Source organism: Wyeomyia smithii, chromosome 2 (assembly GCF_029784165.1).
Source record: "Wyeomyia smithii strain HCP4-BCI-WySm-NY-G18 chromosome 2, ASM2978416v1, whole genome shotgun sequence".
NCBI lineage: Eukaryota > Metazoa > Arthropoda > Insecta > Diptera > Culicidae > Wyeomyia > Wyeomyia smithii.
Window position 1 is genome coordinate 177459883 of NC_073695.1, and position 63940 is coordinate 177523822.

General features: G+C 38.6%; 3 protein-coding genes across 3 annotated transcripts; 2 read left to right on the forward strand and 1 right to left on the reverse strand.

The window, feature by feature from the left end:
• Positions 1-10455: 10455 nt before the first annotated feature.
• On the forward strand, positions 10456-13894 carry LOC129720999 (atrial natriuretic peptide-converting enzyme-like). The gene is made up of 2 exons (XM_055673017.1): positions 10456-13144; positions 13203-13894. Exons 1-2 carry the CDS (start codon positions 10466-10468, stop codon positions 13734-13736), a joined length of 3213 nt encoding a protein of 1070 aa, XP_055528992.1. The 5' UTR covers positions 10456-10465; the 3' UTR covers positions 13737-13894.
• A 3195-nt stretch (positions 13895-17089) lies between these two features.
• LOC129721000 (uncharacterized) lies at positions 17090-46697 on the reverse strand. Its single transcript, XM_055673018.1, has 3 exons — positions 46451-46697; positions 17964-18379; positions 17090-17905 (listed from the first exon to the last, which is right to left on the reverse strand). Exons 1-3 carry the CDS (start codon positions 46584-46586, stop codon positions 17195-17197), a joined length of 1263 nt encoding a protein of 420 aa, XP_055528993.1. The 5' UTR covers positions 46587-46697; the 3' UTR covers positions 17090-17194.
• A 1435-nt stretch (positions 46698-48132) lies between these two features.
• LOC129721001 (phenoloxidase-activating factor 2-like) lies at positions 48133-51662 on the forward strand. Its single transcript, XM_055673019.1, has 5 exons — positions 48133-48272; positions 50385-50509; positions 50572-50732; positions 50800-51005; positions 51060-51662. The coding sequence occupies exons 1-5, from the start codon at positions 48210-48212 to the stop codon at positions 51609-51611; spliced, it is 1107 nt and encodes a 368-aa protein (XP_055528994.1). The 5' UTR covers positions 48133-48209; the 3' UTR covers positions 51612-51662.
• The last annotated feature ends 12278 nt before the right edge of the window (positions 51663-63940 follow it).

Genomic DNA, 63940 nt, shown 5'->3' on the forward strand with positions numbered 1-63940 from the left:
GATCAGACCGCTAGTCCTCTATAAGCCCTTGCAATCTTCTAGCGGAAGGTGTTGCGTACCATCTTCGGTGGACTGCAGATGAACTGGAGAACGGAGTGGGGAGAAGGCGAATGAACCACGAACTGCAGGAGTTGCTTGGGGAGCCATCTATGGTCCACACCGCTATGATTGGCAGGTAGCGGTGGGCTGGGCATGTTGTAAGGATATCGGACGACAGACCGGTAAAGATGGTTCTTGAAACCAATCCGTCAGGGACGAGACGAAGAAGTGCACAGCGGGCAAGGTGGATCGATCAAGTGGAAGACAATTTGCTTATCCTACGCAGACTGCAGAGCTGGCGAGCTGCAGCCATGGACCGAGTGGAATGGAGACGACTCTTACGTACAGCAAAGGCCACACCACGGCTTGGGACTATTTGGTAAGGTAAGACGCGATTTTGAAGATTTAAGATGGCTACTGTTGTTTTCTGGAAAACATCATAAAGTGGGCAGAAAATATTTAATATGGATATTTCTGGACCCAGGTTTTGGGGCGCTCGAAAAACCGCTGCTTACTTTCGCGACCCGGTGCGTATCAAAGGCTAGTGCATCCTTAATCACTGTCAGCAAACGAAACAGCCAATAGCAAGCCTTGTTGCTACAGGATTTACTGTCGCTGGTACCAGTAACGTGGAACCGAAAGCATATGAAAGAATCCAGAGTCGTTACTTACTTGACATTTTACTTTTAAGGCGACAGACCGATTATCGATCCAGTGTCGAATCCAGAATACGTCGCCATGTCCCTCGGTCTTGGGCTGCTATCCTCCAATCGCCCCTAACACCTATTTCGCGTGCATCCTCGTCGACAGCACACATCTAACGAGTGCGGGGTCTACCCCGAAGTCGACGACCTCTATCGGGATTCCTGCTAAATATAGCCACTGAAGCCTGCCGTGTTTTATCCGCTTGACTATATCCGCCGATTTGTATGCCTGGCACACTTCATGGTTCATGCGTCTGCGCCAAACACCATATTCTAGTTTGCTGCAAAGGATTGAACGCAAAATCCTACGCTCAAAAACACCAAGAGCTCGCCGATCAGCCTCTTTCAGCGTCCATGATTCATGGCCGTAGAGAGCCACCGGAAGAATCAGTGTTTTATAGAGTGCAAGTTTAGTACGGATTTGCAGACTGCGGGACCTTAGCTGGTTACGTAATCCGTAAAAGGCCCTGTTTGCGGCTGCTATCCGCCTCTTTATCTCACGGCTAACCTCGTTGTCACATGTCACTAATGTTCCCAGGTAAATAAATTCGTCGACTACTTCGAATGTTTCCCCATCTAGCACCACCGCAGCACCAACCTCCGACGAACTACCACGCACTCTGCCAGCCACCATGTATTTCGTTTTGGCAGAGTTCACGACAAGCCGTAATCTCGCAGCTTCCCTCCTGAGAGGTCCGAAGGCCTCTTCCACAGCTCTACGGTTGATACCAATGATGTCGATATCTTCTGCAAAACCGAGAAGCATGTGCGACTTCGTAATGATGGTGCCGCTTCTCTGCACACCAGCCCTCCGTATCCCAATCCGCACGAAAGTCACAAATAAAATAAGGCTTTGGTCTCAATATTGTCCCCCAAACGTTTTAGAAAAAAATGGGGCAACAGTTTTTGTATTTGAGTAACTATTACTTTTTATAGAAAAACTTTTGCGAATTTTCTCACAAGAGTCACAAAAGTTTTCATTAAAAAAACAAACTTTTCTAATTGTTGTCTCTGTGACAATTGAAATATAATTTACAAGTTTTCTCTAAAGAATCACCGACCAAATTACTTTACTTTGGAAGCAAGGGTATTTTTATCAATAAGTAGTCACGGTGATAATATGAAACACAAAAGACATTTTGTCCAGAGAAATAGTTTTGCCAGATAGTCACTGTGACTTTCAAGAGGAAATATACAACAACAGTTTTGTTTGAAAGAATGTGTGACCTTTTAAAAGACTTACAAGTTATTAGCATTGTCACAGTGATTTTGGTAATCATCTCTTTTTGTTTGAGTTGATATCAGGAAAAGTAAACATCAGGCTTCGACCGAAAAATATCACTGTTTGATCACCGTGACTTTTGTTAGGAAATATATGTCAAATGTTGCTTTAGAATATGTGAACCTTTTGAAACAAATATAGCTTATTAACATTGTCACATGAGTTTATGAAATTATCTCTTCGATCAAATAACAAAGAAAACATTACTTCAATATAACATATTCCCTCCAGCCAACGTTCGATTAGTATTGACTCACAAGAGTCTCCGTATCAATTGATCGCCATTAAATAGTCTATGATCATTATCGAAAAGAATCTTTTTCTATGAAGGTCACCAAAAATAATTGGTGACGAGTTCCTATAGTTTTTTTGGTTTATCAAGATGGTGGTGATAATTACTAAAAGCGGTAAATATATATATATATATATATATATATATATATATATATATATATATATATATATATATATATATATATATATATATATATATATATATATATATATATATATATATATATATATATATATATATATATATATATATATATATATATATATATATATATATATTAAAAAAATATAATAATATTATTTACACATTTTCCCCGTAAAGTTCATAGATTTTGTAACAATAATATAACAGGGGTTGCATTAGTACAAACATATGATTGAAAAGAAAAATGAATGTAAAATTTTTGTGTTTCTGAAATATTTAAAATATTCAGAATATTATTCAATACCTAATTTTTCTGAAAGCGCATAAAAAATTTGAGGGGTAGGCGATATACTTTCACCACAAAAATGGAATTGTATTTGAAAAACACTTTTGGCATTTAACGCAATTCCAACTTATCACTTATATGAACACATTCAGTCATTTCTAATTTCCATCAGCGAATTAAAAAGAATTTAAATCAGTGATGGAAATTGATCACGAATGAAATATTTTATTCTAGAACTTTGTCACGAAAAATATTCATGCATGTATTGATAAAAATACGACTCGCGGTGACAATTCCAAACAAAGGAGACGTTTCTGGTTTCTCCTATAAACATCGCCAAGTTGTTAATACGAAAAACCAGAACATTCTAACAAACCACTTCGTGACAATTACCAAAAGTTTGTATAAGGCTCTAAGCCCCGCCTTTTCGACGTCACCCTGCTTCAAACCAACTAACGTCACGAACGAGTCCGATATCTCACCGGCTATTCTGACGCTTGATGTAGAACCTTCAAGAGTGGCACGTATCAGCCTAATCAGCTTTGTTGGGAAGCCATGTTCGATCATAATCTGCCACAACTCATTTCTCTTAACTAAATCGTACGCTGCCCTGAAGTCTATGAACAGATGGTGCGTCTGCAAGATTTGTCGCAAGGTAAACATTTGGTCCGTCGTGGAGCATCCCCCTCGAAAACCGCATTGGTACTCGCCAACAATGGTCTCCTGCAACGGCCTCAGTCTGTGGAACAGGATGCGGGAGAGAATTTTGTAAACGGCATTGAGAAGAGTTATGCCCCGATAATTGCTACAGTCCAGGCGATGACCTTTTTTGTAGATCGGGCATATGAGACCGTCCAACCAGTCCGAGGGCAATTCTTCATCAGACCACACTCTCAGCACGATCCGATGGATGGCACGATACAGCTGTTCGCTCCCGACTTTGAAAAGTTCGGCGGGAATGCCGTCCTTCCCGGCTGCCTTGCAGTTTCTCAGCTCTTTCACTGCTTTCTTCGCCTCGTCCATGGATGGTGGATCCACAGCTTGACCGTCATTCTCAATAGTCATCCTGCTCCTTTCGACTCCACTGTTTCCCTCACCGTTCAACAGCACACTGAAGTGTTCCTTCCAACGCCTGGCCACCTCTGTTTTATCGGTTATCAGGTTCCCCTCCCTATCGTTGCACATGACAGGGGCTGACACGTTTCGATTCCTGATTCCGTTGACCTTCTTGTAGAAGCTCCTCGCATCGTGCCTGGAGAAGCAACCTTCCACCTCCGCAAGAATACGCTCCCAATGATGTCGTTTCTTCTGGCGATGGAGTCTCTTTTCAGCGCCTCTAGCATCTCGATATCTACCCACGCTCTGACGAGTCACAGCCGTGGCCAACATGTGACCCCTGGCGCGGTTCTTCTCTTCCGTCACTCGCTGGCACTCAGCGTCAAACCACTCATTTGACGCAGTTGCCGCAGTTGTACCCAACACTTCTCGCGCTGTAGTGCTGATCGAACTGTGGATGTGCCTCCACTGTTCATTCAGGTTCCCTTCAACTCCTTCCTCAGAGTCGTAGTTGAACTAAAAATGTTTTGAACAAACCCAATGTTTTTTTTTTGTTATTGTTTTGATGTAGTTTTTGAATGACCGAATTCATGAAAGGGAAACAATCAGTTAGTTTTTTCATTTTTCATGAATATTCATAGCCGAAATCATCAGTGTTTGATGTTGGTTGCACTGCTTCAACGATAGCTGCCTTCTAAAAAACATTACCAATACCAGTACAAATCATCATGACGATACCAACACCGGTTGAAACTTTTGAAATATAGTAGGGGTCTTCACATCGAGCTCGTATACGAATACCCAGCCGTAAACTGTGTATCTTCCGTTACTCGTCAATGGAGGTGAGTATTTTTACGGCTGGGTATTTGTTTACGAGCTCGACATGAATACCCATAGTAATTTAGAGGTGCTAAAACATTCAAATACGCTAGGGCATCAAATGCGTTATGCCCAGCACACATTTGTAGTACTGGTTCCAAACTTAATCAGTGACTGCGCTAATTTCGTTCATAAATGATCTGGTAACGCACATTCCAACTTTTGCGTGAAGTCTTCCAGTTTCAGGAAAATAGCTGAAAATAATCAAATACCTTTACATACCATCCAACATGAATATTTCCGAAATCGGGATACTCAGACACCAATACCTGTGACACAATTTTGAAACATATGATGACGACTTTCTAAAACTTCTAACACACTAACTCGTTTGCGTCAACGGATGGTTAGAATTGTATTTCACGTACAATATTTTAAAGTTTTCTCATTAACATGATAGAGGGGCTTCGTAACCACAATGTTACAGGGTTCCCTTTGACAAGCTGGTGGCTGTATGTTCGAATCTTAGTAAAATTCAAGCCAACCGATACCAACAGACTAACAGGTTTATTCTTGGGCTCCTCCTAACCCTTCCTTCACGTTGAATTCTGCAAAACCTAGAAAAACTCTTGACAAAAATGAGTCTTTGTGAGAATGAAACTGGCCAGAGGGACATTCATTTGAAACTTCTCTAGGGAATTGTAATTGATGCTAAAATTGGCCGGGGGCAGCGAAACTCAGGGTAGTAAGTGTAAAAAGGAAGGGTAAAAGCATACACACAAGAACGAATTATAACAATCATAACACTTATTCTGAATTGTGATATATTGCTAATAATAAAGTGCGGAATACAGCAAACACCCAGATGGATACCACAGAAGATCAATGATTGAGATCGCCGAAGTGAGTCCATACAGGAATAAACAGTTTAAATAAACGACTCTGCGGATTTCCCACCAGATTACAAAATCTTATGGGTTGTTTATGTTGATTTTTTCGAACAAGATCGTCATAATAAGTTGAAATATAAATATGTACACCTTCTTTTTCTTCTTAGGAAGAAGTTATTTGAAAATATGATTCCATAGTTACTTTCAATAACGGTTTATTTTAGGAAAATTCGTTAGTCAGGGAATTACCAATTCAGGTGTCCTAGTGGGGTGATGTGTTAACGGTAATGAAGATGATGATAGTCCCACCTCATATCCATCAACCGGTTTGAGCTGGACGATTTATCTAAATGCTTCTTGTTTAGGTTTTAGGAGTTTAACCTAATAAATCTAACATCCAGATTATCTTGTAGTTACATGTAGCTACAGTATTCGCTTGTGTGGCTCCAACATTTACAGCTGACTTTGGTTTTTAAATCTATTACTTTATATAATACAACTATTTTAATGAAAAAATCCATCATCATTGATGAACTATATCTACTTGGGTGGGAAATAGTTATATGGAAAAAACGAAACTTAATAGCAGAAAGCCGGAACCAAATTTTTTTGTTCTATTTTGGGCCCCAAACAATCCTAAATTTATTGGAAGTCGATTGATTTTCTCTCCGCTTGGAGCATTGCATGTTAAATTTATATGGAGATTTGTATGGAAAAACCAACTTTTTTGCATTTTCCATTCTAAAAAGCTGAAAATAGCTCAAATCATAGGCTACATGACTTCAAATGGTAGGTTTTTTGATGCCTAACAAGTTGGCCGAAGACATTAAAGAGCTATGGTGTGCCAAAAAAATACTAGAGCTGTTCAAAGTTGAGTATGAACAAGATTTTCTGCATTTAAATCGGCATACTCAACTTTGAACAACTATAGGCCCTCTTAGAGACATCCTAGCTCTTTAGTGTCTTCTGCAAAGTTGTTGGCATGTAAAATACTATACTTTAACATAATGTAGTGCATTATTAGATCATTATTGAGCTCTCTAGAAAGGTAAATGCAAAAAAGTAGGTTTTCCCATATAAATTTTCATACAAATTTGAAATGCAATGCGCCAAGCGGAGACAAAACCAATCGACTTCTGGTGAGTTTAGGGTTGTTTAGGGCCCCAAAAGGAACCAAAAAAATCTTGGTTCTGGAAAATCGATCACTTTTCCCCACCCTAATATCTACTCAACTTACTTGGCAAATTTAAAGAAAATACACAATCTTCTTCGTAAGGCCGTTACAAATTTGATTTTCATTTTATGTCACACCAAAATTCTTGAAAATCTTGAATTTCCAAGAAAAAAAAAGTTCAAGCCGTTTTGTTAATATTATTGGTTCTTCGATAACGTATGTGCTAAATTTAGCAACAAACAAGTCCATTGACAGCGAGAGTGTCTTCAAAAGGTAAGTGAAATGATGAATAATTTTATTTCTTTGAGCGCAAGTTACAAACGTCGTAACTTGCATACAAATTTTTATTAAAGATATTTCATTTTTTCGCCTCGGTGTTATTTATTATTCGCACCCCATTCTTCCATTGCACAGTGTATAATTTTGCTGATTTCGTGCGCAAAATTAATAGCGTCTTCAAATATGTATTTTATTGTGCTTCTTTTAGAATGTACGATTAAAAATGGAAAATTTATTTTTCAGGGCAGTGAGACAGACAGCTAGTGTCTTCGAAAAAGTTGTGGCAAATGATTTTACTAGCAACTTTTTCGAAGGTGTCGGATTTCTATCTCTTATGTTAAAAAAGATATAAAAAGTTTTATATGCGAAGTTCACTCGAATCATAATTTCAAATATAACTTTTTTCCTTGATTACATATTTTTTACCTTGTAGAAAATTATTAACCAAACAAAAATACACATTTTTGCTAAACATTTGATCTAGCTATGATCCAAAATAAAAAAGTTATTTAACCATTAACGGTGTTTCAAGGGTTATTTTAACTTCAAATTACGCAGCCTTACGCAAAAACACGCATATAACTTCTTGATGTTCTGAAAGCACGTCTATACTACTTCCAAAGAATAGAAAATCATTTGTCTAATAGAGTCTTTTCGATTGTTTCAATGAAAAAATCTTTCGCATGAAAATTCTAACTTTGTCAAATAACTTTGTTATTTCTAAATATAGCGTTTTACAATCTTCAGCAAAAATATAAATCCAATAAAATCGCGTATTTTTTTAGAAGGTCATGAAATATAGAAAGTCATGGGAAAGAGTTATAATGAAAAATATGGACGTAAATATGTCCATACTACCCCTAAAAACATTCACATGCTAAATTTGGTTCCCTTTACTCGGTTAGTTCTCGAGATGTGCAGAAATTTGTGTTTCATTTTTTGGCACCCCTCCTTTGCGAAAGAAGAAGGGGTGTCAAAACATTATGGACATATTTTTTTACACTAAAAACATTTACCTGCCAAATTTTGTTCTATTTAGTTGATTAGTTCTCGAGATGTGCAGAAATTTGTGTTTCATTTGTATGGAACCCCTTCTTTCCAGAGAAGAAAGAGGCGTTCAACTATTATGGATATATTTGTTACCTCTTAAACCATCCACATGCCAAATTCGGTTTAATTTGCTTGGTTTGTTCTTGAGTTGCTCAGAAATTTATGTTACACTTGTATGGGACCCCTCCCTTCCAGAAAAGGGAGGTGTCTCAAAATATCATAAGAACCTTTATCGGCACCTAAAACCCCTACATACAAATTTTCACGTCGGTCGGTTCGGTAGTTTTCGAGCCAATATGGATCAGACAGACATACCGGACTGCATTTTTATATGTGGTCGGCGTGCGACCAGACCGAAACAAACGCCATTTTTTTAAAAATTGAGTTTTTAACACCAGTGGATGTTGATAATCTATCTTTCATGATAAACCGAAATCATTAGAACAGTTTATAATGGTATCATAACAAAATTTCTTTGCAGCAGTTTGCAGGAAACATACGGGGTGGTTAAACTTGGGCCGCCGATTATTCGAAATAAAGTTTTTGGCGCTTGGCTCGGTCTGGTCGCACGACGACCATGTATAGATTGCAACATTAAATTTTAGAACCTAAAGAGTGAATATACATTTATTAAATTGAAGCGTTCATGTAAATCTATTTTTACAAATAAAAGTTTGAATGAGAAAGGCTGGGTCTGACCGCTAGGTGGATTAATTTAGGTTTTTAACATAAGAGATAAAAATCCGACACCTTCGACAAAGTTGCTAGTAAAACCATTTGACACAACTTTTTCGAAGACACTAGCTGTCTATCTCACTGTCCTGAAAAAATAAATTTTCCATATCACTTCTAGGTAAATTAATCACTAAATCGTACATTCTAAAAGAAAACAGTAAAATGCATAGAAACTTTTCCGAATAAAGTATATCACTAAAATCTAATTTGAAGACGCTATTAATTTTGCGCACGAAATCAGCGAAATAAAACACTGTGCATTGCCTTACTTGGATAACCTTGGACATAAAAAGAGTTCGTAATTGGTATCAGCCTAATTTACAAGTAAAAACGTTGCAATCTGTCTACAGAACAAGTTTTAAATGTGAAACACAATGCAGCGATTTCTGGTTACCGACATCATCAATGATTATTCCAAGGTTCATATCATTTACACGTTGAATCGTCTCATCATCTTTAGTTGCATGAAATTTAACCAAATTCTTAGATAATATAAACCTTAGGTTGAAAGTGCTACAACATCAAACTGAAGTTTAGCTGTAATGAATAGAACAGTGTCATCAGTGACTAAATTTAAAACACAGAGCCAAAAAACTCACTTCATATCATTAAGGCAAATTATAAACAAAATAGGCTCTTCAACAGCTTCCTTGCGGTACATACGCAATGGAATCAAATAGCTTTAAAAAATCTATATATGAATTTAAGATCAATAAATAAAGCGCAGATAGTTTCTCCAGCCTCAGTTTTTTTCCATTTTGCTAAGATGTGGGTAACATATTAATGAGCTGAAATTTTTCGGCTTCAACCTTTCTACTGATCTTGGGGATAGAAACCACAAGTGATTCCTTTTAAACTCTAGACACGTGCCCCGTTTGCAATGATTCATTATGATCCACAAGCTTTAACTTTTATATTGACATTGTCAATTTACTCGACCTGTCCAAGAAAAGTATCATTATTCAACTCTGTAAAAGTAATAGAATGAAAAACGATAGAATCTGCAATATTGGACTGGCTGAATTATCTCTTAAGGTTTATTGACCAAGTCAGCCGTTTATTTTTACCAGATCATCACGGCTTTGATCATTCTCTAACATCATACAAATTGTCTTATGGTCTATAGTTTCACCTTTTTACAATCTGTAAAATCTGTGATCTGTAAAAGGAGGAGAGTTGTCGAAAATGAAAACAAGAGGTAAATTATTGTACGCATCTGAAATTTCCATTAACTGTGAAACCGTTCGTGTTAAAGCGTGAAAGTTAGCTAACTGCTTTAATTGATACAAACTTGGTTTAGTTAGCCAATCAGTAGTCAAATCACCTACAATGGCATTTAATTTTTTTGAATCAGTGAAACTATTCCACAAATTATCTAATATTTCTACAGTAGATTGATAACACTTGTTTTATTACCTCATAAAGTCACAGCATATTGAATAGCAATAATGTCCCAGATTTAACGATTTTCGTAAAACAAAAGGTTTGAACCCCAGGTTTAATATCTTATTAAATCACAGCACACTGGCAGCAAAAACATCCCCGCTTCAACTAGTTTCATAACAATGCTCTAAACTTCCGGGCATCTCTTATCCAATTTTCGTAAGTACGCGTCACCATGAACAGAATACTAAAAACCGGTATTTCAATTTGTCATTTTATTAACAACGTTCGTCGCTCGTCCGATGTTCTCTCGTTTCAGTACACTAGAGATGGGCTTTCCAGTTGGGCGCGAATCACGACGTTTGTTGCTTACCTTACTGTTGCAGTGTGTCCTTGCGTGCAATACGGCTGAGGTAATAGCGAATGATAGCGAAAGTTGCCTGAATGGTGATGGATTCTGCGTGCCGGATTATCTGTGTGACAACGGACGAATCATTTTATACGGCGAGGAATTAATAGACGTACGTGTGGGCGTTAATCAGCAATGCTCGCCAGGGTTAGTGTGTTGCCAAGAGGAGTCGTACAATCCCCCGCTCCAAGTGGACCTTAATCTAGTGGACAGCGATAATGAGAGTTTTTGTGAAGGAATGTGTGTACCGTCTGCTAAGTGCCCAGAGTTTAACAGTGAATCAGTTGGAAGTGTTGATTTGCGCTTCAATAGTGGAATATGTCCTTCAAATCAGATATGCTGTAGATTCGCTACTGGAGGATGCACGGATGGTGTTTGTACACCAATTGAACAGTGTGAACAAGCCGACGCTGGCATTAATCTCAGATTCAACGAACAAAATTGTCCTTTCAACCACGTTTGTTGTAAGAGTCCCTACCAAACGACAGAACAGAGTTCTACCTGCAAAGGCGAATGTGTTCCACTATTCCAGTGTAAGCAAATGTTATCAGCGAGCAGTCTGATCAACCTTAGAATTTCGGACGAATGTCCTCCTGGTCAAGTGTGCTGTGAAGATGCAGCTCCACCAGCATGCGCCGGAACATGCACGGATGGCGAGTTTTGCGCGGATTCGCCTCCGCTTGTAAATTTACGCTTTATGGATGATGCTTGCCCCGGAAACCAAATTTGCTGCTTGAATTTGAAACCAGCTCGAAATTTGTCGAAGAAATGCGACGGCGAATGTGTCTCTGCGGATCTATGTCCGGGTGCAAAACTTACTCAAAGCGATAGCATGAAGTGTCCTTCCGGTCAAGTTTGTTGCGAACTTCTTGAGGACATCAATCGATGTGAAGGAACTTGCGTCTCCCAACAAGAGTGCGATGATGTTTCATCTAAGCTGGAAATCTCTAGTCAAAAGTGCCCGAAAAATCAAGTTTGCTGTAAAAATAAGAAATCAACTCCCCATAGCTGCGATGGACAGTGCGTTGCTCTGCATAGCTGTCCTAAGATGGCACAGAGTAGCTCAATAGATTTGCGTTTTTCAAATGCTTCGTGCCCTGCAAATCAAGTTTGCTGTAACATGTCACTCGTAGTAGAATCTTGTGATGGGGTATGCATTCCCGCAGAAGACTGCGCAGATTCAAATACGTCACTAATCAACCTAAGAGCCATTTCTGGTAATTGTCCTTTGAATACGCAATGTTGTAAACATCCAGTTGCTACTTCAGAGAGAGCAATTGTAAATTGCACCTGTGTTCCATTTGAACAATGCACGGATGTTGATCTCCAAAATGCCATGATAAATTTGCGAGCTACTAGCTTCAATTGTCCACATAATCAAATTTGTTGTAAACAACCGCAGAAAACTGAATGCAAGGGTATGTGCATCCCATTTAACCAGTGCCAAACTCCAGTTCACGAAATAAATTTGAGATTCACAGATAACAGCTGCCCAAAGAATCAAATTTGCTGTACGGACACTAGAACTAGTCAGGCAATTGTTCCGCTGACAACGAGTTGCGAAGGAATCTGTGTAGTTGCGTCGCAATGCGCTAGGACCGGTTCAATTGATCTTAGATTGATGGGAGAAGGATGTCCAATAGGGCAGATCTGTTGTAGTCAACCCATAGCTCTACCAATATCCAAATGCAACGGTCGTTGTATACGGATTGAGCAATGTCCGCAGTATGATAAAGCGGCAATGATCAATTTGCGGTTTACTAGTGACGGTTGTCCTTTTGATCAAGTTTGCTGCCAGAGTTCATTACCTCCCGGAAAGTGTGACGGTGTATGCACGCCAAACGAAAACTGTGATGATAATCTGCCAGCTGATTCCATTAACTTGCGTAACTCGTATGCTTACTGTTCAGATAATCAAATTTGCTGTAAAAAACTAAAAACTTTTTTAGTTGAAGAATGTCAATGTGTTCCCGTTCAGCAATGTAGTAACCGCACAGATGCTTCGAGTGAAATAAATCTACGAAACACTTTCAATAGATGTCCAGCAGGCCAGATATGCTGTACCAATTCAGATACTCTTGGAGTAACTTCACCAAGGTCGAAAAGCACTTGCGATGGAAGGTGTGTTTTTAAGCAATACTGTCCCGAACTCGCAGAAAATCCGAACGAAATAAATCTTCGACAAAATGACGACCGCTGTCCTCGAAATCAAATTTGCTGTAGAAAACCGCAATTGTCTATTCCATCTACAGATCTGTTCACACACTCTATTCCAGGCATCTTTTTAATGCCATCAGCAGGGCCAGCATCATGGAGCTTGGAAGAAAAGTCGCAAGCAGGTTCAGATACGTGCAGCATGAACAGTGATCCGAGAACTTCTGTCCTTGAGAAACGTGACGTCCCATGGTTGGCTAGCATCTGGAGTCGACATACAATTTTGGGCATTGAAAAATCTCGATATGAATGCGTTGGTTCCTTACTTAAACCGAATTTAATACTCACTTCCGCCGATTGTTTAGCTAACCTTAAGGCTGATCAAATCTACGCTAGAATTGGAGATTTCAACCTCAAACCATTAAACACTCTTTCAAAGCGAAGGGTAATATAAAACTTGAATCAGAAATTTAGATGCGATATTGATCTTTGTTTCGTTTCAGGAGTACGCCATTGCAGCAATATCAATCCACCCGGATTATAAAGCTCAATCAGGACAGGCTAACGTTGCCGTGCTAACATTAAGTAAAAACTCGACCAGTAAAAGCAGTGTGTGTCTATCGCAGTACTCTGAGAAAGCCTCGGATTCTGACTGCTTCCTGATCGGGTGGAGTAAACTAGCGATAACGAACGATGACATCGCAAACGCTGTCCCCGAAAAGCATTTGCTCAAGTTAGAAACTGCGCAGCCAAACTGTCCGGAAGAGTTGCTCTGTACTGACCGCGTTCAGTCCGAAGTGAACTGTGACAGCTTTCAAGGAACCCCGCTGGTATGTTTCGCCCAGGGTAGTCGTAGTTGGAAACTGTTCGGGATTGCCACTGGAGCAAGTACACGGTGTGACCGATCGGCGATCCCGAACTCCTTGACCTCTATTGGTGCCTATGAAATGTGGATAAGAGAACAAATATCACCCAGTTTTATGCAAATACCAATGGTGCCAAAGCCGAATCGATTGTACCTGCCGGCACTGCCGTGATTCTAAGCCTGGGAAAAAAAATCACAAGAAGGTTGTATGCAAAGCCACGACCGCAAGGTTGAAGTAGAATACTTATACAAGAAAGATAACCTGGCTGCTTGCGTGTCAGTCATTTTTTCTAGTAAATAAACGTTGACCGTTCATTGGCAGTATTGTAATTTCTTTTTGTCTGATATTTTGAATGAAGTTCATTGGATATTTTTAAATTTTGTGCAAATGAGAAGTTGAAGTGCTGCCGAATTGTAATATGCACATTTAATACGACATCATTAAACGGGAACGGAACAAAGGCTACGGTTATGCAGAACGCGGATGCCGGCGCGATGCGATTCGCCTTACCGTGGTGAAATGTACAGCTCTTTTTAGGGCGAAGTAGAGCTATACATTTCAACAGATTTCGTCTTGCCGAATCGCATCGCGCCGTTATTTGCGTTCTGCATGATTGTAGCCAAACACTAAGCGAAGCAAACGCGTAGTAATAGTCAGAGTATGCATGTAGATGAAGATAATTAACTTTGAATTATAGCGCAAAACGAGAAAATATTAACTCTTCAAATAATCATTTGTGTTCTTCAAATTTCAGTTGTTCAATTTAATATCCGATGAAATGTTTGTTTATTATTTGATAAAGCTCTTATATAGGCGAAATGATGCATTCCCAATTTACTAGGTCCATAACTCTGCCGACCGTGCTTGGGAAAGCGCGGTATAGCGACCAATCAGAGGTCGAATTTTGTGTTTTGACAAGGCTTAAGAGTTTTCAATAGTACAATAGTTCGAATGATAGAATTGCAATCTCATGCATTTGGTAGTAATCTTGGAAAATTTTCTAATCGATTGCTGCAAAAACGAAGGAAATCCATCGAAAACAAACCGATTTATTAGCATTTGAAATTTGTCTCACTTTTTTCAGTTTTAGATTTTCATTTTACATCCCTATGTAGCCGAACTTCCTGAGAGAAGTATTCTAATTCAAAATTAAATCTTCATTAATTCATTTGTTGTCCTTATAAGGACAATTGTTCAATTTATCATTGATAGTGAGGACTAAGGCGCACGGTCAACACAATGAGAAAGGTGTTTTCACATCGAAAACTAGACACGGCTTTACTGGAGGAAGTGTTGGCAAATGCATCTACCGCTAATACCACCGCTATCATACGAAAGCGCGTCGTTTCATGTGGGGAATATCAACAACGAAAAATGACGCGCGTCTAAGCATAACCCGAACTGTTTCGCCGTGCTGCTCCCATTTACCTTTACATCGGCCTCAGGGAAGTACCGGCTGCATCTGCATCTACCGCTGAGGCTGTCACTATACTGCTATTGGTACCAAAAGCAATTAACTCTTCAAATAAGTGTGTTATTTGTTCTCAAAAGAACAATTGTTCAATTCAAAATCGGATTTACGCAATCGCATCTCTGTAATATTACCGACAATAATATTCTTCTGAACAAACTGATACAACTTTCCCATTAGGCCTCTGCCATAATAGACGCCGCTATCCGCTATCGATAGTACCCACTGCTCGCTCCCGCTGCTGCTAAGGGAGGACTGCTGTCGTCGCTGTTCAGAACTACTATGAGCGGCTTCGACTAAAACAGGCTCTTATATAGGGATGAAAATAGGAATGAATTATTTTACGTACGTGGTGGAATGATATAACTTGGAAAATATGCGTGACTTCATTCTGGTTCAGAGCGATCATTTGATAAGCTCCACCTTTTTTTTCAGTTTCTAAAGTTTTTCCTCAGTTTCGTAGCACGGATGCACAAAAATGATTTCTTGTCGAGCCGGACCGATAGCACTCTCATTGAAGCAACAAAATAACATGTTTTGTGTCGTGTTGTGCAGCTTGGTTGAAGAAAATGTTCCCGTCCCCATGTCGCATGTAAGCAGATTATTGCGTTCAGTAGACAGTAGATAGTGTATCCAGCGAATAAACACCGATGGTGCTCTCACACACGCAACGGTTTTAACCCGTATCTTATTGCGGTTTGTAACATCAAGCGATTTCGTTTGCTCGCTGTTGCGTGTTGCATCATGTTGCAACTTGGCAGCTGGGAGACGACGAAATTCTGTTTATGCTGATTGATTGAATCGACTTCATATTAGCTCTGCATAGTCGAACTAACTGCTTTTGTGAATGCGTACTAACAGGGCAGTTTATTATTCAATGTCGGTTATGCTGATCGCAGCCTTTGCGCTGCCCCTACAGTGGGGGGTTTACTAAATAAAGTGAAAATTAGACAACTACAACAGAATTTGATTGCATCCCGCACAGAATGTCTGCTTGTGTTGATGCCAGAAAATTATTAACCTTCAATTATTTTTTATTTGCCTTGAAAAAAGCATTTTGCGGTTCAAAATCGGTTGCTAATTACAACCTTTGAGCTGCCCTAACATTGGGGGATTCGAGATACACGGACAACATGCACTGTGGAAGCTATTTCACATTCAGTAAATTAGACGGGTGCGACAAATTTAAATTGCTAGGATGCAACACAGAATACTTGCTTGCGTTGACAAAAATTATCAACTTTCAATGACTTGTTTATTTGCCTTCAAAAAGGCATTTTGATTTCCAAAATTGGATTTCCTGATGGCAATCTTCATGCTGCCCCAACACGGGGGGAATAATGGCTGTCTGGCGACACACGCTGAGAAAAACCGCGCTGCTCCTGAGACGTGGTGACCAGAAGAACCAACCACAGGGCTAGTGCTGCTGCTAAGTAAGGACGACTGCTGTTGTCGCTGTACACACGCTGAGAAAAACCGCGCTGCTCCTGAGACGTGGTGACCAACCACAGAGCTAGTGCTGCTGCTAAGGAAGGACGACTGCTGTTGTCGCTGTCTAGAACTATTATGAGCGGCTCCGGCTGAAACAGGCTCTTATATAGGCCAAATAGCATGTTTTCAATTGCAAGGTATATGATCCTGTCGACCGTGCTTGGGAAGCAAGCATATAACGACCAATCAGAGGTCGAGTTTTTCGTTTTGACAAGGCTTGACTATTTTCAATAGTACAATAGTGTGAATAAAAAAATTACAATTATCTTATTTTGGGAAGAATCTTAGAAGATTTTCCAATCTATTGCTGCAAGAACGAAGGAAATCCATCGAATACTAACCGATTTATTAGCATTTGAAATTGGACATATTTTTCACTTTTTTCGGTTTTAGATTTTCATTTCACATCCCTATGTAGCCGAACTTCCTGAGAGAAGTATTCTACTTCAAAACTTGTATTGCTTCGCAATACATTTTCGACTTACAAACCCAACGAAACTTTAACTCCAATGCTCAATATAAGTAAGGCCATGAGACTCATAATAAACAACCTTGTGAAATATAAAATATTACACACCCGAGTTTGAGTTCTTTACTTTAAAAATACATTAATACATACAATTGTTACAAGAGGTACAGACAGTGCAATGATTGGCATGAGTTGTACTTAGTCTTTAACTTTCTTAATGCAGAAGAAACTGGCCAGCCTGATTTTCTTCTTTCGTTTGTTTTCTTTCCGGGCAATGCACTTCTGGCAAACTTCGACATAGTCTTGAGTACAATCGTTCGTGTTTTCTTCGACCCTCCGACCAAAGCGACAAGAACCTTGTGCTGGTAACAGCGGTGGGTAATCGGGTGAGCCCTCCGGATGAGTGGCCGAATCCGGACTGGCCTGCTCGTGCTCACTACATTCGTTCGGTTTGTCTTCTTCCGTTTCGACTAGGTGCTGTGAAGTACGTGCAAATGGGCCTCTTCTGGGGGCAGGAAAACTGTCCGCCAGTGGTTCTTCGAAACTTTCGTCGCATTGGAAACTACTGATGTTAAAAATCGCATGGACCTCAGGGCTCGTTTGGGTACTAACGGAAGCGAATATTCGGTTCAACGCAGGATTACTGTATCGTAGATAGGTGTTCAGGATCGCTTGTTTTTCTCGCTCTCTTTCCATCTCGCGCTCTCGTTGTCGTTCGTGGTCACGTTTGGAATGTTCCAGGCGCATTGATTCTATTTTTCTTTTTAAAGCTTCAATAGTAAAAACGTTGTCTTCTCTCTGCATCTCACAAAAGTTTAGGTGCCGTTTTAAGCTGTCTAACTCCCTGGTCTTCTCCTTTAGCATTGTTCTTAAATTATCCGTGTCAGTTTCATGGTCAATTTCATCAATCTGAAAAACAAAAGTTTAATTATCAATACAAATCAAAAGCTTCTGATTTTGTAATAACCTCTTCAGCTGGACAATCCATGCATGCTTCAGGCATAGATTTATGGCGTATGAGTGGCTGTCGATCCCGTTTTTTGGTCGTCTCATCTATAAACTGTTTTACTTTGCTCTTCACATGACTGTATTTCTGGCGCTTCAAAGTACTGGTTTGGATTTTCGGTGGTGCATTGTTTAGAAGATTTTCCAACGATTTTGCTTTTTTCTGACCAGTTTCTGGTTTGGTTGTAGCATTAGAGGGTACTCTCTTCGTATCCTTTACGGTGGTGGTGCGCTTGCTGGGGGTCGGACGATAATTACAAGAAGGGTTACTGGAGCCGCTTGAGCTACTGCCGTTTTCATTTTCCGTTGAGAAACTATAGTTTCCACTGGATGTGTTGGAAGCAGATGTGTGTGATGCAGCACCGGAGGAACGAGCTTCTGTGAATAGTAGTATAGTTTAGTAATTTTGGTAGTTATTATTTTTGGGCAATTTGAAATTATGCTTCGAAATATACCTATATAGTAACTCTTTGATCTTGTGAGTAAAATATTGCTACCAATAATTCAACCAGTTGTTTGAACTGAAATACATTTTTTTTTGTTAAAGAGCTAAACAACTATTTTTGAGCAGTAATGGCGCCTTCTCCATACAAATTAGAAGGCGTGATCGTGCCTTTCGCTGGGACACATTTTAACCAGAATCTTCCAACTTCGCCTTCTAACAAAAAAATAGTGGGGGGTATTTTTTATATTTTTTATCTAAAAGTGCATTTTTATTTGCTGAGACATTAGAGCGCTTTGAGCAATTTATTTATACAAAAGACAAGGTTTTTATATATGTATGTATTAGGGTGGGGAATCGTTATATGGAAAAATCGAAACATGATAGCAGGAAGCCAGAACCAAGTTTTTTTGTTCTATTCGGGGCCCCAAACAATCCTGAATTTATCGGAAGTCGATGGGTTTTGTCTTCGCTTGGCGCATTGCATTTCAAATTTGTATGGAGATTTGTATGGAAAAACAAACTTTTTTGCATTTTCCATTCTAAAGAGCTCAAAATGGCCCAAACCATAGGTTTCATGACTTCAGATGGTAGGTTTTTTGATGCCTAACAACTTGGCCGAAGACACTAAAGAGCTAGGGTGTCCCAAAAAATACTAGAGCTGTTCAAAGTTGATTATGTCGAAATTTATGTTGCAAATCATTTTTTCTGCCAACACTGCCAGTGTACCGGCGTCAATCAGATTTCCATCAGAAGTAACCTCTGAAACACGTTGTAGACTCTACCTACGCCTAGAATATTGACCTAAATTTGTTTGCTTGATCCAGTTGAGTGTATAAACTCGTTACTCGATGGGAATCCTACTGACACCGGTGCACAGTGGTCCAAGGGCAGCCAAAAACTCAATAATCAAAGTGAACCAATTCGTAGAATTATATTTTTTTATACTTCCTCAATCCTTTCGGGACATAAATCCGAAGTTTGATTGTAATCCGTTGAGTTTTGATTTTTTTACAGCATTAGGAATGGACAAACATCGTGTTTTTCTGGGATAATCACTGTATGCATTTCATAACTTGAGACCATCCTGTAGCTTAACAGGATGCACGTACATGAGTGATGCCTTCAGAATATCTGTTCACATATGTCCAAGGAATATTTCTATTGATTTTAGAAACTTTTAAACAACAAGAGGTTTGTGTATTGTGTTAAATTGTTGTCTAATAAACATATTCCAGGTTAAACATGCCTTGAAACTATAGTTGCCCATGAGAGCCCGCTATCCAATAGGTTTCATTTGAAAGGTAAATTCATAAGCTTCAAAATAGTGAAGGTTCTATTTATCGAAAACAACCGATAAATAGCTTTTCATCCAATTTAAGAGAGCAAGAACATATTTTTACACAAGTTATTCTGATTGCGTATCAAGTTCATGCGCTTCATTCAATCGTAGTAGCCAAGGAACACGTGCTTCACAAACGGCTGTTTCGAAAATAAACAACGTGGAGAACACAACGTTTAAGTGTAGCCGCTGATTCTTTTTCCTTGTGCACACAACCAAGAATCCCAAATGGATAATGGTAAGTTTAAACAATCTTTTAAGTTACTCTTAGACACCAACGTACAACGCTATTCTCAATTATTCAAATAGAAATTCGCATAAAAAGAAGAGTAATCTTTGAATAGATTCGAAGATGTTCCGGCATGAAGAAAAAGCGGGCGGTAGCACGTGCTTTTTTCAAAAGCCCGGAACACGACGCAGATTTTTCATCATTTTGGAAATGTTTCACCAAGAAGTTTAAGCAGGCTTCAGAAAAGGCTGAATACTTCGAGGTAAGGTTTAAACCGTGGCTGGAAAAAAGCATAAGACTGAAAGGGTCATGTTCGATCAACAAAGGTGAACGACCCAAAAAACCTTTCGAGAAATTCAGCATGCGAACGAAAAGAAGAAAGACTGAACATATGCGTACAATATACACTCCTGAGGAATTAACACTTGCTGCCGAAATGAGTATGCGATCAACTGGCAAAAAAGATATTGCCACTTCGATTAGGCAAGCCGTCGAAACTTTCGTAGAGGCAAAAGCAGTATCCCCAGAAAAAGCTGTAGCAACAATAGTCCAAGCCAGGTTAAGCAAGCAGGCATATCTTTTTGTACGAGAACCTGTTAAAGATACCATAAAGTGCTGCAGGCAAAGAAAGAATGCTATCCTCCTGAAGAGGCATTTGAAGTCGACAAAGTCGGAGTTCGCATTAAGTTACAGGCACTTCTAGATAAAAACACAGAGAGATTGATCTTAAGGCTTAGCGATGAAATCTATGATTATCCTAAAGCAATACTGAAATCTCTTATTTTTATCATAAAATGGGGCTGCGATGGAGCATCAGGACTCAACGAATACAAACAAATGTTCAGTAATTCAGAAAATAGAGATTCTCACGTGTTCTTAACTTCGTTAGTCCCATTACGTCTGTCAGGCAGGGAAACTGGTGCAGATATTATTTGGGATAATGAGCATCCCGGGTCACCATATTCGTGTAGGCCTATAAACATACAGTTTCGTCCGGAAACTCAACAGGTTGTTCTCATATACTACCAATTATGGCTCCAATTTTAAATAATATACATTTTTATTAGGTGATTGAGGAGGAGTACGAACGAATGAAGCAGAGATTGAAAATCTGAAGCCTTTTGATACGGTAATCGGTGGTAATAGGATTATTGTTCGGTATCAGCTCTATTTGACCATGGTTGATGGTAAGTTAACAAATGCGTTGACTGAGACAACGTCAGCATTGCGCTGTCATATTTGCAAGGCCAAATCTTAACAATTCAATTAGCTAGAGTTGATGTTGTCTTTCCCAGTCAACGAAGAGTCATTGGATTTTGGTATGTATTCACTACACGCATGGATCCGAAGCTTTGAATGTTATATACACATCGGATACCGGTTGGATTTCAAAACATGGAAGAAGACTGGAAATGAGGATCTGTTGAAAAAAGCCAAACAAAGGATTCAGGACGGTTTCCGAACTCGAGTGGGTTTGCTAATTGATAGACCCAAGCCAGGTGGTTGCGGTAATTCAAATGATGGGAACACTGCTCGTCGTTTTTTTGCAAACCCAAAAGTGAGCACAGAAATATGTGGTGTAGATGAACGACTGATAGAAAGGACAAGAAATATTTTGATAGCTGTTTCTTGCTGCAGCGAACTGAGTACTGAAGCTTTCAAAGCTTATTGCTTGGAAACAGCGGAGCTATACGTGGAGTTATATTGGTGGTATAATATGCCCACAGCTACACATAAGTTACTGATCCATGGCCACCAAATTACAGAGAAATCTATTCTTCCCGTGGGAAGGATGTCGGAAGAAGAACGGAGCCTGAAGAAGTGAAGCAATTATTTAAGCATGAGGTGAAAGAAAAGACTGACGTAGATTCAGAAGTCGAGTCATCTGAGTCAGAAACTGATGAATCACAATCTGGCTCAGAATCAGATGAATAATCTGAATTTTTTTCCGAATAATAATTTTCCTTTGTTTCAATTGTTTTCCTTTGTTGTAAATATTATTATTATACTGTAGAATGAAAAGACTAATAGCTTACATTTTGAAGTTCGTTTAACGTTTAATGCTTGAAGTATAAAAACTTACTTGAATACACCCCTACAGCATTACATTTTTAAACTGACTAGATCCAGGAAAAAAAGGGTCGCATGGCGGAGTTCGGTTTAGTTATAATAAACTGAACACCGGGGTGGGTCCAGGACTGGTCAGTAATTACCTAGACACATTATGTGGTACCAATTATCCTAACTTTATAATTCCGAATCATTTGAGTGGTCGTATGGTGAGTTTTGATCATTTAAGGGTAGTTGTAGGTATATTATGTGAATATTTTGGCACTATTTTGGTTCATATCTCCAGAACAGGTAATACGATTTCAAATTACAAACAGTAGAGTGTAAGAAGTAGGTTGGCGAATGGTTGGACACGTGTCACTTGAGATCCTATTGTGGTCATTCACCTCTGTCCAGTAACTCCTATCCCAACCTCCACGTGGTGCCAACCGGGATACGAGTAACCTTAGCGGAAATCGGGTAACCAACCCCGGTGGAAACTTTGGTCGTATGCTGACTGGGAAGGGGGAACGTACGCGGCTGTTTCCCCATGTTAGGGGCGGCGTACAACAGCGTCTGATCCGGAGCGGGCGGCTGAATCATGAAACGCGGTGTCTCGCCAGCTATATCAAAGACGGCAGCCCCGTCACGAGACTAGGTATCGCAGCCCTAGTAAGGCAGCATACTGAATATTAAATACTACGAATAATCCAGATATAAATACGGAACGGAATAATCGGCATGGACCTAGGCGAACGAAACAGGACAACGATTATTGGAAACTCGGTACTTGGAATGTAAGGATTCTACTCGAACCGGCACGCGCAAGTATCCTGGCTAGAGAGCTGCGGAAGGTGAATGTGGAGGTTGCAGCTATCCAAGAGGTGCGGTGGCCGAAATCGGGAGAACGCGAATTCCGAGCACTAGATCCTATTGCGGACACTTCATTTAAGTACCACATCTACTATAGCGGCGGCGTGAAAGCAGAAAGAGGAGTCGGTTTCGTGCTAATTGGAAAACAGATGAAGCGTGTCATTAGATGGAGGCCGATCGGTGACCGTATATGCGTGTTGAGAATTAAGGGCAAATTCTTCAACTACAGCCTAATAAATGTGTACGCACCGACCAACGAGAAACCCGATGACGAAAAGGAGGAGTTCTATGAGCTCCTGGAAAAGACATACAATGAGTGCCCAGGACACGATATAAAGATTGTCATCGGAGATGCAAGTGCACAGGTCGGGCAGGAAGACTTCTTCCGCCCCGTAACTGGTAGGGAAAGCTTCCACTCTACTACGAACGACAATGGCCTGAGGCTTGTTAATTTCGCTGCAGCTAGGAAGATGGCTATCTGCAGCACTTATTTTGCACGCCGGAACATACGTAAGCACACCTGGATGCACCCGAATGGAGAGCTTTTCTCTCAAATTGACCACGTTCTGATTGATGGACGGCACTTTTCAGACGTTACAGACGTGAGGTCGTTCAGAGGACCGAACTTTGGCTCGGATCACTATCTCGTAGTAGCCAAAATCCGCGCCCGGCTGTCCAACGTGCTGAAATCCAAGGCAACGAGGAGGATGCAGTTGAACATCCAGCGACTATCAACTGAAGGAGTGGCTGCAGAGTACTCGCAGAAAGTTGATGAACGGATTGATGAAAGAGTTGAAGGGAACCTGAATGAACAGTGGAGGCACATCCACAGTTCGATCAGCACTACAGCGCGAGGAGTGTTGGGTACAACTGCGGCAGCTGCGCCCAATGAGTGGTTTGACGCTGAGTGCCAGCGAGTGACGGAAGAGAAGAACCGCGCCAGGGGTCACATGTTGGCCACGGCTGTGACTCGTCAGAGCATGGGTAGATATCGAGATGCAAGAGCCGCTGAAAGAGACTCCATCGCCGGAAGAAACGACAGCATTGGGAGCGTATTCTTGCGGAGGCGGAAGGTTGCTTCTCCAGGCACGATGCGAGGAGCTTCTACAAAAAGGTCAACGGAATCAGGAATCGAAACGTGTCAGCCCCTGTCATGTGCAACGATAGGGAGGGAACCTGATAACCGATAAAACAGAGGTGGCCAGGCGTTGGAAGGAACACTTCAGTGTGCTGTTGAACGGTGAGGGAAACAGTGGAGTCGAAAAGAACAGGATGACTATTGAGAATGATGGTCAAGCTGTGGATCCACCATCCATGGACGAGGTGAAGAAAGCAGTGAAAGAGCTGATAAACTGCAAGGCAGCCGGGAAGGACGGCATTCCCGCCGAACTCTTCAAAGTCGGGAGCGAACAGCTGTATCGTGCCATCCATCGGATCATGCTGAGAGTGTGGTCGGATGAAGAATTGCCCTCGGACTGGTTGGAGGGTCTCATATGCCCGATCGACAAAAAAGGCCATCGCCTGGGCTGTAGCAATTATCGGGGCATAACTCTTCTCAATACCGTGTACAAAATTCTCTCCCGCATCCTGTTCCACAGACTGAGGCCGTTGCATGAGACCTTTGTTGGCGAGTACCAATGCGGTTTTCGAGGGGGACGCTCCACGACGGACCAAATGTTCACCTTGCGACAAATCCTCGATAAATTTAGAGAATTCAACTTGCAGACGCACCATCTGTTCATAGACTTCAGGGCAGCGTACGATTCAGTCGAGAGAAATGAGTTATGGCAGATTATGATTGAGCATGGCTTCCCAACAAAGCTGATTAGGCTGATTCGTGCCACCCTTGAAGGTTCTACATCAAGCGTCAGAATAGCCGGTGAGATATCGGACTCGTTCGTGACGTTAGATGGTTTGAAGCAGGGTGACGAGCTGTCGAACTAATTGTTCAATATCGCATTGGAAGGTGCTATACGGAGGGCTGGTGTGCAGAGAGGCGGCACCATCATTACGAAGTCGCACATGCTTCTCGGTTTTGCGGACGATATCGACATCTTTGATATCAACCGTAGAGCTGTGGAAGAGGCCTTCGGACCTCTCAGGAGGGAAGCTGCGAGATTGGGGCTCGTCAGAAACTCTGCCAAAACGAAATACATGGTGGCTGGCAGAGTGCGTGGTAGTCCGTCGGAGGTTGGTGCTGCGGTGGTGCTAGATGGGGAAACATTTGAAGTAGTCGACGAATTTATTTACCTGGGAACATTAGTGACATGTGACAACGAGGTTAGCCGTGAGATAAAGAGGCGGATAGCAGCCGCAAACAGGGCCTTTTACGGATTACGTAACCAGCTAAGGTCCCGCAGTCTGCAAATCCGTACTAAACTTGCACTCTATAAAACACTGATTCTTCCGGTGGCTCTCTACGGCCATGAATCAAGGACGCTGAAAGAGGCTGATCGGCGAGCTCTTGGTGTTTTTGAGCGTAGGATTTTGCGTTCAATCTTTGGCGGCAAACTAGAAAATGGTGTTTGGCGTAGACGCATGAACCATGAAGTGTACCAGGCATACAAATCGGCGGATATAGTCAAGCGGATAAAACACGGCAGGCTTCAGTGGGCTGGGCATGTAGCGAGAATGCCGGATGAGCGTCAAGCGAAGGCTATATTTAGCAGACTTCGAGGTAGACCCCGCACTCGTTGCATGTGTGCTGTCGACGAGGATGCACGCGAAATAGGTGTTAGGGGCGATTGGAGGATAGCAGCCCAAGACCGAGGAACATGGCGACGTATTCTGGATTCGGCACTGGATCGATAATCGGTCTGTCGCCTTAAAAGTAAGTAAAGTAAGTAAGTAAGAGTGTAAGAAGACTAAAATTGCGTTCGTTTGACGGTTGATGGGGCTAAATTGGTCAAGTGGTTACAGAAATATTACGAAAAGAGCATGAAAATGGACAGAAATAACAAATAATTCATCTATAAAAACCAGAAAGATTACATATATGAAGTGTACTTTATTACGGAATAAGTTTAAGGGTGTTAGAAAACCGTAATTCTTCAATTCCAATCGTTTAAAAATGAGTTTGAGGTTTTGACCGTGATTTGCTCTAGAGTGGACCACTATGCGGTGCATTGGTAATGTTGGCAGAAAACAAGATTTTCTGCATTTAAATCGACATACTCAACTTTGAACAGCTATAGCTCTTTTTAGGGACATCCTAGTTCTTCAGTGTCTTCTGCAAAGTTGTTAGGCATCTAAAATACTATACTTTAACATAATGTAGTGCATTCTTAGAGCATTATTGAGCTTTCTAGAAAGGTAAATGCTAAAAGGTGGGTTTTCCAATATAAATTTTCTTACAAATATGAAATGCAATGCGCCAAGCGGAGATAAAACCAATCGACTCACGGTAAGTTTAGGGTTGTGTGGAGCCCCAAAAGGAACCAAAAAAAACTTGGTTCTGGAAAATCGATCATTTTTCCCCACCCTAGTATGTATGTATGTTCCAGCATAACTCTCGAATGCGTGAACCGATTTCAACCAAACTTGGCATACAAGTTCTTTGTATAAAGGAGGTGGTCATAGAAATATTTGAAAGCAGGAGGGGCAACCCACAGAGGAGGAGGAGAACCCCTCAAGAAAATCAAGTTTTTTGGTAGTATTTCCATTATTCCGAAATCAACACAAACAAATGTGATCTATGCATGTTTGAAATATTCTTCCATTTAGATGCATGTGATTAAACTAAATTAAATATATTTAATACGCTGATATAAAATACTATGACCAATACACATATTTGTACAAACACTTTTAGGTCACTTTGAAACAGAACATTAGAGTTCACTTGGGAGATAAGTACACTTAAACCTTCGCTAAAAATTATTGGGAATCGGAGAAGGGCAAGTAGCAGTTGGTATCTCCGGCTGCATCAAATTTCCACCAAACTTTTTTAACTTGATAGCATCTGTAGTGGAATCAATCGATGGAATTGATCAAGTGATTGCTGAAAATTGTCTGAACGTAAACTGGTTACGAGAAAGAGCAATCCTTACAGCAAAAAAGGATGATGTGGAAAGGATCATACTTCGTATGATTCCAGGCTCAGTGAATGGATATAAGTCCATCGATACAGTTGAAGATGCTGATGAGGCCATCTATTTTCTATAGGATTTTTTAACTCATTCGACCCAGCTGAATGCCTTCGCATCGATTGTCAATCAAAGAACGATCTCCAATCATATTGCTAAGGTATCTCGACTCCCCGAAATTTTATTTATTTATTTTTAATTTATTCATCGGACTGAATGTGTCTAAATGAATGCTTAAGAAATTTTGCAACGGAACAAGGTTAGAAAAAAGCTCAAAAATATAATTAAAGCTACAATCTTAATAGGAAAGGGCGAATGTGAAACAGTTTTCACAGTTTCATGTCAAGGATACCACTTATGCCTTCAGATCTACCGTTAAATTTTAAGAGGCTTCAATTCCCGTGAGAATTGCATTTCCTATTGCTAAAAATAAACCACAGGGACAATCTATTATTCAATGTGTAGTAGATTCAGGATCACAGTGTTTTTTCCACTGTTAATTATATGTCTCTTGCTCGAGGATTGGTTCACCTGCAAATTTATTCATTTTAGCTCCTGATGGAGAAACGAAAAATGTGGTGTTTGAACAAGTTTGTAACTAAAATAGGAATAAATAATTGAAGTGATAGGTTGGTAATAATGCAATTAACTATGGAAAATTATAGAAAAACTTCTATTACAACACTTTGATGCACTAAAATGTGCCAGTTGCCGATGATTCTTGTTCTCTGGTTATTCCGGCCAGAATTCCAGCCATTTTAGTACTTTTGCAGTAGCCATGCACTACCAACAGCCACCAGCGTTACGGGTGAGACCTTGCACGAGATAACCGGTACTATTTTATCTTTCCTCCTTCAAACGGCTAGCACCTAGCGTCTGTATGTCACTGGTACGGGTTTGGATAAAAATGATAGGCCGAATTTTTTTTTAACTCAAAGTATATTTATTTATATTTTTATATGGTTACATACGGTTTACATAATAATGTTTAGCCTTTTAAGGCTCTGCATCTTTGTTTTGAGGTTTGCTGGTTATTTAATTCTATAGATTTACATTATTTGTGTAGAATTTTACAGTTCATCCTTTATGGGATTTATTTTTAATTGAAAAATAATTTTTTATAACCTACTTAACTACGAATAACTAACTTAAAATTAACTTAAAACTATGGTACCAGCTCACGAATGATCTGGTGAGGTGACCTGGCGCAGGACTCTCTGAACCTAGTCAACGATGTTGTTCTCCGATCCTCCAGCACCTGGAGATCAGCCAGGCGATGGATATCAGGATTCGTGTCCTCGGAGGGGTGTTTAGGATCATACGTAATATTTTATTCTGAACAATCTGAAGTTTAAGATGGTGGGTTTTAGCGCAGCCCTCCCAGACAGGCAAAGCGTACTCTATGACCGGTAAAATTATTTGCATGTAAACGGTAAGCTTGATGGTGAGGAAAAGAGTGGATTTCCCATTAATGAGAGAATAGAGGGATTTGGTCAGTATGTTGCACTTGGTATCAATTTTCTCTACGTGTGAGCAGAATAAAAGCTTTTGGTTCAGGGAGAGACCAAGATAGACAACCTCACTCGACCATTCGATGGGAGTGTTATTGAGATGGATTCTCACATTGGCAGGTGGAACAAGTCGAGTTGATTTTGAATGCGGGAATATAATAGCCTGGGTCTTAGCTGCAGTGATGCAGATCTTCCAGCTGTTGAAATAGTCGGACAGAACATTCAGGCCCTCCTGTAGTATACGCGTCAAGGCTCTAATCACTCGACCTTTGTAGATAATGGCAATGTCGCTTGCAAACATAGACAGGATGCCACCATCCGGAAGAGGAGGAGCATCTGAGGTAAATATTTTGAACAGGATAGGACCAAGAAGGCTACCCTGTGGAACCCTAGCATCTACGTTAAACGTATCAGTGAGAATGTTGTTGAGGAAGACCTGGAATGATCTGTTCGACAGATAATTTTTGATGATCTTTACGAGAAAGATCGGGAAGTTGAATCGCTGCAGCTTAAACACCAGGTCAACGCCTCTTGAACGCCTTTTCGATGTCCAACAATGCCATGGCAGATGTTTTACTACCGGACTTGTTCCGCCTTAGGATCTGAGTAACTCTAGTGAGCTGGTGAACGATGGTGAACGAACCCGAACTGTTCTGGAAGGAAAATGTTATTCTGGTTAACAAATTCCAGTAAGCGACCAAGAATCAACTTTCCGAACAACTTCGAGATGCACGATAATAGGCTGATGGGACTTCACTTTAGTTCACTTTAGTTAGCTTCCAGCGAGACGGAAAATAGCTGAGCTCCAGAAACTTATTGAAGATCGCTGCCAGGTGTTCAAAAAATTCTCGACTCAAATTTTTCAACTCAAGATTGAGGACCTCATCGACACCGGTGGCCTTCATGTTCTTGGTGCGCTTGATAGCAGCTAACACCTCATCAGCAGATGTTTTAGATTCATCGGGAATGATTGATGGAAGATCGACGACTCTAGTTATTACTTCCTGGACGGAATGCTCGTGCGGGCTAACTATTCCATGCCCCAAATTGTGAGAGTTGACAAAATGCTGACCAAGTGCATTGGATTTTTCAGATGCTGATAATAGGAAATGACCGGGGGTTGGTGTTGGGGGTGATAGAGTGGGAATAGATCTCGGTTTGAATTTCAAAATTTTGGTAAGTCTTCAAAACGGCTTTCCACGGACTGGGAGGGAACGAAGATGTTGAGAAAAATGTTCGTTTCTTGAATCCACCAACCTGGCTTTGATGATTTTGTTGAGACGATTGATATTGGTCTTCAGGTAAGGTAGGCCAGAGCGCTGGTACTGTCGTCTTATAGTGTTACGGAATTGGATACATCGTTTGGTTGTGTTGTCTAGGTCCAGAGAGTTACTCACCAGACTGGAAGCCGGCACATGTAGATCCAGGGCCAGGGATAATGCCTCATCGATGGACTGAAGACACTGGTCGATGTTTTCTGAGGACTCGAGCTGGACGCTGTAGTCAATTGCGTTGTCCACACATCGCTGGAACCGCGCTCAATCGACTCGATGGTAGTTACGCCGAAAGACTTGGAATCGGTCAGCAGGGGGTCCAACTTCGACTACCACTGGGAGCTGAGCTGAGTTCTTGGTCCGAGTTCTTGGTGAACAACCGAGTCGATGATGTTGCCAATATTGGAGATATGTACTCTGGATCTGCTCAACAGGGTGGGAGCGGCTGGACCTAGGATGTTGTAGTGACCTACTTATAGGTCGTTGAAGAGAATCAGGCCGTTTTGGTTGCGTCGACTGTTGCCCCAGGCTTGGTGTTTTGCGTTGAGGTCACCCGCAATGATGAACTGCCCCTGCCTCCAAGTCCGTTTGATGATGTCGCTTCTTAGGTTCGTTGCCGACCCGTCCCTTACGTTGACTTGCTTGGGACAGTAGGCTGCGATGATGGTAACGGGACCGAATCCAGTGGTTACTTCCAATCCCACGGCCTCGATGACTTTTAGGTAGAAGATAACAGTTTATTTCGAACCGAAGAGCGATAGCCACACCTTCTCCAGAAGAATATGCTCGATCCAGCCGTACGGATCGGAAATCGGGAAGGAAGATGTTCACCTCAGGTTTGAGATGCGACTCCGTGATGATAGCAATGTCTATTTTGTGTACTTTGAGGAAGTCGACAAGCTTGTAATTCTTGGTCCTGATGGAGCGAGCGTTCCAGTTAGCAATCTTGATGATTTCACGGTCCATACTTGGAAGCGATCATCACCGCAGATTGCAGTTGTTCAGCTCTACTTTTGCAAGTGCGAAAAGTGTTGATAGATTCCACGACCAGTGAAACGTATTGCTCCATGGTGAGCATGGGTTCGTTGTCAGTTGTGCTAGTTGCAGCTTGGGAGAAAATCATTGCGGACGAGTTCCCTAGGAAACCTGGTGGGGGTGAACGGCTGCCGGATCTAGTTGCTTCAGCATACGTAGAGGTAGCTGTGACTGGTTTGGTGGTTGGATTCAGCGGTAGCGGGGCTAGCGAAGGTATGGGGTGCCGGGAGCCAATGGCAGGGAACTCCTTTGTGTTGTTTGGGGGCATCTTTCGGCGACCTGGTTGATTGTTGGTGGAGGCCCGCTTACGAATCTCGATGAACTCCACGCGTTTCGGGCACGTTCTACTGGTTGCTTTGTGGGCAGCCCCACAGTTGGCGCACACCAGCGGTCCCCGTCAGCTAGCAGGCATCCGGGGTGTGCGTTTGGCTACACTTGATGCAACGGTAGGCCATATGGAAATTTTTAGTCCCGTGTCCAAACAGCAGGTAGTTAGAGCATTGGGTGACGTCACGATGCACTGGTTTGTAGCGCTCCTAGGATACGATGATGTAAAAAAGTGCTCTAATGGACTACAGGTCCGCCAGGCACGTTGAATTTTTCTCCAGGTTTACGAGATATAATTGATCACGGTACTTCCGAGTTCTGTTGTGCCGCTTTATCTTGTGGATCTGGATTGGTTTGAGTCCATTTGCCTTCAGTTCCTCCAACACGGTGTCAACTTCCATGTCAGGAAGACCGCGGAGAACAACCTTGAGGGGTTTTTCTGCTTCGATGTCATGGGAGAAATATTCCACCTCGTGTTTCTGCAGTATCACTTGCCCCGCCTTGTAATGTTTCAACGACGGAACCATCAGTTTGTATCCCTCAATGCACATGTGGATGGTGCATTTCAGTCCTTTGTCGATATAAAACACAATTGTTTCACGTAGTCCTTCCGGGAAGCCTTTCAAATAGAAAGGCGGGATTTTCTACTTCTTCACTACTTTGGGATCCGTAGCGTTTTCCAGGACAGCGAATCTGTTGTTGGCCAAAAGCTTTTTAGCCGCGGGATCAGGTGTATTGTCAGGCCGAGACCGTTTCCCCGTACTGGAACTTGTTTTTGATTTACCCATATTAGGGTTCACCGTAGCGTACTGCTCAACAAGCTAGCAGAGAATCGATGGGCCGAAATGTTCCGATGGTACCTTTTATATCAAGGTTTCGTCAGTTAGTTGGAAACAGGGAGGAGTTAAGAAGAGAAGAGAATAGCAAGGGAAGTATAAAAGCATCGAATACAGAAAGTAACAACAACAACAACAACAACAAATCGTTTATAAAGTCAGATCGGTTGTATCCGTTAGTGTCGGTTGTGCGTGGGAAGTGAGGTAGGGATTGGCTGTTCGGTGTAATTTAGACAATCGATGTTATTTACCAATTTTTCAATAGTGTATCTCAAACAACAGGTTGTTTTTGTTACATAAATTTAACCGTAAAAGAATTTCTGATCGATTGATGCCGGAACCTCGATAACGTGATTACACGCAAAAGTTGAAGTCTTGTACAATCATTGTGTCTTCCCGATTCGCACAAATGTTGCACAGAAAGCGCACAATAAATGTGTGAAACGCATAACGCAACAGTTGTACTGCGATGCGAATACATTGACATAAATTGAAATCAGAATATGTATCAAATACCGACACTTTATTTCTCACATCGAGTGTATGAGTAACTGTTCTTTCTCTCTTGCTCGTAGATTTTCCATGTACGTGCGACGAGACTAGATACGTCACATAAAATTTGCAGGTTGCTCTTTCGCTTCTTTTTTTGGTTCGGGTTGCGACGCGCAAGACGATGTCTCGTCGCTTTACGAAATGAGCGAGACACCCGTGCTGTACATACTAGATGTCAGTGTTGTTAGTCTCACTCATACTGTCGATGCGTGCTTGCTGCTACTTAGGGGAAAGCGTGTGTGCAAAAGACTTGAGAAGCGTAGCATATGTCTCGTTCTCAAACAGAAAGGAGGAGATAGGTTTTGCTTCTCGCTCGCTTTGCGAAGCTGCTTGATACCAGCTGAAACTGTTTAGGTGTAGTAGTTTGGAGGTGACAAATACATTAAAAAAAACGCTAGAGCATTAATTGCGTCACGCCCAACACGCAATAATTGTACTGGTTCCAAACCACATCAACAATTGCGCTAAAAGCGCATAATTTTGTACTGGTTTCGCACCATCCAACTTTTGCATGTATAAATTACTGAAATATGAGCGCTCAAAACCTGACCACTTTTCCCTGGTTGAATTACTAGATTTTCAAAATCAGGTACCTAACTTCCAGATAGACGTAGTCCTACGTCAAAAGTATTTTTTTTGCTGATTCTCCAGTGTCAGAAGGCAAACACACGTAAATTAAGTTGTTTTATTACAGAAGCTATGATAGATTCACTTGTTTGTACCTTTTGCTAAGCGGATTTGATAGTAAACAACTAACAGATGGTTATAGCTTCGCGTGGATGTAACCATAATATGTCGAAAGAAACTTAAGCAGCAGAACACTTAACAATCCCCGGGGAATGCGGCGGATGCTCTAGGGGAAGTCGAGCAAGGTTGTTCTGTCCGGAAACTAGCAAAAATGTTCAGGATTCTGGCAAGTACTAGTGCTGGGACTTTTAACGGGATATATTCGTGATCCGGGTATCCGGATTTTTTTTCTGTCTTCTCAGGCTCGTTCAAATACAACGTAACACAAAACATGGCTTTTTCCGCAAACCCCCACCCCCTCGTTACTATCTATGTTAATAAGTTTGATTAAACTATGTTCGGATACGGATACTTTCGGATAATATCCGGATATCCTGTTGATTTGGTTTTTTTATTCTTGTAGCATATCCGAGGCTGGATATCCGGATAGTCCCAGCACCAACCAGAACTTTTTGGAGCTCCAAGCTATTTTTACGTCATGAGTAAAAACTAGTTACTCTAAGCAAGAAGAATAAAATTCTTCGAAGGGAGAGGTAAAATGACAAATGTTGGACATATTAATCGGTGAGTAATAAATGGCGGGACTACATTCATGTCACGTTTTCCGCCACATGCACTAGAGACAAACGGCTATGTGTTGTTTTGTTCTCCTTTTTGTGATTGTTATTCATACTCAGTGTGTTTTCGTTTGTTTACGATGAAGGTCGCGGAATAGAGCTTACCCCGGGAGCGCATCTTCTAGATGCTTGGATGGCATCTAAAATCACAGGCGGTAATGCACCTTTTTCCGGCCACAAGAGAACTACGTTTGTTAACATGGTTGCTCGGTTCTACGATGGAGGGATAATGGTGTAGCGGAAAATGCACCGCCAAGCGGACAAAATTGGAAGCTGCCGCCATGAACAACATTGGCGCCAGCCCCAGCTGGCCAAGAAGTTCGGCTCGTCGCTGGGTACAATGGTCAGAATCCTGATGGCAGGGGTCGTGAAACAAGCGAGCATCCAGACCGAAGAACACGGAGAAGCAACTGAAGGAAATCCCGAGGATGTGCCAAAAACTGCAGCGTACGCGACAAAGACAGCAAGAAAACGTACCCCAGACGTAATCATTCATGTCGTCTTGGACGATACTATGCCCGTATCGATGGTGCCGGGAATCTTGAGAAAGAAGGAAGATGAATTTTTTCACCTCAAATGCACATTTTATTGGACTTGTGAAAATGCAATAAAAAATAGAATTTTAAGGAAAAAAATCACAGGAGGGTTGTGTGCAAAGCCACGACCGCAAGATGAAGTAGAATACTTTTACAAGAAAGATAACCTGGCTGCTTGCATGTCAGTCATTTTTTCTAGTACATAAACGTTGACTAATCAGATCAATCGAATTTTGCGCTTCAACAAGGATTGACCATTTTTAATAATATAGTAAGTTGCTTGTCATGATTGGGGCGTAACAATTTTGAAATTTTGGTTATGCGAAAAATTAATTTTTATACAGATAATTAAAATTTTTCGGATGCCGTGCTGATGGAAAACATAATTTAGTACGTTCTGAGACACGGAGATAAAGTAAAATTTATAACTTTTACAAATTTAAAGATGTAAAATAACTCAAGAGAAAATATTAACTCTTCAATCATCCGGTTTTTAATTTCATCCTGAAAAGGACAATTTGTTGTTCGATTCACTATCGGATAAGACACCGATCACATCTTGGCGTTATCACGGACAGTGCGAATAAAGTATTTCTTGTGATAAAATAAACAGTGAAAATCTGATTTAACACTCAAAACTAGACGGCTCATGTGTTGTCAAAATGAGTCAATTTTTCATTGAATGCATTTACTAGTGCCCGCTATCGCACAGTGCCTCACTGCATCAGCTGCTATGGATGCTGATACCCGCTGCAACTGCTACGCTATCCATAACCATGCCACAGTTGTGGCTGTATATCGCTGGTATCCACTGCACTGCTGCTGCTAAGGGAGGACTGCTGTTGTCGCTGTCTAGAACTACTATGAGCGGCTTCGGTTGAAACAGGCTCTTATATAGGCCAAATAGTATAGTTTAAATTGCAAGGTATATGATTCTGTCGACCGTGCTTGGGAAGCAGTCATGTAACGACCAATCAGAGGTCGAATTTTTCGTTTTTGCAAAGCTTAACTATTTTCAATAGTTCAATAGTTTGAATAATAAAATTACAATTAGCTTCATTTGGGAAGAATCTTAGAAGATTTTCCAATCTATTGCTGCAAGAACGAAGGAAATCCATCGAATGCTAACCGATTTATTCGCATTTGAAATTGGACATATTTTTCACTTTTTTCGGTTTTAGATTTTAATTTCACATCGCTATGCAGCCGAACTTTCTGAGAGAAGTATTCTACTTCAAAAAGCATTTTGCGGTTCAAAATCTTCTGCTGATTACAACTTTTGAGTTGCCATAACATTGGGGGAATTAAGATACACGGACAACATGCACTGTGGAAGCTATTTCACATTCAGTAAATTCGACGGGTGCGACAGATTGCTTGCTTGCGTTGACAAAAATTATTAACTTTCAATGACTTGTTTATTTGCCTTGAAAAAGGCATTTTGATTTCCAAAATTGGATTTCCTGATGGCAATCTTCATGTTGCCTCAACAGTGGGGGAATAATGGCAGTCTGGCGACACACGATGAGAAGAACCGCGCTGCTCCTGAGACGTGATGACCAACCACAGGGCAAGTGGTTTGTTTAATTTGAAGGCAACCACAGGCGCAACCCGCTGCTATGGTCTGTTACTGCTGAGTGCCGATATCTGCTGTTACTGCTGTCAACGTTGTGGACGGTCCATCCAGTTCACCTTCCGACTAATGAATATAGCTAGTTTTCCCAGAAACACTCTTTTATAGCCGAAGGGTGCTACGTAATAGGCCACGCCTTTCAGTTCAGGTTTACCATTTCTTTATGTTCTTTAGACGAATTATTCCACAATTCGCATTTGATTTTTGTATCCAGCGAACAAACACCGATGGTGCTCTCACACACGCAACGGTTTTAACCCGTATCTTATTGCGGTTTGTAACATCAAGCGATTTCGTTTGCTCGCTGTTGCGTGTTGCATCATGTTGCAACTTGGCAGCTGAGAGACGACGAAATTCTGTTTATGCTGATTGATTGAATCGACTTCATATTAGCTCTGCATAGTCGAACTAACTGTCTTTATGAATGCGGTCTAACAGGGCAGTTTGTTATTCAAGGTTGGTTATGCTGATCGCAGCCTTTGCGCTGCCCCTACAGTGGGGGGTTTACTAAATAAAGTAAAAGTAAAAATTAGACAACTACAACAAAATTTGATTGCGTCCCGCACAGAATGTCTGCTTGTGTTGATGCCAGAAAATTATTAACCTTCAATTATTTGTTTATTTGCCTTAAAAAAAGCATTTTGCGGTACAAAATCGAATACTGATTACAACTTTTGAGCTGCCCTAACATTGGGGGAATCAAGATACACGGACAACATGCACTGTGGAAGATATTTTATATTCAGTGAATTGGACGGGTGCGACAGATTTAAATTGCTAGGATGCAACACAGAATGCTTGCTTGCGTTGACAAAAATTATTAACCTTCAATGACTTGTTTATTTGCCTTGAAAAAGGCATTTTGATTTCCAAAATTGGATTTCCTGATGGCAATCATCATGCTGCCCCAACACGGGGGGAATAATGGCAGTCTGGCGACACACGCTGAGAAAAACCGCGCTGCTCCTGAGACGTGGTGACCAACCACAGGGCTAGTGCTGCTGCTAAGGAAGGACGACTGCTGTTGTCGCTGTCTAGAACTATTGTGAGCGGCTCCGGCTGAAACAGGCTCTTATATAGGCCAAATAGCATGTTTTCAATTGCAAGGTATATGATCCTGTCGACCGTGCTTGGGAAGCAAGCATATAACGACCAATCAGAGGTCGAATTTTTCGTTTTGACAAGGCATAACTATATTCAATAGTACAATAGTGTGAATAATAAAATTACAATTATCTTATTTTAGGGAGAATCTTAGAAGATTTTCCAATCTATTGCTGCAAGAACGAAGGAAATCCATCGAATACTAACCGATTTATTAGCATTTGAAATTGGACATATTTTTCACTTTTTTCGGTTTTAGATTTTCATTTCACATCCCTATGTAGCCGAACTTCCTGAGAGAAGTATTCTACTTCAAAACTGTATATTGTTGGTTTTGGTTTTTGAGGAAATAGAACCAATTCTGATTTAGACGCATTAGAAGGAATTCTTGGTGCTTATTCAACAACAACGATACGCTTGTGATGTTTCAAATAAATGTTTGAACAAAAAAAAAAACACTACAGACACAATGGTGCTTTTGACGTTGGACTAACGTCTATATCGAAGTTAGGCACCTGAATTTGAAAATCTAGTAATTCAACCGGGGAAAACCAGGGAAAAGTGGTCAGGTTTTGAGCGCTGATATATCAGTCATTTCTTTTCAGAATTTCGAGGTTTTGGCATCAACCGATCAGAAATTCTTTTACGGTTGAATTTATGTAACAAAAATAACCTCTTGTTCGAGATACACTATTGAAAAATTGATAAATCACATCGATTGTCTAAATCATACCGAGCAACCAATCACCACCTCTCTTCACAAGCACAGTCGACACTAACGGATACAACCGATCTGACTTTGTAAACAGTCTCACAGCTTTCAACCAATAACGAGCTCGCTTTCGGTAGCTGCAACAGGTGTTTCAACACCGTTTTAAAATGCTTCTTTTATCATTACCACTGAACAGATTCTAAACACCAATGGCTTGATTGATAGGGGAAATATTGCGCAAGATTTTTATATAATAATTTAAATATGTTTTCGATACTAAACTAGTTAAAAGTTGTGTTAAATGTCGTGCACATTCAACCAATCACAAGTTCGCTTCTTGTTTGCTCGCGGATGGATTTTTGCTTTGGGCTATATAATAGCCTGTGTCGTCTCATAGCAGTCATCAGTTAACAAGTGAAAGGCCACCAGGCCGGTCTTGTATAATCAGCAGCGGTGGCTGATTCCAGCGGCGTGAAATAATTCCACGCGCAACGTCGCTTTTTCCGTTCTCACTTCACTGATCAGTGATGGAAACGAAACGACTATGATGCAATCGTCGTAAATTCTTCACTTGTGCACTTCACAAAGTGTACAGGCCGCGACTAAACTTGAATCCTCTCAACCCATAATGAAATGATGATATGGTGCATAGGTTTCTAGGAGAAAACAAACACATGACTAGACTACATCGGCTCTGAGAAGCATGTGTGTGAATAACTATAGCGGGTGTTTATCGAAGTTTATTATTGTCATTGAAAATATTAAAACGTCTTAACGAACACAGTTGTGAATTTGATTTTACAGCAGCGATTTTAACTTCTTCAGCCAGTCTTTATTCATCGAGTCTTTTGAGTATCATAAGTTATTGGTAAAAAGAGTTGCAAGTTTTCTCAATGAGCATTCATTAAATTTTCATTTTTGTTTCTCGGTGCGCGGTTTTGATTTTGTTTCTCGCACACAGAGAAAGAAACAAACTTGTCGCTATCGTGAAAAATAACAAAACAATTAGAAATGCTCTAAATCACAACTGAAGAAGTTAAGATATTTTCCTGTCACTCGCCCAAACCTTGATAACAACTACCGAAAAACGTGTGATTGAGCTCTTGCTATATTGAGTTATTGAACCAAACGTTTTTTTTTTCAAATACATGAAGTTATATGCTGGGCTGGAACAAACCTAGCATGAGTTTTATCCATTAAATGTCAAACAATTTTCAAATTTAAAATTTTCGGTTGAATCGTTCTGGGCTCCAATTTCAGATAGTTTCGTAAAGTTTGCTTTTTGCTTAGATAGGAAAATTTTACCAATTCGCTCAATTAAATGATTGTCTTGGTAGTGCAGCAAACAAAGGGTTGATTCGAATATGTATGAAATGACAGCGATTAAATAAAAGATATCCATTCTTTTAGTATATATTATTATTTATAACGTTTTAACGTCTCAGCATCCAGAAATGCACTGTTAGATAAAATTGCAGCAAATACTAGAGCTGCAATTCTCTCTATTATTTGTTTTAATGGAATAAAAGAATACCGTAGTCCAACGTCATGCGGTCGTGTCTTGAATACCACCCTCCTACTTTTTTTGTAAGATTTGGACCACTGCGACCATGTGACCGATGTGATACACAATGGTGTTTATTACGGGCGTCACTTCACGGTGAAATAAGAATGAAGTGAATAAAGTCCTATTACGGCACTCACGTAAGTGAGAAAAACGTCACAAAGGTGCTTATTACGGGAGTCACTTCACGGTGAAATATATTTCACTCTCACGCTGACTTCACTTTTTTAGACCTATTCCCGATTCCACCTCAAGTGAGGTGACAAAAACCACCTCCGTGGAGTGAGATTGACAGTGAAATTGAAGACTGAATGACAGTGAAATTGAGAATAGGACAAGTGAAATAAGATTGTTTCCCAGCTCAAAAATCCTCAAGTCCCAGAAAGTCGTTTTTTTTTCTAGATAACTCCAGATCTCGACGTGTTTTGTATTTCTAAGACATTCGGCATCAAAAAAATGTTTTTTTTCGGTATCGAACATTTCCTGAACTAGTTTGCATTTTTTCATCGGGCAAAAAAATGAAAATTTTATCGCTTTAAGGCACGGATCAAATTCTGATTCGTTTCGTTACTGAAGAATAAATCCAATATTTACCATTAGATCACAAATCAATCAACTTTAAGACTTATGGCATCTTCGTGGAATCATTTCACCGTTCAAAATGGTCGTGAAATAATTCCACGCGAAACGTCGCTTTTTCCGTTCAACAACATTTTTTTCGATGCCGAATGTCTTAGAAATGCAGAACACGTCAAGATCTGGTGTTATCTGAAAAAAACAAGAAAAAACGACTTTCTGGGACTTAGACATTTTTGAGCTGGGAAACAATCTCATTTCACTTGTCCTATTCTCAATTTTACTTCACTGTCAATCTCACTCCACGGAGGTGATTTTTGTTACTTCACTTGAGGCGGAATCGGGAATAGGTCTAAAAATGTACGACGATTGCATCATAGTCGTTTCGCAACGACACAAGTCCCAGAAAGTCGTTTTTTATCGTTTTTTTAGATCAGTGCGTCTTGAACTGTCCTACAGATCAGACGTTTTTTCGGTTGCTTGTGGACTGGTCTTTGACTGCCTATAGCTTCAAAGTTTGTGTTTTGTCAGTGTGTCTTTTAAAGATTACCTGAAAGTTATTTCCCATCAGTCTTTCTCAAGACTACCTACTTTTGAATTTAACATTTGTTTTAACTTTTTTCGTATCACCTGAAATGGCTGGACGGAAAAAGAAACCTTGCATCGCTGCGGGGAGGAAAAGAGAGGCATCTCTTTCTGACACATCGAGTGTCTGTAGTGACAATCCTTTTGATATTTTGCCTGAGCAAGAAGCTGGTGAAATGGAAGTTATTAATAACGAAACTATACAAAATATAAAATCTTTAAAAAAGGAGAAAGTTCCACCTATTGTGGTAACTATTTCTTCTGAATTTAATATATTCAAAAAGGAACTTTCAACGTTTGTTTCTGACGTTAAAGTTACCTATCAAATTGGCCGTAGAGGTGAATGCCGCTTATTAGCCGACTCAGTAAAGGGTCGTGATCGTCTTGTTCAGTATTTAACTGACAAGATGTACAAATTTTTTACATATGACACCAAGAACACCAAGCCGTTCAAGGTTGTCTTGAAAGGTCTCACCAACGATCAAACCGTTGATGAGATCAAACTTACTTTAACAGAATTACTTGGCATAGCCCCTACCCAAGTAATTCTAATGAAACAAAAATCACGAGGCGAAAACAGTCAGAGAACTGGAATTTCCCTTGTTAATTATTTAATTCATTTTAACCGCAATGAGGTTAACAACTTAAAATTTTTTGAAAGAGCACATGCTTTGTATAATGTGCGTGTAAAGTGGGAAATTTATAGGAAGTATGGCGGAGGTGAAAAGCATATCACCCAATGCCGTACTTGCCAACGTTATGGCCATGGTTCCAAATTCTGTAACATGGACCAAAAATGTCTTAATTGTGGAGACTCTTCTCACAAAAAGGACACATGTCCTGTGAAAGAGAGTAAAAATTTTCGCTGTGCGAATTGTAACGGCAACCATATGTCAAATTTTTATCAATGCCCAGTCCGTTTAGCAATTGTTAAGGCAAGGCAAGGTAAACAAAATTCAATTTCTCAATTAAAACCAACTTCAAAACAAAATTCTCCAAGCGTACCAGTGACGCATAGTTTACCTACTCCTTTGCATACCCGTTTAACTTATGCACAGGTTACAGGTAGTTCGAACATTATACCGCCTAGTGTTGGTAGTTCGAAAATTACCGTTAATATGGGTAAGCAAAACAGGCTAGAAAATAATTGTACACCTATCACTCCAGCTAATATTGCTGCCGAAAATATTTTTTCTAATGTCAACTGCCTGGGGCCTATTACGGCAGGTAAACTTTCTTTTTTGCAACAGGCAATGTTCGATCTTATGAACGCCATGTTGCAGGCAAAATCAATGTTTGAAGCCATTCAAATAGGCACAAATTTTACTATTAAAATTGTTTCTAATTTAAAATTTAGCAATGATTTAAAATAAAACAATTAAAATATTAAATTGGAATGCTCGCTCATTGAAGGCCAATGAGAATGAGCTTTTTAACTTTTTAACAGTAAATAAAGTGCATATTGCAATTATTACTGAAACATTTTTGAAACCTAACATAAAATTAAAATATGATCCCAATTACGTGGTTCATAGATATGATAGGATTCAGGGTTCCGGCGGTGGAGTTGCAATTGTTATTCATCGCCGAATCAAACATCGTGCTCTTCCCCATCTTGAGACGAAAGTTATTGAAACTTTGGGAATTGAAGTTCAAACTGAACTTGGGATTTTATTTATTGCCGCAGCATATTTACCATTTCAATGCACACGCGAGCTCAAAAATTATTTTAAAGGTGATTTACAAAAACTCACCAGAAATCGTTCGAAATTTTTCATAATCGGCGATTTTAACGCTAAACATCGTTCATGGAATAATTCTCAAAGTAATTCCAATGGCAAAATTTTATTCAACGATTGTTCTTCAGGATACTATTCTATTTTGTCTCCGAATAGTCCTACATGCTTTTCTTCTGTAAGAAACCCTTCAACAATTGATTTGGTGCTTACAGATCAAAGTCATGTATGTAGTGATTTGATCACACATGCTGACTTTGATTCTGATCATCTTCCAATAACTTTTCTTTATCACATGAATCAGTTTTAAACCCTATGAGCTCTGTTTTTAATTATACAAGGCTAATTGGGAAAGATACAAAACTCATATTGAGAGAAATTTCAATAATGAGCTTGATTTGCAAAACGAAGTGAATATTGATTCCACTTTGGACGCATTCAAATGTGCAATTGTTGATGCCAGGAATTATTCTGTTCCAAAGGCTCAAGTGAAATTTGATTCACCAATAATTGACGAAAATCTTCAACTTCTAATTCGTTTGAAAAATGTCCGCAGACGTCAATATCAACGTTCTCGTGACCCTGTTTTTAAAACTATTTATAAAGATTTACAGAAAGAGATTAAACATAGATTTACTCTTCTGAGAAATCAAAATTTTGAGACTCAAGTTGAAAAATTGAAACCATATTCAAAACCATTTTGGAAGCTGTCGAAGATTCTTAAGAAACCTTCAAAGCCTATTCCAGTTTTAAAAAATGGTGAACGTTTTCTTGTATCCAATGAACAAAAGGCTCAAAGACTTGCTCAGCAGTTTGAGAGTGTTCATAACTCAAATTTGAATTTTGTGAGTCCAATTGAAAATGAAGGCACACGTCAATTTGATTTAATTTCTTCCCAGAATTTTTTACCTGCAGAAATAATTGAAACTAACTTGAATGAGATTAAATCAATTATTAAAAAATTCAAAAATATGAAAGCACCTGGTGACGATGGAATCTTTAATATACTAATCAAACATCTCCCTGAGAGCACAATGGAATTTTTAGTAAAAATTTTCAATTGCTGCTTCAAAATTGCAAATTTTCCCAAATTATGGAAAAATGCAAAAATTACTCCCATTTTAAAACCGGATAAGAACCCAGCTGAAGTTTCAAGTTATCGACCAATCAGTTTGCTTTCTTCAATAAGTAAACTGTTTGAGAGAATTATTCTTAACAGAATGATGTCACACATCAACGAAATTCAATTTTTGCAAATGAACAGTTTGGATTTCGCCATGGGCATTCCACAACTCATCAATTGCTCAGAGTTACTAATATGATACGAGCTAACAAATCTGAAGGTTATTCCACTGGAGCTGCTCTTTTAGACATAGAAAAAGCATTCGACAGTGTTTGGCATAAAGGTTTGATTGCGAAATTGCAAACTTTTAATTTTCCAATTTTCCTAATCAAAATTTTAAAAAATTATCTTACTGATCGAACTCTGCAGGTTGTCTATCAGAATTCAAAATCTGATAGATTTCCTGTCAGAGCAGGTGTACCTCAAGGTTCAGTCTTGGGTCCAGTCCTGTACAACATATTCACTTCAGATCTTCCTGATTTGCCTCCAGGATGCACAAAGTCATTGTTCTGCGATGGCACAAGCATTTCCGTAAAAGGAAAAAGTCTTCGTGTCATATGCAGTCGATTGCAGAAAAGTTTAGATGTTTTTTCTTCCTACTTGCAAAAGTGGAAAATCTCTCCCAATGCTTCTAAAACTCAAATGATAATTTTTCCGCATAAGCCTAGGGCTTCTTTCCTCAAGCCAAACAATAATCACGTTGTCAAGATGAATGGGGTTATTTTAAGTTGGTCCGACAAGGTTAAGTACTTGGGACTAATTTATGATAAAAAACTTATTTTCAAAGAGCACATTGAGAGTATACAAGCCAAGTGCATCAAATATACGAGATGTTTATATCCTCTCATTAACAGAAATTCTAAACTTTGTTTAAAGAACAAACTTTTGATTTACAAACAAATTTTTAGACCAGCAATGCTTTATGCTGTACCGATCTGGTCAAGTTGCTGTTCAACAAGGAAGAAAACGCTTCAAAGGATTCAGAATAAAATTCTGAAAATGATTTTGAAGCGTCCTCCTTGGTTTGGTACACTCGAATTACATAGACTTACTGGTGTTGAACCATTAGAAGCTATGTCAAATAAAATTATTAACAATTTTCGACAAAAATCGTTGCAATCCTCAATTGCTACGATAAGCTCTCTTTATAGCCAATAAGTTAGCAATTAAGTTAGTTGTAAGTTTACTTCCCCTTTTCTGACAAGTAGGTTTAAATCCCTACGAATTATAAGTCCTAACTGCGAAAGCAAACAAATCCTAACAATTAAAATTACAAATTTCCAACAGTGTTGAGAAGTCACCATTTGTGATTGGACACACATACTCATTATTTACTAATATTTATCATAAATACTTAAGCTACTAACAAATCCCCCCATAAAAAAAAAAAAAAAAAATCGTTTCTTTAGATAACACCAGATCTTGACGTGTTCTGCATTTCTAAGACATTCAGCATCAAAAACTGTTTTATCCGGTATCGAAAATTTCCTGAACTAGTTTGCAATTTTTTTTTCATCGGGCAAAAATAAATGAAAATTTTACCGCTTTAGGGCACGGATCAAATTCGGATTCGTTTCGTTACTGAAGAATGAATCCAATTTTTACCATTAGATCACAAATCAATCAACTTTAAGACTTATGGCATCTTCGTGGAATCATTTCACCGTTCAAAATGGTCGTGAAATAATTCCACGCGAAACGTCGCTTTTTCCGTCCTCACTTCACTGATATGACACTCATAATAACCCAGATTTCGCGGCAGATGTCACTTTGCGACGTTTGTCTCACTTACGTGAGTCCCGTAATAGGATTTTGTTCAGTTCACTCTGATTTCATCGTGAGGTGGCTCCCGTAATAAGCACCACAGTACCCCTTTCCATACCAGCCTTCAATGCTCCAGATCAATAGCATCAATCCACGGTTTGCACACAGCGGGACACGAACTGCATTGGGTTTGTAGTTACCACCTAATCTTTTATGAAAAAAACCGGACTGCTCGATATCAAGCAAATAAATCCACAGCTAGCCAAGAAAGCGCTGTTTGTTATAATCTCGAACAACTCAGAACAAGCGCACAGTTGAGATAATAGTAATTTCATCGTTTCGACCATCTGTAACCCGGATCAATGATTTCTATTCATGATCAACAGATAAAACCGGCAAAATTCTGATTAAAACTATTGAAGGCGGGACGGATACGAGTTTGCCGAAGATAATAATTGACACTTGTAGTTGGCGTATGTTTTATAGCTTGTGAACAGCAATCGAAGATTAAACCAATTAGGGTATAAGAAGAAAAGCTATGGAACCATAGCACGGTGACGTCACGCATCGTAAACAAACATAAACAACGGTCCCACTTAAACAGATTCGATGACTATAAGTCTGTTTTCCTGCGAAGAATATTGCTGTCGCTAAACTTTGAGACTATAAACACTATGAATTTCTAATGTTTTGTGCTATTGGTTGTCGATTTTTCTAGCTTTTGAGCTCATTTTTATATCTCGACTTTTTTCAAAAAAATAATCATAAAAATATTTCAATATCAATGAACAAAGGCTAGTATCAAGGTAAATATAAAATAAAACTATAAATGAATGAGGAACAAACTAGAAAAACACTGCAGACATACACGAAGTCAACTGTGTAAAGGTTCGAGATGGCAATATCGTTAATAGGATTCGTTACACTTTAATTGGTTGGAAGATAATTAAAAAATAATAATTTAAGCATATGATGTTCGATTTTCTCAGTTATGTACGAGAGAACATGTTTTCAATTTTTCTCTTTCATTTAATATTACTACCTTCAGTTCAATTACATGTTCAATTCATATTCAATTTATTCGATGGTAGATTCTATTCTACATACACCATAACACACAAAAGTTTTACGGAACTTAAATAACAAATGTAAATAAATAGAACTTATACTGAGGCCGTCTGTTATTTAAAGACTTACCTGTAGCAGCAGTGCTCGCTTTATCCGGTTCGAGCGTTCTCGGTGGGCTGATGGGAATTTCATCGTCCAGCATATCGAATTCCATCAGAAGGCTTGCCGGAAATGTTTCGTCAGTCAGCTGTGTGTAGGAGGACATTCTGCAACCAATTCGTTTTCACTACTCAAGCCTAACAACCCAATGCACACCGTTCGATTAACCGCGCTCTTGTGATTAAGATGTGATAAAGCTCTAGCAGACTATTGTTTCCAAAACAATCAGTATTGGAGAATGCGTATCAACTGTGAACCTCGTCATGTCACGATAGAGATGTCAATTTTGGCAGTTGAGCAGTTTATCATAGAGTGGATGAACTTACTATCAAAATATTATTCAACATTGTGTGTGCTTCATGATCATGATTAATTTTAATTACTTCTGTAACATCACTTACTATAAATAAAAGTCTGAAATCAGTTTTGATTGGGTGGGTCACCTCTAGAATATATTGGGAACTCAGTATTCTCATACGGAAAACATTACCAGGCTTTGTGTATGGTAATCTATAACCGTTATGAAACAAAAAGCCAACGATTACTTTGGAAAGAATTTTGTGTAAACATCATTCCTCCATTGTTCATGAAGTGAGAATGCTATTTGCTATTGCTAGTAGAGCAAATCCACGAAAAATTAACAACCAATTTAATCGACCATTTTTTATTAGGCTAAAACTTTGCATAGAAGTTTCTATAGGCAAACAATTCCATTTTGTGCTATTGGGTTTATTTTTTGGAACACGACTGACATTTTGAGAAGCCATTGAAAAATGCTATTTTGGGAAGGTATTGATGATTACAAATATTTTCAGGGCAAAAAGAGTTTGTTTAATCGGTGTGACGTTTTCGGCAAAGTTGTAGATAATAATTTTGACCTCCAATTTTTCGAAGCGTCTTTTTCATTATTATAACAATAAACTGATCAATTGTTGCTTTATCGACTTTAGACTTGAGTTTCATTTTCTTACTGATTACCATTTTGTATTTTTGGCATTTTTAAACCGTCTGTTAGCACAAGGATACCTGAAACAAACCGCTTGAATATCTCACAGTTACATTGCACGGTTATTGAATGTTACATTCAACTAGTTATACTGGGTACAAACATGAAAGCGCACGCGAAGTCTCTAACAAGTTGTCCACTATTAACTAGAAGCGTTCGGACGAATCTGCTGATGGATAAGCTAAGTTGAATACAAAAAACCGGCCAAACTCCAAGTATTCAAAACTTGGAAAACTAATATGCGCATGAATCAATATTGAATACTTAGTTCTTTTACATAATTGCTAAACTTATCACAACTAGAAATTTATCGTTATGAATACATGTCGCGTCAACTTACACGACTTTGTTTATTGAACATTTAAATACGAAAGATCTGAATGCTATTATTTTCTGAATCCCTTTCAATTACTAGTCTATCCACCCAAGAGCCATCTTTTTTTACATCCTATTACGCTACCTTTGATCAGGATTCTTGTTGAAATCCAAAACTCGCGAGGTATGCGACTAAAATAAATTCCATATCGGAAGAAGTTACCCATCTGTCAGGCACGGAAAACCTGTTTATGATCATACAGGTAAAGCACACCATCATACGGTTTCAGCGATACTCTTCAATCAGCCGGGATCTGTCGTTTAGCCTTAGCCAATTCTCACACGCCGTCATTCAGTTAGTGACTTACATTCAACCAAGATCAACACACATCCGACTGTTGAGCAGGGATGAAGAAACTAGTACCGATAGTGGCACTCGTGCTTTTTACCGGCCGATTCGTGGATTCGCAGGTGTGTAGAGTGGTCAGAGCGGGCAGGTTTCGAGCCGAGCAATTATCTGCATCATAATATGCGGTGCTTCATAACTATTCAGTTCCGTAAGACAAATTGATAAGTCGTGAGATGAGATTGATAAAACGAGAAGTGTGTATACATTAGTGTATTATTGTGTATATGCATTAGGTTGTATTGGACGATTCGGACTAACAAAGTTCTGTAAAACTGTTCGTCATCTCGTCACAATCAATTACATATATAATTTCAAATTAATTGACAACTGCTATTGGTTTTTTTGCTCGATTCTCGACGACTCCCGTGAATCTCTGATTGATTTATGAATAATATGTGAAGGTAACAAGCCATTTCTGCGGGACGTGGTAATTAATTTTTTAATCATCAACTTGGACGTCTCTCTAGTACAAACATCAGTTATCAAAAAGTCATTGTCTTACAACTAGGGTGGTCGGTATTACCGACTTTTCAAAAAACCGGTATTTCGGTGTTCATAAAAATAAAAACCGGTATTTTCATCTTTTTCGGATTAATACAAACCCCTGGACTCGTGGTCTTTGAACCTAATTTTTCAACTACAAAATTTTTAAAATCATAGTTTGGGGAAGTAATGATGATTGTCCGCGAAAAAAAAACGCAAGTCATTCTCTCTGTACTACGGTTTTCTGTCGCGTCTTATGCAATAACCTGCCGAAGTAAGCCACTGCCGAAGACGTTACCTTCATAAATTTTGATTTGAAATTTAGTTTTTGCTTAGCTTAGCGTTACATCTATGTATGGACGTGTCGCTGCATGATTATGTTTTTGCATTTATGAGTACCTATGCTCCATGATCCAGATTTTTTGTAAGATTAGGACCTCTGCGACCATTGTTTTGATCTCTTGTGGTATACGATCCAGATACAACACTGGATAACAGTGTTTGAAAAACTCCAATGGATGAATCTTGTGATATGATTACGAAGAACATAATTTCGAAACTAATGTAATAACAAAACAAACATGCTGATTTTTTTTAAATTTTCTTTCACATCGCAAAACTTAGTTTCAAATTAGTGAATAACTTTAAAATTCGTAGAAAAACAATATTTGAAACTGTTGAGAAGAGTATATGAATGAAGCAAAAAAAAAAAAGAAATCACGACCAGACCAGAATTGACTTTTTACGAATCCAAATGATTCGTATAAATACTTCTTTATTCTGTTCGATGCTCTTTACACAGTTCGTCCAAATTATTTATTATTATAATTATTTTATCAACTTTAGCTCCTGATGGAGAAACGAAAAATGTGGCATATGAACAAGTTTGTAACTGAAATAGAAATAAATATTTGAAATGAGAGGTTGGTAAAGATTATAGAACAATATAGAAAATTATAGAAAAAGTAGAAACTTTTACACGAGTGAGGCCGGGTACATTCAGCTAGTTGCTAATAAAAGCCCGCTGCCGTACGGGCGACGAAGCTTTGATCATGCTACAACTATTTAAATTTCAGTTCTTTCATCCTGTAAACACTTTTTATCAACAAAAAATAAATTCTTAATCCAAATTTATATTCATTTATTTTTTTTTTTTAGTTTTACTTTTAAATAGCACAAAATGAATAATGACTTGCGTTTTTTCGCTGACATGATTGTGCCTTAAACTATGATTTTCATAATTTTTGGTTGCCTCTGTAAGTATGAGTGTGTAAAGAGAGTAGCTGTTCTACTTAAAAATTAAATGCTTTGCTTCATTGATATGAAGTTTTTTGACATATTATCGATACACACAAACACATCGTCTGAATCCGAGCAGAACAAACAAATTGATAACAAAATTTGTAAATTTGTGATTTGTAAAGCCTACCTAAGTGAGTAGCATTCATTAGCCTAACAATGATGTATGAATATTGTAACAAGTTTTTTTTCAGTTTAAAGAAAAATACCTAAAATACCGGTTTTTTCGCCTCTCCAATACCGGTATTTCGGTACTGAAAAAAATATCGGTTTTACCGGTTTTTGTTTTACCGGTAAACCACCCTACTTACAACCCGACTTTACTATGATGCGAGCAGAAGATATCTAAAGCAATGAAAATTTAAAAAAATGTTGCATGTTTTGCTTCGTAGGAATGCATTGGAAAATGTGTAAAGAAGGATGAGTGCCGATTAGCTGGCAGTTCAGACGTCTTTGTAGTCCCTATGCTACCAGTAACTCAAGCAGGCACACTTGATGGCGATTTTATCGACCTCAGGTAAGTTATTGTTAGTGTTTATATATAGGGAACCGGTATTTGAACATTTCGGTTTTTACTAGACTCGACGAAGGTTGCGATAGGTTGGAAACATGCTGCACAGAACAGGACGTTATTCCCAGTGCGATCAAAGAGCAATATTCGTTTGACAAATGTGGTGAAAGAAATCAGAACGGTATTGGTTACAGATTAACCGGACACAAAGTAGGGGTTGCGGAATACGGTAACAGTATTCACAATATCAACCAGTGTAAATAAATGAGTCATCGTATTCAATAACTGGTTTACAGGTGAATTTCCATGGACGTTGATGGTGTTGAAAACTCAAATGGTAGTGGACATAGACAAGGAAGTATACCTCTGTGGAGCATCATTGATCGCTCCGAACCTCGCGCTGACGGCTGCTCATTGTGTGGTGAATTTTAAAAACGAAAAATATTTGGTTCGGGCAGGAGAATGGGATACAAATACCGATAGAGAATTGTATGCTACGCAGGTGAGTGTTTATAGAACATCATGAATCTATAATATTTTGTTATTCCTTTTCTAGACACGTGAAACATCTGAAATAATCATCCACGAAAATTATAACAAGCATCACCACAACAACATTGCTCTGCTTAGGTTTGACAAGCCGTTCACTGCGAATAAAAATGTGCAAACCATTTGTCTACCACCGGCCGGTACAAACTTCGATGGCCAGGAATGCTTCACCGGCGCATGGGGTAAAGACAAATTTAAGCAAGGTAAACTGCAGAATATTCTTCGCCGGGTAGAAGTACCGGTTGTTCCCCACGGGCCCTGTCAAAGCGCATTTCAGTCCACACGGCTGGGATCGGGATTCAAACTGCATGATAGCTATACCTGCGCAGGAGGAGAAGAAAATGTGGACGTTTGTACGGGAGACGGAGGTGCTCCACTAGCTTGCGCGATTCCTGAAGACAGTGGCCGATACTACCAAGTAGGGATTGTAGCCTGGGGTATCGGGTGCGGCCAAAAAGGGATCCCAGGAGCTTACACAGATGTCGTTAAATTTGTTCCGTGGATTCGGAATAAGATGACTGCTTTGGGTATTGATGCGAAAACGTCAACTTTCCCATGAGGCACAATCTCATAAATTGATAGGTGTAAAGATAAAGTATTTATTGAAAAACATTCTCATTACTAAAATATCACTTCGCATATGCTAAAAAAACCGGTTTCACCAGTTTGCCTTGTTATTCGTGATTGACGATTGATTCGGATGACGCAGATACGTTTTGCTGGTTATTAGTGTCAGATACAGATTTCACGTTAAATTCCAAATCGGTTGCTTGTTTAACACGGTGATGGAATCGTGGAAGGAATCGCAAACACGATCCGGAGGATTCCCACTCACGATTCTTATTCAAGAATCCTAGAGCCATATACAGGGCATTCCTGAAGATTTTTTTTCAGGAATCCTTTTCAAGGACGCTCACGAATCCAATGTGAGAAATCCTAGAAAACCTATGCGAATCGTATGTGTTCGTCCGGGATGCCACTCAATGACAGTTTCTCCGGCTATAAAAATGACAGTTATTTCGAAATTTTGTTCAATATGCAGTAATACTGCGTCGGTATAAGCAAAAACCAACCAATTCATATTGTTTAATGAATAATTCAAAAGACGGAGATTATTCAACCAAACTTTTAGCTGTCGAAAAGGGGATTGTGTTATAGTGATTACACATTTCTATGGATCTGTGGTTAGTCATAGAGATTCGTGATTTTCTTATACTATTCAAATTTTCCAAATTATATTTCAAAATATTTTGAAAACCAACTGATTTTTGATTTGAAATTGAATGAAATCGCTATTAGAATCATATTACATCATTGGAATGTGATTATTCCTAAAAAATATGTTATCAAAATTATTTTGACACAAAAGAAATTGATTTTAAAGCCGCGGTGTCTTCTGTAAAGTTGTTCTATTGATTATTCTCCATGTTAAAAAAGTTACAATTAATCAGCTAAACAGTGAGATACGATTTTTACTTTTATCATTTTGGAATATAAAAATCTACTTTATTCGGCAGCACAATACGGACATACAATACTTGCAGAATTAAGAAAGATAATAAAAATCGTCAATAACCAAAGAAATATAAGGTTTAAAAATTCGTTCGTTTTGTTATAGCAAACAACATTATAGAACATTGAAAAAATGTAGAAAAATCAGTATTATATAATATATTGAAAAAAGTAATGTTTAGAGGCAATCTATATAAAATTCAACAAAAGTCCATTTGAAAAGGCAGATAGAGGTATGGTGTCTTCGACAAAATTGTTTCTTATATATTGTGCTGCAACTTAGCTGAACAAAGTGAATTTTTAGATGCTAAAGCTTAGCTTAGCTTAGTTCTGACTGCACATATCAATGGTTGCTACTCCGTGATGGGTCCGAGCCACTCAAGATGCGCAATGAATCAACTGAAAGAACGACTGGGAGTGGTAGTTCCTTCTCACTGTGCATCATTCAACGACCCGATTTTTTGTAGACCAATAACGGCGCCGGCCACGTCTTTACAGTCAGGTGGGGATATCTTCGGTTTCGTGCAACACCGGCACAACTCAAAAGTTTTCCATGTTGCAGTCAAATGATACCAAATATGATTAACTGTTATTTCACAAAGACTTGTGTCAAAATCCACAAAAAAAAACTGAGTTATGAGTCGATGTGTCTTTGAAAGTTTTAAACTTGCTCATAGATTTCTTGGAGACGACAAAGGTAATTTAAAACGCCAACTTTTCAATCCCGTTTCTCTTGGAACTCTGAACTTTGAGATATGCCAGTACCGCACGAAGCCTTCAATAAGGAAGGAATGTTAGAATGTAGTCTTTGCTTTGTTAGAGACCGAGTATACCTCTGCATCCCTACAAGCACCACGGAAGAAGGTTTTTGTTAGTGGGGTGGGTTTTTGATCAGGATTCACTTTGATAAGTGATACGACCATGATTTAATTGGGTTAATGTAACAATATAGATATGATCATATGCATATAATGTGAGATTAATGAAGTTGAATTCTAAAATACAATAAGAAGTAATATGGCGTGTAAATAAGATCTCGGTTGGCTGCCTTGCATAGCTGAAATATTCAATTGTTTAACGCAGAAAACGCAAAAGAAATATTAAAAGAGATTCGATAAACGTATGATAATGATCCGTCATGTTGTGCTAAAATAGAATAGATGAACTTATATTAGACTAATTCATGACAATTCTATAGTAGTTATTGTGCTGCTTTCGGCGGCTGAAAACATTAATTGAAATAAATTATTAAAACAACATTGCATCGCAACTATTCACAGTATAAAGTCATCTAAACATTGTAGATATGATCATGTATAATGTGAGATTCTTAAAAATGAATATATAAAATACAACAAGAGGCATGTGAAGAAAATCTCGGTTGACTGCCTTCCATAGCTGAAATTTTCAAACTTTTTAAATGGAAAACGCAAAAAATAATTAAAACTGATTCGAAAAACATGAAAAGTGTCCGTTATATTGTGTTCCCAAAAAAAATGATGGACTTTTTAGACTATTTCACGACATATCAATAGTTGTTGTTGTGCTCCTTTCAGTGGCTGAATACATGAATTGAAATAGGTTATTACAAAAACACTGCCGCGCTTGCACAGACGTCTCGCTCATCTCCACGACCATTCATCGCGTAAAATCATCTAAACAAATCATCCACAGGTTCACGCATCCATCACAACCACGAACGCTATCGGCAAAAAGTGGAAAAATTGGATTACCGTGATGCGACGATTCACAGTTTGAGCGAAACAGAAAAGACCTTTCACGTCTATAGACTATTTTACGAGACGTTTCAGAACTCAATTCATGAATAATATTTTCACAGAAAACATGGAACAGCAAATACCGTCTATCCTACTCTAGCGGTTCGTAAAATGGTAAAATGAAATTGCCAATTATATGAGTGAAAAACATGCAGGTCGCAACTTTTTCATGTACACCTCTCGCTTTTCCATTCGCTAACAGACGGCGCTGCGAGCGTACTTTATTCGTCGGTGATTTTTGTGCGTCTCGAATTACCGCCTCGAAAACAAACGACTTATTCACGAAATAAAATGTTACTTAGCTTGCTTAGAATGTCCTGGTGACTCCTTTTTCCACTGTTCCGGTAACCAGCAGAACATTGTTTGTAAAATTCACTGAATATACTAATATTATTTGGGGGGAAACAGCTTAAATTAGCTAAATTTCACGTAGAGATAAAACACGCACAACACTTACCGGCCTTGTTGCCAGTCCTCCCAAAGTGAATTTTTAGATGCTAAAATTTAAAAAGTAAATTTCATTTCTTCATTTCAGGAAGATTAATCACAAAATTGAAATTTATATAAAATGGAGAATTATTAATGAATCATCTTTCCCGAAGGCACTACGGTTCTAAAATCATTTTTTTTGGGTCAAAATAATTTCTATCACGTTTTAGCAGCTTTAGAAACAGTTTGTAGCGGTGTGTTTTGGTTATTTTAAGCAGACATTAGACGAGGCAAATATTTGCAATATTTGGTATGTTATTTATTTGTGCAAAATTTTTCTTTGGGTAAATACATTTGTTACGCTGTTGCAGTAAAACAAATATTTGTTCAAAACTCTGTTTGCTCGAAAGTCTCTTCGCTAATTTTTTTTTGCAAACATATTTGCTGTGCTACTATACGATGCAATTATCAATTCTCAATTATAGGTTAAATTTACCGTATTACTTGACCCTGCAATAATATTATCATGTTCGACTATGAAATTGAATAATAATCAAATGAAGCATGACTTGTAAATTTGGTTTTAATATTTTTTAACGATTCAAGAAACCTTTACTTGAGTAAAATTATATCAGTTTTACGTGTACTGATAACTACAAGAAATACTCTGACAATGACATTAGACGAATCATATATTTGCCTAATTCTTTGTTCAGCAAATACGATGGCAGATATTTTTCAACAAATAATTTAGGCAATACTTTGATATTACACGTGCAAACAAATATTAATCGTTATTTAAGGCAAATATTTGCTTCGTGTAATGTCCGCTTTACACTCGAAATCCTTCATTTTTTAAAATACATTAGCAGAAAAACTTGTCAGAAAAAAACTTAACAGGCTGAACGTCTCTACGTTTTTTATGCTCAAAATAATATTTTTTTAGGAACCGACAGGGTTCTGCACCAAATATTTACATATATAGAAATTAGGTTCCGTTTATCTGTCTGTCTGATCCATATAGACTTGAAAATTACTCAACCATTTTTTTCGTCGTTGTTGCTCTCACAGGAAATAAGATGTCTAATATTAGCACTTCTTTCCGGCGAAGGATTGTCGGGAAAATATACTATTTCAGATTATGCAATGGAAGATTGCATCGATTGTCTGACTGTGGGAATGGAATTTTGTGTTCATACCTGGTTCCTGAAAAGTGGCTGCTGCCGGATTAAGCGGCAATTTTGCATGGGAACTTTATTCGAGAAGATGAAACTTTTCAGACCGTAATGTAATTCGAAAGGTTGATTTCTTTATACACTCTTCTGTTTATGTCATGCGATAAACAGCTACGCGAAAGTTATTTTCGAATTGACCGTTGACTGGATTATGCAACGGTTTGTTTAAATAAAGTAAGGTCTTTTTTACGCTGGTAGCTTTTTTCTGTTTAGGTAAAAAGTAATCACGGGTCCATGATTTTCATGAAAAATTCAAAATTTTTGATGTAAATATTAAAAACTTAAAATATTGCATTTTTGTCTCTGGATTGGCCAATATCATATTCAAACTAGGTTCGAACATTTTAGGACGATTTTCTCCGTTATGTTCTTACCTCAAAAAAGTCTTTTTTCCATGGGCCCATACAAATTTGGAACTCATCCTCCGCGTAAAAAAAAAAACCTTAGTGTAGCACGTGCGTTGCTCGGTAGATGGCATCGCTAATGATAGCAGGAAAACACCTTATTTTTATGTTGTTCGCTCATATTCAATCTATTCAATAGTTCATCGCATTCATATCCCTATTACAACGCAACCCGTTTTCTAGAGAAACTATTGTTTCTCTAATTCCGTTTTGCTTCTTAAAGTAAAAGATTTTGGTTACTCTCTCCCATCCTGCTTCTCTTCTTATTATTCTCAAAAACTATATTTTTTTTTTTGTCAAAAGCGAGAAATCAGCGGAAACAGAAGGTGTGATTTACACCTAAAAAAACTTTTTTCAGCATCACTTTCTACGCTATACTTAACTTAAAATATAGTAATACCAGCTGTCCCGGCAAACTCCGTTCTGCCCATTTTTATTCATATAAACGATTTTACCTACATCCATAGATTTAACTTCTGATTTGTTTATAGTCTGCAAACGCATAACTAATCAGACATTGGATACCTTCAAATTATAGAATAAAATCGTTTGAAATGATTTGTTTAAACATCCTTGCCTTTCATCTGTGTACATCACCTTAATTCAAAAATACTCATATTGGAAGACACTCGGTCATTTTCAGCTGATTTTCAAAAAAAAAAACAGAAGTCGTCAACTTGGATTTCAATATGGCTTGTGGAGTCTGACAATCGTTTTTATACAGGAAATATTCATATTGGGTGGTATTCAGTCATTTTTGCCTGTTTTCAAGAAACCGGAAATCACTATCCTAAAATTCAAAATGGTGTCTGAGATGAATTTTTTGTATCTGTGCATTATCATGATTACGGAAATACCATTTTTGGTCACTTTTGGCTGTTTTCCAGACACCGGAGGACGTCATTTTGAATTTCAAAATGACATGTAAAGTTAATTTTTGGCCTCAGGACTCATTCTGGTGCCGGATATACTCATATTGTATTCTTAGAATTCAAAATGGTGCCTGAGGTTGATTTTTGGCTTCTGTGTACATGGCCACTTTCAACTATTCTCTAGACACCGGGAGTCGCCAACTCAGAATTCAAAAGGGTATATGAGGTTGATTTTTGGTGTCTATAGTTCGTCATGATTACGGAAATATGTTCATTGGGTGGGATTTGGTCACATTCGACTTTTTTCCTGAAAGCAGAAGTCGCCATCTTAAATTCAAAATGATGTCCGGGATCGTTTTTTTGCTTCTGTGCATCATTTTGGTTTCGAAAATATTCGTATATATTCGTTCCATACAAGTCATTGCCAAGTTACCACGTTACTATGTACGTGTAATTTTTGACCATTTCGAAGAAAACTATAAACCTTCCCCCTCCTCACCTCTAAATTAAATTGGTGTCTCGCGTTTGAGCTCTAACTATCTGGTCACTTTAATTTTGGGCTGTTTCTCAAAAACCGGAAGACGCCATCTTAGAATTTAAAATAGTGTCTAAGGTTGAATTTTGGCTTCTGTGTATCATCACAATTACGGAAGAACCCATTTTGGATGGTATTTGGTCACTTTCGGATGTTTTCTACCCTCCGCCCACCTCCTTCAATAGTAGGAAGGGGTGTCATTTGAAACATTTTCGCCCCCAAAAACCTTCACATGCCCAATTTAGTTCCATTTGCTCGATTAGTTCTCGAGTTGTGCAAAAATTTGTGTTTTAGTTGTATAGAACCCCATCCTCTCAGAAATGGTTCGACATCCCATGAAAATATTTTTTGTCCTCAGCAATTTTCACACGAAAAATTTTGTTCTATTTGCTGGATTAATTCTAGAGTCATGCAAAAGTTTGTGTTTCATTTGTATGGAAGCTCCCTTTTCCAGAGAATGGAGGGATGTCAAACTACCATCGAAACGTTTCTTACCCCCATAAACTTCCACATGCCAAGTTTGGTTCTATTTACTTGATTAGTTTATAATTATGTGGAAATTTGTGTTTCATTTGTATCGGAGACGGAAAAAGAGAGGTGTCGATCTACCACAGAAATATTTTTTGCTCTAGTGAACCACCACACGCCAAATTTGGTTATAAAGACAAATCGCGCGAAATGACCGATGGTCGAATATCGACCATTTTTTATTTAAATGAAACTTTGCACACGTATTTGGCTTAGCAGACTGAGCATTTTTCACAGGTGAAGAGAGTTTTTACACCCATGAGTTACATTCTAAAAGGGCGTATGCCTTTAGGTTTTATTCGAAGTATTGTAGCCCAGAAACCGTTGATTGTATAGAAAAACTGTCAGAGAATGAGTTGTAGGGAATTGAAAATGCACCATGAAAAAATATACACTGTACAAAAAAAATTTTTTTTGAACAAAACAAATTAAAAATAAACATTAAATTTCAATTTAAAAAAAAAAAAGAGTTGAATTTTTTTTTTCAAAAAACTTGTCGTTAATACACAACTTTTTAAAAAAAGTCCAGGATGGAGAAATGAAAAATATTTTTTATGGTGGATTAATTTTTTTTTTTAAATCTAATTTGAACATTTTTCAAAATATTTGTATTCTGATGATTTTAAAAGATGCAGAAAGTCATTTTGAATCAAAAAGCTCATGGTAGTAAACATTTTAAAGGCATTGGTTTTCGAGTTATTTTAAATTTAAGCTCGAAAAGTTATAAATATTTCGGAAAATACACGTTTTTCTTAATTTGTCCATAGTTCTCCAGCAAAAACCATACGTTCATTGGAATGCTTGATCAAAAATATACAATTCATTCTTTGACAACAAAACGATTGGATAATTAACTCAAGCGCTAAACCTTAGCCTACCTACACGTTCCCCCTTGCCGAATGTTTTATAAAAAAATATGTTTGTCGTGCAACACTACCTACTTGTTTACTAATAATAACTGTTTGTATAGTACGCAACCAATAACTACTGGGTTACCTATAATATCTGTTTTCGTATATAAATACGATTGCACTACTCCAGATGTGTTAGTAACAGTTTGCATTTTGTGAAGATGAATAAAGTGAAAATGGAATACACGAAGCCCAAATGCTGTAAACCCTTTCCTGATCATCGGTGCTCATCAAGCTTACGCAAATTAAACGAAAACGTTATTGCAAAATTAAATATATTGAACAGTCAAGCTCATTTTAATACGTCTTTATCAATTTGTGATTCGTGTAGTTATTGGAATAATAGTCAAGCCACCATTCATCCCTTCGTTGTTTACTCTTCAGAATATGGAACACTTAAGAATATCAGCTTCATCATGATATCGGAAGTACTCCATTATGATACTGTTGTGGTTCAGGTGTTCATTGCCAAATTAATGAGTTTTTTGAAAACAACAATACAGTTGAAAAAAGCGATATCAATGTCTGATGGATCTGCCTCACAATATAAAAATAGAAAAAACTTTGCAAGTTCAAAACAAAATATAACGTCGATGCAGAGTGGCATTTTTTTGCGACTTCTCATGGTAAAGGCCCATGCGATGCAATTGGTTGCATATTAAAACGAATGGCAGGAAATGCAAGTTTAGCTAGAGAACATGAACATCCCATTACAAGCGCAAAAGAATTGTATGATTTTTCTAATCAGCAAAATAATAAAAATTCATCAAAAATGTCATTTAGTTGGGTATCATATGAAGAATATGAACAAGAAGTAACAGAATGGAGCAATATTTTCAAAAAATCTATAATAATAGCTGCCACACAAAAGTATTACTCTTTTGTTCCGATTTTAGAAAATAAGATACAAACGAAGCTGTTTTCAAAAGATGACGAATCATTTACTCATGATGTATATAAAATATAAGTTGAAACTAGTTCTGTAAAGTATCTATGTCATAAAAAAATATGTTCCTAAGATAATAAAACTCGAAAATAAATATTTGATTCTTGTATATATTTATATTACTTAGAACATCTAACTCTTTTCTTGAGAACCGTTCGCCCAATCGTTTTGTTGTCAAAGAATGAATTGTATATTTTTGATCAAGCATTCCAATGAACGTATGGTTTTTGCTGGTGAACCATGGACAAATTAAGAAAAACGTGTATTTTCCTAAATAATTATAATTTTTCGAGCATAAATTAGAAATAACTCGAAAACCAATGCCTTAAAAATGTTTACTACCAAGAGCTTTTTGATTCAAAATAACTTCTTGCATCTTTTAAAATCATCAGAATACAAATATTTTTAAAAATGTTTGAATTAGAATTTTCATAAAAAAATATTCTACCATAAAAAAAATATTTTTCATTTCTCCACCCTAGACTTTTTTTAAAAAGTTGCGTAATAACGTCAAGTTTCTTTAAAAAAAAATTCAACTTTTTTTTTTAATTGAAATTTAATGTTTATTTTTAATTTTTTTTTGGTCAAACAAATTTTTTTTTGTACAGTGTATATTTTTTATGGTGCATTTTCAATTCCCTACAACTCATTCTCTGACAGTTTTTCTATACAACCAACGGTTTCTGGGCTACAATGCTTCGAATAAAACCTGTGCCAAAAGGCATACGCCCTTTTAGAATGTAACTCATGGGTGTAAAAAATCTCTCCACCTGTGAAAAATGCTCAGTTTGCTAAGCCAAATACGTGTGTAAAGTTTCATTCAAATCAAAAATGGTCGATTTTCGCGTATTTCCAGGCGATTTGAAATGATTTTGCTCTATATTTGCTTGAATAAATCTCGAATGATACCGATTCTTTTATTTCGTTTGTATGGGAACCCCTTCCTTCTGAAGCAGAGAGGGGTGTCAAACTACCGCAGAAATATTTCTTGCTTCTTAGTACATTAATATGCGGAGTTTAGCTTCATTTGCTCTATTAATTCTCGAGTCTTGCAAAAATTTGTGTTTCATTTGTATGGGCCCCTGTCCTTTGAGAGAAGTGGAGGATCCCAAACTATCATGAGAGCCTTCCCCGGCCCAAAAAACCCCTGCATACAAATTTTTATGCAGATCGGTTCAGTAATTTCTGTACCCAAAAATCAACTCAAAATGACCAAAAACTATGGGTATCTATTTCTGATTTCTAGAAGCCTGAAATCAACCTGTACACCATTTTGAAATTCATTATGGCGACCCCCGGTTTCAGGAAAACAGTTTAAATTGGCCAAATACTACCTAGCATGGGTACTTCCGCACTTTGAGTTTTAAGAGTATTGATGTTATATGGTTTGCTGTAAGACTATGATTATTTGAAGTGATAGGAATTGAGTTTTAAGATGTGAAATGCTACATAATTTTTAAAGGTGAGTTGGGCTAATTTATTCACTTCTGTTCGAGCGTCTTGATAGAAAAATTTTCACTACACTTTTCACTTTTTATTCACTTTCACTATTTAAGAGCCAGTTCGCGAAGACCGCAACTAGGTCTTGTTTCGAAGTTCTCCAATCGGACTGAAACTTCCAGGGTTTGTTTATCTATATAATAGAACAATGTTTTGCATAATGTCAGATTTTTTGAAAAGGGGTAAGTGGGGTAAAAAACTTTGTGAAAACTGAATCGATTTTCATGAAAATTGGCATGTTTATTTTACTTTATAAAGGGAACAAAATGAAAGTCATTGGAAGTTGCCATCAAGAATACATGATGAGATATTCGCATTTTTTCTAAAAAAATAAGGTAATTTTCACAGCAGTTTTTCTCTTGCCAACAGATCTAGGATTGAAATCCAAATAATACGTTTTGTAGTGCAACTCAAGAGCTTTTATTAGATATATTCGATAAATGCGCCGTTATAAAGATGCCTGAGAAAATCCAGTTTTTCTGTAACATGTTATTGACCATCATTTCGAACCCATTGTGCGAGAAGCGAAACTCCGTATTGTGTCGTCGTTCTTCCATTGGGCTATAGTTTTCAGGTTATGTTTGTTTATGGACTAATGCAATAGTTTGAAGAATTTGAGGTTTTTGGAAAAGGGGTTAGTGTGGTAAACAGGCTCCTCAAAATCTTATATGTATTTAGAATCTGTTCAAATCGTAAATAATTACGTACTAATGCAATAGTTTGCGGAAATTGAGGTTTTTGGAAAAGGGGTTAGTGGGATAAACCGGCTCGTCAAAATCTTGTTCTGAATACACTGCTCAATTCGCAAAATCGGCTTATTCCTGAAGTAACACGATGAAATGAGAGTTTATTTAGTTCTGGTTATTTGTTCTACCGATAAATACATTTCCGGTTTAAATTGCCTTATTCCTGCAGAAGGGTGTACTTTTGACCTCATTCCTTTATGAGCATCTTCCGGTGAAGCTTTTTTCCTTATGGTAATTTAATTTTTGAAGGGCACATTAAAAAAAAGCTCAACAAAAAGTATCGCGTGGCTTTGTTGACATTCGTTCATTCTCTTGTTGGCTTCAAAAAAACCTCTCATTCCATCGTGTAACTTCAAATGTAAGCCGAGAGTAATTATTTACGATTTGAGCAGTTTCTGAATATAAGATTTTGAAGAGCCTGTTTACCCCACTAACCCCTTGCCAAAAACCTCAAATTCTTTAAACTATTGCATTAGTCCATAAACAACGTTATTGCGTTCGTTGCTGTTGTTTTTTAATGGTGCGGGCTTGCAAGGCCAGCGACCAACCCCACTATGTCGCAGGAGGGCCATCGTAGTGCCATTGTTTAGAGTCCCGGGTACTACCAGGACTTGGGAGGGACACTGCGTTACTTAGAACGCTTCTGTTGGTGTCGATCCCAGGAAACTCCCTTCCGAGGAAGGAAGCCCCGCCCCCTGTCAGCATGCGACCAGCAGTCCCACCAGGGTTGGTTACCCGATCTTTCCACTGGTTACTCGCACATCAGTTGGTACCAGGAGAAGGTAGGGGTACGGTAGCTGGAAGGCTGAGGTTCACTAGTGGGAACTGTTATGCGCCTTTGGTCCAGTCATTAACCAATCAAGTCCATAAACAAACATAACCTGAAAACTATAGCTCAATGGAAGAACAATGACGCAAAACGGAATTTCGCTTCTCGCACAATGGGTTAGAAATGATGGTCAATGACATGTTATAGAAAAATTGGATTTTCTCAGGCATCTTTATAACGGCGCATTTATCAAATATATCTAATAAAAGCTCTTGAGTTGCACTACAAAACGTATTATTTGGATTTTAATCCTAGATCTTTTGGCAAGAGAAAAACTGCTGTGAAAATCACCTTATTTTTTTTGAAAAATGCGAATATTTCATCATGTATTCTCGATAGCAACTTCCAATGACTTTCATTTTGTTCCCTTTAAAAAATAGAATAAACATGCCAATTTTCATGAAAATCGTTTCAGTTTTCACAAAGTTACATCAATTTTAAGTTTTTAGCAATTTTTGGACATCAACTTTTGACGTGCTTTTTTACCCCACTTACCCCTTTTTAAAAAATCTGACATTATGCAAAACATTGTTCTATTATATGCATAAACAAACCCTGAAAGTTTCAGTCCGATCGGAGAACCTCGATACAACCTCCCTTGTAAAGGTGGTTGCGGTTCTCGCGAACTGGCTCTTAATTCTATCACTTTTCACTTTTTACTTG

What these genes read in the sequence shown, in the direction of transcription:
- LOC129721001 (XM_055673019.1), top strand. Translation starts at nt 48,210, where the DNA reads ATGAAGAAACTAGTACCGATAGTGGCACTCGTGCTTTTTACCGGCCGA. An exon ending in GGCGATTTTATCGACCTCAG is followed by an intron (nt 50,510 to 50,571) that starts GTAAGTTATTGT and finishes GGTTTTTACTAG; the next exon opens with ACTCGACGAAGGTTGCGATA. An exon ending in AGTAGGGGTTGCGGAATACG is followed by an intron (nt 50,733 to 50,799) that starts GTAACAGTATTC and finishes ACTGGTTTACAG; the next exon opens with GTGAATTTCCATGGACGTTG.
- LOC129720999 (XM_055673017.1), top strand. Translation starts at nt 10,466, where the DNA reads ATGGGCTTTCCAGTTGGGCGCGAATCACGACGTTTGTTGCTTACCTTA. An exon ending in ACACTCTTTCAAAGCGAAGG is followed by an intron (nt 13,145 to 13,202) that starts GTAATATAAAAC and finishes GTTTCGTTTCAG; the next exon opens with GAGTACGCCATTGCAGCAAT.
- LOC129721000 (XM_055673018.1), bottom strand. Translation starts at nt 46,586, where the DNA reads ATGTCCTCCTACACACAGCTGACTGACGAAACATTTCCGGCAAGCCTT. An exon ending in AGCGAGCACTGCTGCTACAG is followed by an intron (nt 18,380 to 46,450) that starts GTAAGTCTTTAA and finishes TACTATTCACAG; the next exon opens with AAGCTCGTTCCTCCGGTGCT. An exon ending in TGGATTGTCCAGCTGAAGAG is followed by an intron (nt 17,906 to 17,963) that starts GTTATTACAAAA and finishes TTTGTTTTTCAG; the next exon opens with ATTGATGAAATTGACCATGA.